This window comes from Tarenaya hassleriana, unplaced genomic scaffold, assembly GCF_000463585.1.
Source record: "Tarenaya hassleriana unplaced genomic scaffold, ASM46358v1 Cleome26, whole genome shotgun sequence".
In the NCBI taxonomy this organism is placed as follows: Eukaryota; Viridiplantae; Streptophyta; class Magnoliopsida; order Brassicales; family Cleomaceae; genus Tarenaya; species Tarenaya hassleriana.
The window spans coordinates 390,977-441,500 of record NW_010965869.1 but is presented as its reverse complement, the minus strand read 5'-3'; the positions used below and the strand labels follow the sequence as shown (position 1 = coordinate 441,500).

The window sequence follows — 50,524 nt, the reverse complement described above, 5'->3', positions numbered from 1 at the left end:
AACCCTAAACCCCAAATACTAACCCTAACCCTAAACCCCAAATACTAACCCTAACCCTAAACCCCAAACGAAACCCTAAATACTAACCCTAACCCTAAACCCCAAACGAAACCCCAAATACTAACCCGAACACATACGAAACACCCTAACAGATCCGAAACCCTAACACATCCGACACCCTAACAGATCCGAAACCCTAACACATCCGAAAACCCGAACACATACATCTGAAAACCCGAACACATACGAAACACATACATCTGAAACACATACATACGAAACACCCTAACAGATCCGAAACCCTAACACATCCGACACCCTAACAGATCCGAAACCCTAACACATCCGAAAACCCGAACACATACATCTGAAAACCCGAACACATACGAAACACATACATCTGAAACACTTACGGCGGAGAGAGGCGAAGATGACGGGAAAGGCGACGAATCCGGCGGTGAGAGCGGCCACGAACACGGCGGTGCGAGTGGCGACGAATCCCGGCGGTGAGAGCGGCGAGAGAGATTTAACACGGCGGCGAGAGAGATTGAACACGGCTTCGCGATTCTGAGGGAAAGATTGAGTTCTGGCTGTTTATTAAATTCTGCGACGGAAATATCCGTCGGTAATGGGTCTGAATCATTAAACGCGTCGGTGACACATCACCAAACACGACGGACTTTCCGTCGGTAACATAAAGCAAATTATTCAGCGACGGATAACTCCGTCGCATTGAGTCGAAATCATTAAACGCGTCGGTGACACATCACCAAACGCGACGGATCATTCCGTCGTAATTGTGCGTATCCCGAAAAACTTTGCATTTGTACGTTTCTGAACCGTGCGACGGAATGATCCGTCGGTATGGGGTCGGAATCTCAGACCGTAAGCGACGGAATTTCCGTCGTAATTGTGCGTTTCCCGAAATACTCTGCATGATCTGACGTTTCTTAACCGTGCGACGGAATAATCCATCGGTATGTGGTCGGAATCTCAAACCTACCGACGGAATTTCCGTCGTAATTGTGCGTATCCCGAAAAACTCTGCAAGATCTACGTTTCTGAAATGTGCGACGGAATGATCCGTCGGTATGTGGTCGGAATCTCAGACCGTAAGCGACGGAATTTCCGTCGTAATTGTGCGTTTCCCGAAATACTCTGCATGTGTGACGTTTCTGACGTGTCAGAACGTTGCGACGGAACGGTCCGTCGCATTCCATCGGTGTTTCAGGGTTTGAGATTGCTATAATTATGTGTTAAAGAGAGAATATATTCGGAACGAGATCGTTAGACAAAATACCAATCTTAAAAAGGATAGAAAAAACGAGATCGTCGAGTGTGGTACGGAGCTCCGCATTCGATGTTGAGACCAATTTGACGACAAAAATTCTCAATCTTTTCCTACTACGTGAATCGCACTTGTACAGAATGATCCATTGCTTCGAGTAATGGATTTGAGTTCCGAGTTCCATGAAAGACGATGATACTGTAAGAGAAGAAGCAACGACCACCATTTTTATTACTTCAAAGAGAAAGAAAACTTGATGATGCCACATAAGACTTGGGAATGGAGATGGCCCATCCCGATATGCAAGCAGATTGAAAGATGCCACGTGGATAGATATTCTTATCTCCCATTATCTTTGTTATGTAAGAATTTTAAAAATAGAAAATTTGCTTTTTTACCTAATAAATATACCATATATTATGTGTATATATATATATATGATTATACATGTACAACAAAAGAAAAAAATATTACATTAACATAAATCATGTATGTTTATATGTATATATGCATGCGTCTATGTATCCATGTGTTGTCCAGCCAGACAACATTGAATACGCTGGAAAATCACTGATGGTCCACATCATATGTATGAAAAACATAACCCCTGGTAAAGAAAATCGGCCAACATTTGAGTCGACGAAGTGGACCTTGCACTAATTCGTATAACCATAACGGATGATCTTCGGATGACGACTCGATCTGCCAAAAAAAAAATTTATTACTTAATGATACGTACACATATATTATGAAATATAGATGTCGTAATATAACTTACATATTGTTGCAACCATGTTGCAAATCCATTCTCTTTAATCTTGCTCAGTTCTTCAGCAGATATTTGATGACCATAAGTATTATATACTTCATCGTCATAAACCCTGACACATACAGTATAAACGGATGATTTACGTAGGAGAGTATATATATTCTCTATATACAGTAATTTGTGTAATGTACTAACCTCTCAAACGGTAGAATATATTCACAATTCAACAATACGTAGGTATGAATGACATGGTAATCTCTGTCAGATAGATATGAATCTGTCGATTTACCACCACATCGCCCTTTTCTGTAGTAAATCTGAGGTATGTCTACATGCATCGAATAAGAGGGTCCATCATCGCACTGGAATGACCGATTCTGACTTCTGTTCTTTGTCAAAACATGATCTTCAAAGTAGTATGATGTGAAGAATGATATCTCCTCATTTATATATTGTTCAGCGATTGATCCTTCCACAAAAGCCTTTTGTTTCGCCTTTTTCTTCAAATGGTACATGAACCGTTCGAACGGATACATCCATCTAAATATACAGAAAAATAATCATTTCAAATACAAATATGAATTATTAATTTATTCATGTATATTAAATAATTAAACAAAAATATATACCTAAATTGAACTGGTCCCCCTAGTTCAGCTTCTCGTGGTAGGTGGATCGGTAAATGTTCCATGACATCGAAAAAGGATGGTGGAAATATCTTCTCTAGATTGCACAAGACTAAACTGATATTTTGCTTCAAGATCTCGACATCTTCAACTCGTAACGTCCGACTACATAACTCATGGAAGAATATGCCGATTCCTAAAAGATAAATCAAAATAAAAAAAATTATGTACAAGTATAACCGTAATATAAAAAATAATATATAGATATATCTATAAAAACTGCTTTAGTAATTAATTAATTCAAACCTGATAAAGCTTCGTGTACATTCTGTGGAAGTATATCGGCAAAGGCAATAGGAAGTAAGCGCTGCATGAAGACGTGGCAATCATGACTTTTCATACCTATCAATTTATTTCCTTCAATATCAACACATCGAGAGATGTTTGAAGAATATCCATCTGGAAATTTCACATCTTCTTTCAACCATTTGAAGAAGTTTCTCTGAACTTCTCCAGAAACCCTAAATATCGGGACGGGTGCCTTTCCATCCGATGTCAACTCTAGTTCTTTTCGCGAGCAAATTAATTTCAGATCCTTTCTTGAATTGACATTGTCCTTTGATCTTCCGGGAACATTCAGTACCGTATTAATGATGTTATCGAAAAAATTCTTTTCAATATGCATAACATCAAGATTGTGTCGTAACTTATGATGTCTCCAGTAAGGCAATTCCCAAAATATACTTTTTTTTGTGCCAGTTGTGAAAATTACCATACCCTTCTATCTGCAAATGGCCATTCCCGCCGACGTCTGCTGTTTTTGCTAATCCATATGAACTCACGCAATCTTCCAGTCTTTCAAATAGTATTTCATCACCTGTAAGCTCAAGCGGAGCAGTGTCATTTACGACCCTATTCTTACGAAAATTCTTCTTGTTACGCCGTAACACATGATTGCTCGGGAGAAAACGACGATGACAATCAAACCAGCACATCTTTCTCCCGTTCTGCAACCAAAATGAATCAGTCTCATCCGTGCAATAAGGACAAGCTAGCCGCCCATGTGTTGTCCAGCCAGACAACATTGAATACGCTGGAAAATCACTGATAGTCCACATCAATACGGCACGAAGTAAGAAATTTTGCATAATCGACACATCATATGCCTCGGCACCAATGAGCCACAAATTGGTCAACTCTTCAATAAGCGGCTGAAGAAACACATCTAGACTTTTTCTAGGATGTTTAGGCCCCGGCACTAATATCGACAGGAACAAAAACTCTCTATTCATGACATGTCCGGAGGCAAATTGTACGGTGTCAGAATCACCGGCCACAGAGAGTAATTCGGACCAGACATTCCAAATGGATTAAACCCATCCGTACATAATGCTAAATATACATTTCTAGACTCGCTTGCGAAATCAGGAAATACCTGTTGAAAATGTTTCCAAGCCAATCCATCAGATGGATGATGCATTTCTCCTTCTGGAGTACAATGTTCCGCGTGCCAGCGCATATGTGATGCAGTCTTCTCGGATTGATATAACCGCTTTAATCGATCTGTTAATGGCCTATAAAACATTCTTTTAAAAGGAATTAACTTGTCTTTTTTTGAAGATTTCCGTCGTGGTCGGTATCTGTCTTTGTTACAGAACCGACATTACATCAGATCTGAATCGTCTTTCCAGAAAATCATACAGTTGTTCTCGCACACATCAATCTTCTGATACGGTAAACCCAACGTCCGCATTAAACTCTTAGTTTCATAATAAGATTCAGGTGCAGTGTTACCTTCTGGGAGATAATGTTTAAACATCTGGGTGAAACCGTCCATACATCTTTCTGGAAGATTATAATCTGTCTTCATATTCATCAACTGTGAAGATAATGATAACCTTGAAAGACCTTCAACGCATCCATCGTATATCGCCGTATTCGCCGTATGAAGCATACCATAAAACCTTTTTGCTTCTACGTTAGGTTCCTCCTCCATGTGGGGCGGTGGAACAATGTTGGGAAATGCATCACTCACCATTTCCGTGTATGGATTCCTTATTTCTTCTCCAAATGTCATCTCCGACGTCGTATTATTGATTTCTTCATATCCAACCATATGTACATCTTGTGATGATGATGTATCATAGGTTTCTCCATGTGCAAGCCAAACAAAATAATTCGGCATGAAACCTTTACGATATAAGTGATTCCACACTTCATTCAAACTCTGCCATTTTTTATTCTGGCACTTTACACATGGACAAGGCAGCTTTTCGCTCTCCAAATACGACTGATTTGACGTGGCAAACGACATAACATTTTGCAATCCTTCTTCATATTGCTTTGAGATTTGATTCGTAATAGAATCAATTCTTTCATACATCCATTGTCGAGAATAAAACGACATTTTTTTTTTACACTTTCTATTTTTTTTTTCTCTTTACCATGGAGACTACATGCCGCGGTTGTTAAATAGAGTTCGAACGTGCGACGAAAATGCGACGGAAAGCGACGGAATCCAATATTGCGACGGACGCACAACAGAATGCGACGGAATTAGGTCGAAACGAATAAAACGTGTTTAACTACTTGCGACGCACCGAATCCGTCGCAATCCCGACGGAAATGTCTGTCTCCATCCGTCGCTACTTCTGTGCGACGCAATGTATCCGTCCCAATCCGTCGCATAATTTTCCGACGAAAGTTCGGTCGCAAATATCGGTCGCAGTCCGTCGCAATCCGTCTGACAAAATTACCGACTGAAATATCCGTCGGTTGTTGTCGAAATTTTTCGACGGATTACGCGACGGTTTACGACGGATGGAAATCCGTCCCATATCCGTCGTTGTCCGTCGCAAATACCTAACGCGACGGAATTTCCGTCGCAACGTCCGTCGGTAAATACAGTTTTCCTTGTAGTGTCCATTCGATTATGTAATCTCAATCCCGAAGCTCCCACTCAATCAAACATATCCAATATCTTGATCAAGTTACATGCATTCATTCACTATAGACCATCCATAAGAATAAATCATGTCTATTTGAGTCACAGCCAATCAGATTAAGCAACGATTGCACAATCGGATCAGAAAACAGAAAAATCTCGGAGTCTGGGTCTCAAACCGTCCGTTCTGGATGTAGAACGGACGGTCTACCTCAAAGAACAGACGAACCACGAGTTTCTACAAACCGGACAGTCCAGACACTCTGGAACGGACGGTCCACTGTCGCAGAACGGACGGTCCAGACCTTTCGGTCTAACTTCAGTCCGTCATCCTTGGACCGTCCGGTCTGGCAAACCCAGAATGGACGGTCTAGGGTTAGGTCACGTGATCAGATCACATTTTTCGCGTTCTCGACCCCGTTCAGACTCGAAACCGATCTGAATGCACCTGTAGACGCAAAATTCGAACTCCTGCACTCTATGCAACATGAAACATGCAATCTACCATAGATTCAATCATCAAACACGCATAGAAATCAAAGCAAACATGGATTCAAATGATTCAAATCCTAAAACGTACGTGATCGGGTTCTACGAAAAGCATACAGAGTAACCAGGCTCTGATAGCACTGTTGAGTTTTCTGGGATCTCATGAGCGAATCATATTCCGAAGAGATCGATTCTAGGGTTTGCGCAGCGGATATAAAACAAAATTTTGAAGAAACCCTAGAACCAAGCATGCATGCTTACGTGGAAACGTTAGAACGCTTACCTCAATCGATCCGGGGGTTGTTTCAATTGATCCGTTCGTCCGATCGCTAAAGGGAGGAAGATTACCTCGCCCTCTATACATATCCACACCTCAGGATGGATTCCAACGATTGGAACTTGTATGTTAGGACCCGAATCTGTTATTCGGTTTTGTGCTTCGAGAAAACGAGACTTCGATCACTTTTCAAAACTCTTGGATCTCACCAAAAAGTCTGTAGAACAGTTCTAAAGTCGGCTCAAAAGTCTCTCTCTTAATTAGGGTGTTAATCTCCTTCTTATAAGGTGATTTAACCCTAATTTTGGTCTAATTTTCGAAAATCCAAAAGCCGGAATGGACGGTCTAGAAATGCACGTGGACCGTCCGTTCCCACTCTGCAGAACAGACAGTCTGTCTACGTGGACCGTCCGATCCAGCAAGCCAGAACGGACGGTCTGCCTTCGGTAGCCCATCGGGTCTGGACCTGGCGGACCGTCGTGTCTGGCCCTTTCGGTCCGTCCGTTCCAGCCCCTTCTGTCTCGGGTTTTCGTTGTTTTCTCGTGCGTTTTGTCCTTCCCTGCGTGTGTGACTCTATAGGCTCATTCGATATAGCAGTATAACCCGAAATCTCTATTTCGGATATACAAGTCATAGGCGGTCTCTAGCAAGACACTATGATTACCTATCTCGAACAGAATTTGTTTGTGATCTTACGAATGCCAGTGATGATTCCGGCTGATGATCGCGATATCATACGTCGAACATAAGGTATGGACAAGCCACCTTATCTGATTCGACTGCTTTCTCATTCACTGAGTTCGACTGTCTGAAATAGACGACGTTCGTCTATAGTGCGGCCACATATTTCTACAGTCTCGTTCACACGAGGGGCCCAACGATACCTCTCTCTTTTACGAGAGGTACAAATCCCGTCTTGACTATCTACAATTCAGCACATGATTCGTTTCGTACATGATACATGCCTTTATAGTCCTCCTGTTACGCAGGACGTTTGACGTATTCAAAGCACACAACTCCTCATGTTGGATTCCGTAGATATCTCAGGTCTTAGGATCCAATCATGGAATCGCCATGTGAGATTCAAGTCATGACGCTAGTCCATGTGACAATCTCATACGGGTCGACCCGGTATTCCGTTCTCCAAAGAATACCTATGATTGTGATCGTATCCAATACCTATGATCATCTCTATGATCATCAATCACACATCATACTAGTCTTATTATATCATTATTCCCACAATGATATACGACTAGGGAGTTTAGTATTGTTCATAACAATACATGGATTTCATAACATATCTAGTATGCAAAGTACGTAATGAATTAAACACTCATCCATAAATCATAGAAAGCGTCAATACATCAAATGTATCCAAGTAAAGCTCGCAAACAGTACATCATAGAACACTAAACCAACAACTGTGTCCTTAATGGGTGTCATCCAATTGGATTACTGTACAAGATAATACTCTATATTGTAATTGACATTAACTTATAGTTGATCCGAATCTTCATCATATATGAAAGGTCCTCTGAAGCATTTTCTACAAAATTGTTGGCCAGTTGATCTTCCTCGGTGACCACAATTTTTTGAAAAGAGTCGCAAGCAGAATTTGAAAAATTGTTCTTGTTTTAGCAACTATGTAATCTGTATCCTTTGGGTGGATTTGGCGGAAAAATGAATGATTACTGGAAGGTAATGCATGATATTGATCAGTATCAGTTGGCACAATGATAACAGGTTATTTATATTTTCTCTGACTATTTTTCATATGGCTTGCGACTTTCGTATGCTTACTTTATTTCCAAGGTAAATTGTTTAGATAGTATGATTAACGCACAACAGTCATTCCTCAATTCGAATTTTTGTCAGGTACAATTTCTTATATATTATATATCATTGATTCCCTTTCATGTTCTAGTTTATCTATATCAGGACTTTTAACCAGGTTGATCAATTGCATGTGCAATTTATCTATATCTGGATTTTGAGTTCCACGTCCGGTTATGCAAAGTCTATTCTCCAAGGAGCCGTCTCTTGAAGGTAGGTCCCTATATTTCAAGTTATTCTGTTTTTCTTGTTGCCTTACACCAAGATTTCTATCCTGGAGGCATCGCTGAGGTTTACATCTTCGTAGAGTTGCTTATTTCCAAGAGATGCAGTAAGTTTTTTTTTTACGTTCGAAGACTGGAATGCATTGAGAAAAAGAGAAATTATGACTGGGAATAGATCCTTTCATTTTAAATTGGGGACTTTGGTTTTGTTTATCTCATAACAAAAGGAATATCAAGAAAAAAGAAAAGTATCAGCTTGTACCACTTGTTTTGTTCCTCTCACAAATCCTTTGCATGTTTATGTTTTCTGCTATGGGTCTGCATGGTTACATACATTAGATTATTTTTTTCTTACCAAAAAGTAATGCAAATTACCCAAGTTGTCTAGCATTCAAAGAGCTTTTGGTACTTTTGGGGACTGTACCACCAATGGAAGACCTCGGTCTTGTGCCTTTTATTCTCTCCTGACCTGTCAAATTTGGTGTTTGTGGGTTCTGTTTTTGGAATTTTTCTTTTGTTAATGTGAATATTTATTTTCTCTGGTTTTAGGGAGTTCTTTCAACCAAGTCAGAGCACTTTATGACCTTTTGATTCAGGTGAGAGATCACTGATTCAGGTGAGATTTCTTCCGTGACATTGCTTTCCGCTCATCTTTTCTTCTTTAAGCTGTTGCCCTCTCAGCAATTCTCCCATTAGCGGCACAGTTTCTTCCAAAGTATTAACAGTCTTTTATGTCTGTTAGGTCTATTGCCTTTCCATTGATTATCTTGTTGTTGCCAAGTGAGCAGTGGTGAGTAATCTCTTTATTTTTAATCTTTGGCCTATTCTTGTAAGTAGAGGCTCTGAATTTTTTGGTGGTACAATTACCATTTTCCTTCTCCCCAGATTTGTGGTAGCTATTTTTCTGCTTTCATATATGTGGAGTACTGTTGTCAAGGGCAATTTGACAGTCTCACCTTTTGAGGTCCAGATTTTTCTCATAATGATATAGTAAGTAATTGTCCTTAATGGGTGTCATCTATTTGGATTAATAATGTTCTATACTGTGATAGACATTAACTTATTGTTTTGAATCTAATCGTATATGAAAACTCCTCTGAAGCATTTTCCACCCAAGTCTCTCATTCGATTTCGTATTTGACATTGTAAATATTGGGGAAAGAAAATAGACTATTCTCTTAGATACAAGAGTTGCAAAATCAACTTTCAATGGACAAAGAAGAGGCAGAAAAATTGCAGGTATAAGCTTTATGCTAAATATCTAGTTGTACTGCCAGTCGAGCTTGTTTTTCGTATGGATTGTATGTTTACTGACACTGTTTTCACATTTCCCTAAAACATCATAGGATTGCAGGGACAATTTCCTGAAACTGTCATTGAAGGATACACAGGATGTCTAGTAATTGCGGATAAGTATGATGTACGAGTGGTATGTACATCTAAATCTTGTATGCATGGTGTGACTGTTTTGTCGAATGTTGAATCACTGTCAAATTTCCAGCCTTTATGACAAGGAAAGAAATGTTTTGCCATGCTAGAGTGTTTCATTTGTCTTTTAAAATATAATTTTGCTTAAAGGGTTTGGTTTCTCTGGTAGGTAACAGCTCCTAATGAATCTGATATGTGTTTCCAAATTGTGAATTCTCCAATCCTGTACTTTCAGATTGATGTTTCATTACTGTGGATTCAGTGAAAAGATTAACTCTTATGATAGTGTCGAACCAAACTATTTGTATGACCTGTTTTGTTTTCACTTTCCAAATTCTTATATTACTATAGTTTTGGAGTTAACTACCATTTAGCCGGTCTGAATGCAGTGGATTTGCTCCATGTTTAGTTAACTCTTGTACCTTGTGTAAATACAGATATCGTTTGCAGTTGGTTTGAGTTGGAATTTATATGTTTTAATTTTTAGGAAATCTACTACAATGCTTTAGTTTTTTTATAGATAAATCTTTTTAAGCCCACTTATGCTACTAGTATCTGGAACACTTTCTGATGGGATTCATGTTCTGACTTTATCTACAGATATTATCTCATAAAGTTATTTCCAGCATTTGTGATTGCATTCTAAGAGAATCGTGAAGTTGAGAGATTTAACCTAGATGACGTGTGTTTTATTAAGTTCTTGAAAAGTAGCACGAGTCGCGGAGCTAATATATTCTTCTACAAGTGTTTCGTTTAGTGTTGATGTGGTTCAATCTTGAACTGCATTTGTGTGCAGGAAATATGTATTTTTCTTTACTTTGTCCCCAAACCAGCTGTCCACCACTTCAAAATGTCAAGAACAACACTTATCATGAAAAGCTTCATTGGTAACATTTTTCTAATATGATTGTTTATCATACTAACTTTTACTTTTTAGTCCATTGTTTGTTTCGGTGTTTATAGTTTTATATTGTATAGAAGCACGAATCAATGGATCATATTATCTTATATAATCCTTAACCTTACAGCTAGGTTTTTATGCATCCGGGGATTCTCCCAAGGATTAATGCATTCAGAGCTTCACAGAGTTTGTGGTACTTTTTGGGGATTGTTTCACCAATGGAAGACCCAGGTCTTCTGTTTTTTACTCTCTCCCGACCTGTCAAGGCTGATGTTTCTGGTTTCTGTTTTCTGAAAATTTTCTTTTGTTACTGTAAATATTTATTTCCTCTGTTGAATGGTCCTTGGCGCTTTCCGCGTTGAGGTTTGGTGAATTCCGACAGAACCACGTACAACCTAATGAGTGTGCACTCATTTGACTGCACATGACTCTACGGACTAGGCGAGCGTGACGACCTGTTAAAGTCCCATGCATCGTATGTGTGATTACACGTTCACAAGTTGTTCCTTTTCGGATTAAGGTTCGACAATGATCATTCCATAGGTGAACCTACGGAAACCTTATTACGACTTCTCCTTCCTCTAAATGATAAGGTTTAGTGGACTTCTCACGACGTCGTGGGCGACGAACCTCCCACGTCGCTGTGATCTGAAACACTTCACCGGATCATTCAATCGGTAGGAGCGTCGGGCGGTGTGTACAAAAGGCAGGGACGTAGTCAACGCAAGCTGATGACTCGCGCTTACTAGGAATTCCTCGTTGAAGTCCAACAATTGCAATGATCGATCCCCATCACGATGAAATTTCAAAGATTACCGGGGCATGTCGCCAAGGTGTGAACTCGTTGAATACATCAGTGTAGCGCGCATCGGCCCAGAACATCTAAGGGCATCACAAACCTGTGATTGCCTCAAACTTCCTTTTCCTATATGAAAAAAGTTCTTCTAAGAAGCCGGCCGTGAAGGGTCACCTCCACGTAGCTAGTTAGTAAGCTAAGGTCTCGTTCGTTAACGGATTTAACCAGATAAATCGCTCCATCAACTAAGAACGGTCATGCACCACCACCCATAGAATCAAGAAAGAGTTCTCAGTTTGTTAATCCTTATTATGTCTTGACCTGGTAAGTTTCCCCGTGTTGAGTCAAATTAAGGTGCAGGCTCCACTCCTGGTGGTGTCCTTCCGTCAATTCCTTTATGTTTCAGCCTTGCGACCATACTTCCCCGGGAACCCAAAAAATTTGATTTCTCATAAGGTCTATTCTTGTAAGTAGAGGCTCTGAACTTTTTGGTGGTACAGTTATCATTTTCCTTCTTCCCAGGTTTGTGGTAGCTATTTTTCTGCTTTCATGTGAATAACCCGACCCGGAATGGCTCGGCTCATGAAAAAGTGGAGAATTTAGGAGCCCATTACTATCTTTAGTGAGGCATGGGCCCTTTAACCCAAAAATATCATCTCCCGCCAAACTATTTTATATTACAGTTTTGTAAAATATAGATTAAACTATATGTAATTCGATAATTATTCGAGTAACTGTATATAGGAAATATCTAATCTGAATTTGTTCAGTTATCTTTTTGTATGACTCGTTTGGAATCCCATTTTCATATCATATTAGAAATCCACGGATATCCAATTTTCCGATATATAACCCATTGGATGATATATGGTGAAACATGTGCTGACTCTTGAAGAATCAAGAACTGTTTGTTGACTGGGATCGTATGGAACAGTTGAATGAATCTAAAGGTAGGGCTTTGAATTTTGTGAGGGTGAAACAAAAGAGATATGACAAGTGAATCAGTTCACCTGATATTATTTATGTACATGTATATCATACGTTTTCACAAGGTGGAGATTGTGCTGTGTTTCCACCGGTTTGGCGCAAACCGGGACTTGGTTTACTAACTTGCTTTTGCAACGTATATATACATGATTAGCCACGTCAAATGACAAATGCCGCAACACATAACTATAAATGCTGTTAATTTTCTTCTTATATATTTTGCATTTTGCAAAGGTGATTTCAATCGAATAGGAAGATGGACCAAAATGTGGGTCTTTTCTCTTATAGTATATGAAAGAAAAGAGAAGACGTAAACATAGCTACCAACAGCATGAAACCAGAATTCCAGGTCTGACAACCAAAAAAACACGCGTTTTGAAAAGCCTTGACTAGAGAGAGAGGCTTCAGTTCATTCTGCGGATGAGTTCATTGATGTAGTTCTCTCTGTTTCCAGCGTCTCCACCTTCAACATAATGGTTCCTCTTCTTCTTCAATCCCCCGAGCGGAGCCTTCAACTGGAATGGCCACAAGAAGTTGTTGGCTTCCTTGAAGTGAGGACCGACACTCATTATCTCGTGGATCAGATCCTCCGTGCATATTATCCCGTATTTCCCGAGTGCCTGCTCAATAAACATCCATCTTTTGTTAACCTTAGCTATCAGATTCAGACATTGTGGATATAATGCGCCAAATGATCTCAATAGGGTTTCATATAAATGCAAGTTAGGTTATGTCAGGATCATAACTTGGCTTTGAACCAGTCCTACAAAAGAGAGGAAATGTTCTTCACCTGCTCGATGATAGAGTTGTCTGTTAAGGCAATCCTCTGGTGGTTCAGCTTTCCATAGCCTCGTTTGTAAACCAATTCCTTCACGCTCTTCAAGTTGGGGTACCTGTGGAAAAGGGGGCTTAGTTTGCAAAAAAAGACCGATCGGTTACTTGGAAGATGCACAAGAAAGAGCTATACCCATAGGTCACATAAGGCTCAACCCGGTGAAGCATGTTCATAGTTGCTTTGTTGACTTTCAGGAACACACCATTGAAGATCTGCAAAAAAAGAATATCCATAATCCATGTCAGGAATAATCCAATCGATTAGTTCATACTGGCTTTAAACAGGTAAATGTCTATGGATAGAAGGTAACCTGTCTCAACCGCAAAAGCTGCAAAATCTTCCGTGTCTTCGGGTCGATAGCATTGATACTAATGGCACAAAGACGAGAAAAATGTAAGAATTCGGCACAAAGAAAAATACTGCACTTCACTCGAGACATTAAAGATCTCATACCCACGAATACGGACAATGAAAAGCAATTTTGCTTCGGGATCAACATAAAAGCCACCCTTCAACTTTGCCTCGCGCTTCAGCTGGATCAATTCCTTTTCCTGGAGAAACCGATATTGAAAATTTTCATGAATATGATTTCCCAATACTGAATCTGCAAAAACAATCAATAGAAGAATTGTACCTTCTCCTGGTATTCCTTGTCATAGTTTTTAGCTCGGTTGTAAATGAGCTTCCTGTTCTCAGCACTTTTCTTTTTAGCAGCTTCGAGCTCTTGTTTCTTGGCAAGCTCCCATTCCTCCTGTCGCTTCCTCTTCTTCAAAACCGACTCGGGAACAACCACCTTGGATTCAGTCATTTTCCTGGGTGTAACAGAACCAAAGAACATAACCAGATTTCAGTTTCATCAGAGCAATGAAAAAAGAGTTTCGAGTTTAACCACACATATCCCGGAGAGCCAAACTGAAAAGACAAAAACCCAAAGACAGCTAAAACTGGAAACATGCTTCATTTGTTACTTCAAATAAATTTCCTATTTCTTTCAACCAAACAACTACGCCAGATCCATTCAGTCATCTTCATCCAGAAGCACAATAGCTTCACCAAATAACGCTTTGTCTGCCTCAAGCAAATAACTGATATGATGCTTCAACCAGCAGATGGTTCATCACAGAACCAACAATGTAGAGCTACTACTGTAAAGAACCCATCATTAGTTCCAATCCAATAAATCATTTCTTTCTCAAGGACCTATATTCATCTTCATGTCAATTCCATGAGAGCTTGGAAACAGCTTATATATTGCTGGGAAACAATAGGGAGAGAACACCTGAGCTCGTAGGAGCAATCATCATTCATTTCTCAAGAGCAAAACCAATGAATGAGACACAGAATCCATTAACAGCATTAACCCTTTTAATTAGAAGAATTCCATGAACGAGCTTCGCATGAACACATTCAACAAATGTATAGTTTAATGCACCGCATCATCATAGAAGTTCAAGAAAAAAATGGCTACTTTAAGGTACTTGTTTTCTTCTCCCAAAAGGACCCCACTTATGCCTCAAATTCTCTGCAATATCCCCACAGATATGCATACACACAAACGTAATGGCGTTCCATAGAACGCCGAAGAACAACCTTTGCAGTGGACTCTATATAAGCAACAGATTCTGCAACTTGGCCCACCGGAAAACCACTCGGATCCAAGAAAAAAGAGAAGAAGAAGAAGAAGAAGAAGAAGAAGAAGAAGAAGAAAAAGAAGAAGAAATAAGGTTACCGGCGAAGGACCGACGGCGGCGGCGAAATCGAGAGAAGGCGGCTCTGCAACAAAATGAGAAGAGAAGGAGCTTGAAGAAACCTAATTCCCCCTTATACTCTCAGTCATTAGGGTTTCTTTATGTTTTTGTTATTCGATTTCCGCCTCTTAAAAGTTGAAATATTATGTTTGCGTCTCAAAGTTTTGAAAGACAGAACTGACCCTGGGAAGCAATGTTTCATTTCATCAAAAGCTATAATCAATGTGTTTAATGTATTTCATGGCGAACAAATCTAAAAGACACAAAATATTAATTGATAATTGGACGATGAAATTGCATAAATAAATGGCATTATAATTTACTCAATGTATAAAGAAATTGATCATGATGATTCTATAAAGAAAAAACAGTTTTGTTTCGAGGGAATTGGATTTATGATTTGATCAGGATCTATTTTGTGATGTTTTTTGTTTGTGTTTGAAAAGGAAACGTTAATTATGTCTAAGGATACAAATGATAAAAATAAAATAAAATAAAATAACCCAAATATTGTGGTTCGGATTTGATTCGATTTAGTTATTTTAATTTGTAAAAATTACAATCTTTCAATTTTTATATTGGATTCTGTTCGATTTTGATTTTTATTGATTAAATTATTTATTTTTAAAGAAAATTTTGTTTTTATTTATTCTATTTGGTTCAGATTTGATATTTTTTGTTTTAGAAAAAATATAAACATTCATTTTTATATCGAATTCAATTTGATTACGGTTACTTTTTCTTTGATTTGAATCAGTTTGATTATTTTTAGTTGAAAACAAATTAACCTGAAGCATGAGCCCGGAAAAAAGTCAATTTGGATCCAAAATCTCTATCAATAGGACATCAAATTGGATCCAAAGCTCAAATATCGGTTTGAGTCCACCTAAAAAAATTTCAAGTTTCCGAGTCGGGCCTAAATCGGACTCGTGCTTTATCGTACTAAGACCGACAGAATTTAGACTGATCCGAAAACACGATTTATTTTTAGAAAAATAGACTAAAAAATACATAAAAAATGTGATTTTTTATGTTTATTAAGTTGGTCGGTCCGAACTCGATCCAAATCCAGATTTTATGGGTTAGACTTCTACTTAATTTATTTGATCCTAAAAATTCAGGTCGGTCTAAACCTAAACCTGAAACTTTCGGACCGAGTGCGAATTTAGGCCATATTGATCCGATTGACGCCCCTACCTATCAAGCACGAGCCATAACCATGAGGCTAGACCGGAGCTAGAGCCCGAGCTAGAGAGGAGGCGAAAGCTATGCAATGGAGCATAACATAGACCGTCTTCTTAGCCAGTTCTGCGCAAATTGCTTTGTGCCTCTCTAGTCTTAATTGGTTCTTCAACGTCATACTATGTTCGTTGTTGTTGGGTGTATTATTTTATAATATATTCATACATGATTAAATTCTAATTTTATAACAACTGTGACACCCGAATTCCGTATCCCGTGAACAGGATATGCCACATGGACGAAATCAATAAAATATAATAAAACCGAAAGTATGAGAAATTAAAATCATTTTACGTAAAGATACGCAGCAGAATAAACACACCACACGTTGCTTAAAAACAACACATGTCCAAAAATGTAATTAAACACATCCTCTTCACATGGAACCTTGTTCCACAGTCGAAAACACACGAAAGAAAGATAAAACGTTCGTACATGATGTTACTTTTCCCAAGTTGTCGCTGTCGCAAGTGTGCTACTCGTGCTCCTCGGGATCTGAAAAATTTAACAACGGAGGGCTAAGCATAATGCTTAGTGAATGGCTCGGGTTGAGCCCGGAGAGCCCATTTCCATGACGGTACTGACTCGTCTTCGTCGACAGGCACCGTTATGGAAACGTCCACACAATAACACCAGTACTGACTCCACATCGTCAACCGGTACTAGTGTTATGTTTCGGTAATAGTACTGACTCCAAGTCCGTCAACCGGTACTACTACCAAAACCACCCCCACACCAGAGATGACTCCAAGGTCGTCAACCGGCACTGGTTCCATATCCACACGTCCCCGTACTAATACTGACTCACGCCGTCAACTGGTACTAAGTACGGGATCCATTAGTTATTCAATCACATGCATCATCATAATTATTTATCCATTATTTCTATATCACCATTTCCGAGTTTTCCTCTTAGATTTATCCTGCGTATTCACTTCGGTTTGCTGTTTAATTCCTTTCATTTTATGCACTTCTACCTTTTTCACATTCGTTCGACATACTTGTTTTATCCTATTTCGTTTGATCACAATTTAACACCGTATTCCAGTTTAATCAATTTAAACCTATAGTCAGGGTTGCAGCCAGTCCGTTCGGTCCACTACATCGACCGAATGGTCCAGCCATTTTGAGGTTTGACCGGACCGGTCGGTCTATGAGCAGGCCATCCGGTCTCCGCATGTGCATCTGGTTTGGTTTTTAGTCCTGGACCGTCCGTTCTACATGGCCCAGACCGGGCATTCCAGCTCATTCGGATCGTCCGTTCTATGTGGTCCAGACCGGGCGGTCCTGCATATTCACACCGTCCGTTCTATTTATGGCTCAGACCGGGCGGTCTAAATCACTCTGGAACGATCGGTCCAGCTCTTTTCATCATATTCGTTCTGTCTTGTCCCAGACCGGACGGTCTGGAACCAGGACTTCGTCTTCCTCACGAGATCCAGCCCGATTTCTCGCCATTTTTTACCAGATTTTGGTCCGATTTCGATTCCGATTGTAATCCACTCATTATTTAACATTCATATACCCTTAATTCTTGTAGAGACACTAATCTACACCATTATTCATGAGAATTGAATCTCACAAACACAACTCTAACCACTCACCTCGGATTCAAGTGCTGTGCATTTTTGTCCGAGCTCGTGTACGTTCTACGGGCCGTCTCTGATCGTGAAATTTTCCAGGAACCTTCTAGGGATGTCCCTCTTGGATTTCCCAAGCTTGTTTCGTCTCAAATCCCCCTGAATCTCTCTATTTTTCTCTACCCTCGAAGAACAGATTTCTGGGTTGCAGAATAGTGATCTTCACCTGTTGCAGCTGATTAAAAGCTCGGTTTTGGCGACAATTCGGGCCCGAAAATGGGGCAGGGGTCCAGTCCATGTCATGCACTACGTGATGAGTGGAAGCAGGCGGCACGTGGGTCACTTTGGTCGTGAAATAATGCATTCCTGTCCAGTCTTCAGTCCGTCCGGTCTGGTGTTGGTCCATCCGTTCTAGTTCGCGAACGTGCAGACCGGACTGTCTGCACCCTGGTCCGATCGGTCTTGACCGATTTTTCATCTTTTTCTCTGTTTTTCGCTGGACCGGTCGGTCTACCTCTAGACCGATCGGTCTACCTCTAGACCGATCGGTCTAGACCATTTTTTCTTCGTTTTTCCGATGTTTTCGACGTGTTCTAGTCCCACTTGTCCCTTGATTCGATGTTTATGTCAATCACCTTATATTTTAGACTTGTTTTACCCTATTTTATTCTCGAAATTAAATTAAATAATTTATTCGGGAATCGAGGCATTACAAATACTCCTCCACCAATTGTGAAGACATCTCCATTCGTGGATTTTATTTTATCCAATAATCCAATTTGCATCACAATATCCTTCAAATACAGCTGGATATTTGGAGCTAACAATGTAAAGCGTTATTTTGAGTATGTTTTAGATAACCCAAAACATGTTTAATTATCATCGAATGACTAGGATCTAAATTACTGATATGGCGACTGAGTTTACTTATTGCACAAGCAATATCTGGTCGAATACAGTTTGCGATATACATCAAGATTTTTAGAACTTGCATAGTCCAATTGAGATTCGTTTTTTTCTTTGTTTTTTTGCAAAAGCAAAGTTCATATCAATTGAAGTTCTTGCAAAATCAAAGTCTAAATATTTAAACTTCTCAAATACTTTTTCAATATAATGAGATTGAGATAACGCAATACCGTTAAGAATTTTAATGATTTTAATTCCAATAATTAAATCAGCAGCTCCTAAATCTTTCATGTCAAATCTTATGGAGAGAATACGCTTTGTATTGTTTATAGTTAAAAATGTCATTATTTATTATCAACATATCATCAACATATAAACATACAATTACAGTTTGGTTAGAAGTGTTATTAATGTAAATACATTTATCACTCTCATTAATCTTGAAATCGTTTGTCAACATTACATTGTTAAACTTAGCATGTCATTATTTTAGTACTTGTTTAAGTCCATATAAAGACTTAACAAGTCGACACACTTTATCTTCTTTTTCTGGAACCACAAACCCTTCAGATTGCTCCGATTTCTTCTTTTAAATATCCATTTAAGAAGGCAGTTTTAACATCTATTCGATTGATTTGCAATCCATATACAATAGCCAAAGCAATTAACACCCAAATAGATGTAATTCTCGAGACTGACGGAATATGTATCAAAATAGTCAACACCTTCTTGTTGTTGAAAACATTTAAGAAGTAGTCTCGCTTTATACTTGTCAATAGCACCATCATCTTTCAATTTTCTTTTAAAAATCCATTTGGAACCTAATGATTTGTTCCATGGAGGAAGGTCAACCAACTCCCATGTATGTTTGACAACCTCTTTGTCGTACTGAATTTCTAAAGAAGTCACAGCTTCTTTATATGTTTGAATCTCATTTTCTAACATGAATGTTCGAAAATGGACCAAAAGAGGTAGACATCCTTTGACGTGTGCTATGTGTATGTAACGCTCCGAGGCCGCTACGGAATGATGGAACTGTCCTCACACACCAACACGAGATCTTTTAGCACGCTTTGTCCTCACTCGCATACATCGCGTAAAATATTTTCCAGGAGATCCCTCATCATAAGACTACTCCAGAGAAAGCACACTTAACTTTGGAGTTCTCTCGAGATGGACAACCGAAAAGGTAGATGCATCTTATTGCTATCAGTAGCTCAATTAATTTCTTTAAGTTATCTTTGACGGTGTAGTCTCATACCTACACAATCCTCGGATCTCTCTCATTCCGCTGCATTCGATTCATCCCCGTACCCCCTATCCAGAAGTTCGTCAGGAGTCGCCCCTTGTTCATATCTCTCGCACCGGTGGTCACTTCCTGTGACACCCGTATCCTGTTTCCCATCGCAAGATGTGCCACATGGACGAAAAACAAATAAAATAATACAAACCAAAAATACGGGAATTTTAAAACTTTTTAATATCAAACACGCAGCGGAAATTAAATAACATTTAAGTCTTAAAACACTCATGTCCGAATTAAAAAGGTACAATCGTACAAACATAGAAATCGTTTTCTATCGCTCAAATTATTCAATGAAAGCAAAGCCCCGTACACGATGCTATCTCTTGAAGTCTTCGTCGCCTCACACGTGCTACTCGTGCTCCTCGTGATCTGAAAAAGGTGAAACCACGAGGGTTAAGCACAACTACTTAGTGAATAGCCCGGGTTGGATCCGGTAAACCCGTTCCCAATGAACGGTATTAAAACGATAAAACACAAGGTATAATATTCAATATTCAAAACGCATACATATCATATTAAAACATCATCGTATCAATTCTCGTATGGCTTCACACCATCGGGTCAGTCGTAAACCTTGGTCACTTCTCATGACCAGGAGCGCCTCTCACGCCTGTCACATCTCGGGACGTTGGCCGTCGCATCTCACGACAATCAAGTATGTATGGCTTCGCACCATAGAATTAGCCGTAAACCCTAGTCACATCGCATGACTAGGAGCGCCTCTCACGCCCTCACATCTCATGACATTAGTCGTTGCTTCGCGCAACAATCAAATCTCGTATGGCATCGCACCATAGGGTTAGCCGTAAACCCTAGTCACATCGCATGACTAGGAGCGTCTCTCACGCCCGTCACATCTCATGAAGTTGATTGTTGCTTCGCGCAACAATCAAATCTCGTATGGCATCGCACCATAGGGTTAGCCGTAAACCCTAGTCACATCGCATGACTAGGAGCGCCTCTCACGCCCATCACATCTCATGACCCACACAATCAAATCTCGTATGGCTTCGCACCATAGGGTTAGCCGTAAACCCTAGTCACATCGCATGACTAGGAGCGCCTCTCACGCCCATCACATCTCATGACGTTGGATGTTGCTTCACGCAACATCTGATGCGCTTCACGCGCACATCACTTCTCGTGACCCATCGGAGAATAAAACTCAAACAACATACAGCGATTCTCTCGGTATGTGTCGCACATCTCACCACGCATTCAATTTATTAATTTATTCCAATTCTTCCCTTTTTCATTTTTGTCATGTTTCAGCTCGTTCTTCACATAGTTTGGTCGACTCCTAGGTATATTTCATCCCGAGGTCTTTTTGGCTCAATTTTATCACTTTCTAGTCTGGACCGGTCGTTCCGGGCGTTTCCGGGGTCTAGACCGATCGTTCCTGGTCATTTCGGGCATTTTCGCTGTTTTCTGGGTCTGGACCGGTCGGTTTAGGCTTTTCCGGGGTCTACACCGGTCGGTCCAGGCCATTGCCTGGACAGATCGCGATTTCGCGATTTTCGTCCCAGATTCTGGTCCGACTTCGTTGGCTCATAACTCACTCGTTTCTTGTCCAAATTGAGTGTCGTTTGTTTCTAAATGCTCCTTGAAATGTCCTTTTTTTATTCCAACTAACAATTTATTCAATTATCACACCTATTTTCTGGGTAATGGCCTGAAAGTTTCGGACTCAGCATGCTTCTGCGTTTTTCTCTGTAATTTTACAGTTTTTCTCCGATTTTCAACCTTTCATATCTTGCTCGTTTCTTCACCAAATCGAGTGCCGTTTGTTTCTATGTGTTCATTGCAACTTCCACTTTCTAATATGCCCAGGTTTTATCGAATTAATACCATAATAACGATGAAAACGAGCTCACACAGAGACAACTCGAGCCACTCACCTCAAACCAGGACTGTTTCTGGTTTTGGCCGGAGTTGATGGAGTTTTCCGGCGATTCCGACGACAGCGATCCTCTCCGACGTTCTAGGGCTGTCCCTTGTTGCTCCACCGAGCTCCTTTCTCCTTCTCTCTCTCTCTCTCTCTTCCCTCCTCTCTCTTTTCCTTCCTTTTCTTCTTCTTTCTCTAATTTTTCTTTCTGAAACTTTTCTTCCCCCAGCATGATCCATGGAGCTGGATTGGGTCCGAATTTAGAGAGGTTCAGAGGCTTAGGGTCGGGTAGGGCTGCTTAGGGGGTATTATTGCTCAATTATGGAGGGTTAGGTGGGATTTTCGGCGCTTGTAGGACCTTGAACGCACCTCCATTGCGCGGTCAAGATCGCAAGCTCGCTGATATTTTCCTTCCCTGGACTGATCGGTCCAGACTTTTTTTTTTTGGTTTTCTCGTCTCATTTGCTCTGGTGGTTTTCGGGCCTCTTCCTAACACTTTGTGGTCCTTTTCTTAAGGCTTAGTACCCGTTTATATAATTGTTCTTCTCCAAAATTAATTAAATATTCCAAATTGGATTCGGGTTATTACACTTCCCGCCCTCCTTCGGTACTCGGGCTGTCATAAGCCCACCAGCTTACGTCTGATTCATCCTCACACTGTACTGAGAGAGTATCACCTCTGATACCATTTGTAATATCCCGAGGTCACTACGGAATGATGGAACTGTCCTCACACACCAACACGAGACCTTTTAACACGTTTTGTCCTCACTCGCACACATTCCGAAAAGTACTTCCCAAGAGGTCACCCATGCTAAGACTACTCCAGAGCAAGCACACTTAACTTTGCAGTTCTATCGAGATGGGCAACCGAAAAGGTAGATGCATCTTGTTACTATGAGTAGCTCAATTAATTCCTTTAAGTTATCTTTGACTGTGTAGTCTCATACCTACACGGCCCTCGGATCCCTCTCATTCTGGAGTGTTCGATTCATCCCTGTATCCCTACCCAGAAACTCGTTAGGAGTCGCCTCTTGTCCGTGCCTCTCGCACCAGCTATCACTCCCCGTCCTCCATCGGTACCCGAACTGTCACAGTGTAGGCTCTATCTCCTTTTGTGTACTTTCCATATTCACTTCCCGATTTCGTTTTGTTCCTTGATTAATAGATTAACATTATCTTTTATAATGAAAGATTGTTTAAAAGAATTCAACATTATCTGATTCAATCACCGTATTACTTTGAATATCGAGAATTTTATATTTGTGAACTAAAAATTTGTATTTTTTTAGCATAACATATGAAAACGCAATCTATTGTTTTTTTATCCTATTGTAACTCATTTGTGAAGAAGAACCTAGACATTTACTAGGCATCCCCACACTTTGAAGTATTTCAAGCTAGACTTTCTTTCTTTCTATTTTTTACATGGAATAGATTGTGTCTTACTATGGAGAACCCGGTTAAGTATTTGATTAGCTATTAAAATAGTTTATCCCCACATATTCTTGGGTAAAACTGAACTTTCAATAAGGCATTCATCATCTCTTTCAATGTTTGATTTTTTTCTTTCCGCAATTCCATTGGATTGGGAGTGTATGGGGCGATAGTTTGATGAATAATGTCAAATTCCAAACATATTTCTTCAAACGTAGATACATATTCACCATCTTTAGCACTTCTTATCATTTTGATCCTTTTGTAAGTTGCGTTTTAACTTTATTTTTGTATTGATTAAATGAACAATAGCTTCATCTTTACTATTAAGCAAATAAACATAGCAATATTATGTGTTATCATCAATAAAAATTATAATAAAAACTTTTTTACCCCACAAGATGGTGATGATTTCATGTCACAAATATTTGTATGAATTATGTGTAGAGGTTCAAGATTTCTCTCAACCGATTTGAAAGAATGTTTAGTAAATTTATATTCAACACACTTCACACTTTGATTGTTTGCAATCAAATTTTGGTAACAGTTCCAAATTGATCATTTTTCTTAAAGATTTGTAATTCATGTGTCCTAATATAGCATGCAATAGATTATTTTAATCGAGTAAATAAGCGGAATAATCATTCTTATTACCATTCATGGTCATTACATTCAATTTGTTCTTCATTTAGATAACATTTACCAACATATGTCATTCTTACTTATTACAAGTTTGTCGGAAACAAAAACACATTTGAATCCGTGTTTCACCATCAATGATGTCGACGATAAGTTTTTGTGAATCTCCATTACATTAAGAACATTAGTCAGAGTCACTATCTTTCTGGAGGTCATCTTAAGAGAAATCTTTTCAGTCCCTTCAACCTTTGCAATTATGAAATTTTCTACGAAAACAGTTTCTCCATCTTTGGCAGAAACATAAGATGAGAACATCCACTTGTTGGTACACACATGGCAGATCGCACCAGAATCCATCTACCATTCTTTGGGATTTCCATCCAAGTTAGCTTCCAAGATTATGGTACACAAGTCAATATCTTCAACTCCGGAAGAGATCTATGTGATGTTAACATTACTTCTTTTCTTGGTCTTTAGACCACGACAATCCACAACTCGGTGACTAAACTTACCGCAGTTATGGCAAGAACCCTTAAATTTCTTAATGAATTTGTTCGAGTTATTCTTTTGGTTAGAAAAATTCTTTCTTTTCTTACAACAGATAGAACATGCTCAATAACGTTTCCTCCTAAGACCGAGTTTGTCTTTCAATTCAGTCATCTTATTGTCTTGCTCGATCGTGAGATGGATAATCAAGTCTTCAAGTGATATCTCTTTGCGTTTGTGTTTCAAATAGTTTTTAAAGTCTCTCCACGATGGTGATAACTTCTCAATGAAGTCATCTAGCAAAATGACACCAATAATGTACAATTCCGATAATGATACAAACAGTTATGATAAAAAAATCACTATATCAATATTATTTTCAAACCGAAAAAACCATATACGAACCCACGGTAAACCGTGTCTCAGTAAAAAAATTATTTCTAACTCGATATATACAGTTAAATGGAATATATCCTCATAGGATAGGATGAACGTAATTCAAACAACTCCGTCAAATTGTCGAAACTAAAAAACGGTTTGAATCACAAAAAGAAAAGATGTTTTTCTTTTTTTTTTGTAAAAAAAACTTTTTTTTTGTCTTTTGCTTGATTTAAAAAAATGAATACAAAGAACTCTATTTATAGGACTAAAATTTTTGTAACATTTTAAAACCATAAATATATTTATGTTATAAAAATTTAAATGTTGAGAATAACATACAAAATATTTTCTATCCTTTTTTTTAAGTTTCGGAAAAATGATAATATATTTGTGATGTGCGACGCCGAATGAAATTAAGTATTTTTATTTTTGTATTATTTAAATAGAAAACATTCAAAACCTTTTTTTACTTTCTCTCTCTATGTACCTTTTTTCACCTTAGTTTTTAGGAAAAATTTGCGTAAATGTTAAAAAAAAAGCATCTTTGCATTCTATACTTCTACTATTATAATCTTTGTATTCTATATTTTTTAAGTTAAATAATCATCATACCCTTCTATATTATTACAACCTGCAGATTTTCTACATTTATAAAAAAAATACTTGCATAAATTTTAGTTTCCTCCACATACATGAAAAAAATACTTATATGGATTTTGTTTTCTTATATAAGTATAGAAAAACACTTGTATGGATTTCGTGAAAAAACATTTGCAGGTCAGCATGTCAGCATGTCTTCACATCACCAGGTTGGCATGTGACATGTCGCATGTCGCAAATCACCTGTGGCATATCGCAAGTGACTTGTCGCATATCGCAGGTCACATACTTGGAACCTGTCGTCATTTTTTGTTTTAGAAATTTCATCAAACACCTTATGTGCATAAAATAAAATTATCATATGAATACCATAGAAAAAGAAATCAGAAAGAAAAATATTTAATTAGATAAGATAAACTGTAAGAAATAGAGAAAATAGAACAAATATTTTAGTGAAAACAGAAGGACAAATCTCATAACGCAATGATTTTTAAAAGACAGATTATCACATAATCGCAGAGAGATATAGACGAGAAGATTCAGTCCAACCAGTAAAAGGATCGAGAGAATAGGTAAATGGATATGATCGTAGTTATCGTTAATTATCTGGTCGCGTTTGCATTATGTTCAATGTAATCACGGTCGTAGTTATCTGGTCATAGTGAAGTCACAGTCGTAATTTTCTGATTGTAGTGAAGACATTGTCGTAGTTATCGGGTCGTAATTATCTAGTCGTATTGAAGTCATGGTCGTAATTATCTGGTCGTAGTGAAGTCACGGTCGTAGTGAAATCACGATCGTAATTATCTGGTCGTAGTGAAGTTACGGTCGTAGTGAAATCACGGTCGTAACTATCTAGTCGTAATGAAATCACGGTCGTAATTATCTAGTCGTAGTGAAGTCACGGTCGTAATTATCTTGTCAGAGTGAAATCACAGTCGTAATTATCTGGTCGTAGTGAAGTCACGGTCCTAGTGAAATCACAATCGTAATTATCTGGTCGCAGTGAAGTCACAGTTGTAGTTATCTGGTCGTAATGAAATCACGGTCGTAGTTATCTGATCGTAATGAAATCACGGTCGCATGTCATTTGCCAGACCGTAGGTAATCTATCGCAGATTGTAGATCATTTACCACAGAATGCAGGTCATTTTTCACAGATGGTATGTCATCTGCTACAGTTTTCTGTTATAGACATTTCATCAAACACCTTATGTGCATAAAAAATGATCAGAATATCACAAAAAGAAATCAACCATAAGAATATTTGAATAGATTATAGTTTGTAAGAAATAGATAAAATATTGTAGAAAAAATAAGATCAAATAGCAAAACATATCGATTTCTAAAAGATAGATTATCATAAAATCACAGATCGCATGTCAAATGATCTACGACCTGCGATAGATCATGTGTCGCAGGTCGCATGTCATCTGCCAGACGTAGGTCATATGTCGTAGACTATAGGTCATTTACCGCAGAATACATGTCATTTTTCACAGACGGTAGGTTATATGCTATAGTTTTCTGTTACAAACATTTTATCAAACACATTATGTGCATAAAAAATTTATATGAATATCACAGAAAAAGAAATCAACCAGAAGAGATATTTGAATAGATTAGACAAACTATAAGAAATAGATGAAATAGATAAAATATTAGAGAAAATAAGATCAAATAGCAAAACATACTGATTTCTAAAAGATAGATTATCACAAAATCGCAAGTCGCAGGTCTTTTGACTTACGACCTGCGACCAGTTCATGTGTCACAGGTCACATGTCATCCAGACTGTAAGTCATCTGTCGTAGACTATAGGTCATTTACCATAGAACGTATGTTATTTTTCATAGACGGTGGGTCATCTGCTATAGTTTTCTATTACAGATATTTCATCAAACATCTTATGTGTATAAAAAAAATGATCAGAATATCACAGAAAAAGAAATCAATCAGAAGAGTATTTGAACAGATTATATAAATTGTAAAAAATAGAGAAAATAAATAAAATGTTGAAAAAAAATAAGATCAAATAGCAAAACGTATCGATTTCTAAAAGATATATTATCACAAAATCGTAGAAAAATACTTTGAAGGATAATTTGGGTATTTAGAAACAAAAGTATAGTATACAAAGTTATTTTTTTGTGAAATATTTTGTAAATTTTGTTTTTTTGTATATTTTACCAAATGCCCCTAGTTTTTATTGTTGATCTAAAAGGTTTGTTGTTTTGTTATAAAAAGTGTATAAATAAAACAAAAATTATATATATATATATAAAGAAATGAAAAAATGAAAGAATATATATACTATAGATATCATTTTATTATTATATTATAAAATTATTTTTATATATGGATTGAATACAATTTGTCAACAATAATATTTCATAACAAACATATATTCATATTATAATAACAATTATATTTCAAATTAAACAATTTAAATATATATTATTAAATAAATTTATCTACTCATGCTAGAAAAGTTTTCAATAAATCTTAAAACATAAAAAAACATAAAAATAAGAATATAGAAATATAATTTTAAAAATAAAATAAATAATAAAATTGATTATGTATAATTTTTATTAAATCAAATTAAGGTGTCTTGCAAATTAGTTATAATAAAAGATAAAACAAAAATATATAATAATTCACGCAAATTTCCTCAAATAGTTATTAAATATTTTACCAAATTTAGATTTGTTTTTGTCTAGAATTAGTATTATATATTTATGTATGGAATATATCATTTTGTATTATTATTTATTTTATATTTTAACGGCTGGAAATTAATTACTCTGACACGTGTTGACGATTTATTGGTAATTCTTTTTTTCCCGTCATCTACTCCGCTCTCCAAACCTACCCTCTCCCCCTCCTATAAAACCGGTCTAAACCTTGACCCAAAATTCCAGAAATCTCCGCACACACACCACTACCATTCATTTCCTCTGCTCTTCTTCTTCTTCTTCTTCACCGCCGGAAAAAATGGCGACGGGCTGCGACGTGAAACTAATCGGTGCGTGGGCGAGCCCATTCGTGATGCGTCCTCGCATCGCTCTTAATCTCAAATCCGTCCGCTACGAGTTCCTCGAGGAGACATTCGGATCCAAGAGCGAGCTTCTTCTCAAATCCAACCCTGTCCACAAGAAGATCCCGGTTCTGATCCACGCCGATAAACCTGTTTGCGAGTCGCTCATCATCGTGCAGTACATCGACGAGGCTTGGAGCTCATCTGGACCGTCTCTCCTCCCTTCGGATCCGTACGACCGAGCCGTTGCTCGCTTTTGGGCTGCTTACATTGATGAAAAAGTACTGTTTCCACTTCAAATTCTTCTTCGGATTCCACGCTTTGCGAAAGCGACATCGGTTTGAGAATGAATATGTTATGCGAAAAACTGTATAATATCCCTCACGTTTGATTTATTGTGTTCTTGAAGTGGTTTCCCTCCATAAGAGAGATCTCGAAGGCTTCGGGAGAAGAAGCGAAGAAAGCAGCGATATCTCGAGCTGAAGAAGGGACGGGGCTCGTGGAGAAGGCGTTCGTGGAGTGCAGCAGAGGAAAACCTTTCTTCAATGGCGACAATGTCGGGTATCTCGACATAGCCGTGGGCTCGTTCCTGGGTTGGTTGAGGGTGACCGAGCTGATGTCGGGTCATAAACTGTTGAACGAAACCAACACTCCATCCCTGACCAAATGGGCAGAGAGGTTCTGCAATGATTCCGCTGTGAAACCTGTCATGCCCGAGACGGAGAAGCTCGCTGATTTCGCCAAGAAAATATTCTCGAAGCCTCCTCCTCCTTCTGCATGAGGCGACGCTCCTAACCTGCTTTATATGTTTCGTATGAAATAAAGGATTCGGGTATCTGGCAACTATTTCTGTGGGTTTTCTTTGAATTCGAGCAGAGATCAAGCAAGAATGGGGTTTGAGATGGTTCTTTGTGTGATTGCTTGTATCTTTGCTTGGTGAAATAAAAAATTTCAATCGATGCGTAGTAGACATGTTACGTTCATGAATGTGGTAAGTTTTCTCCGTATTCAAGGATGTCCATGAAGTTATAACAAATATACAATCTAATCTAGATTTCCTTTTTTAGTAATATCTTGTAAAACAAATAAAAATTTCTTTCTATATATATACACTTTCGAAGTTTAAATCCTATACATATTATTGAAATGATCATAACATCGATAACTCTAACTCAACACAATTTCGTCTTGCCCGATGACTATATTTTCTGTATCAAGATTTTGTCCAAAAAAAAACATAAACAACAGACCCATATTCAATCCAATTCACGTCACAGTAACATCTTCGTAATAGTTTCTGCGTGCATCTGTCGTCATCGTTGGCATCATCGTTTTCCATGCTTTTTGCAGTCGGTGGCATCGTTTTCCATGCTTGGAAGACGTGGAGGGTAAAATGGTATTTTCCTATCCAAGGTTACGTACACATCTGTGAAATACCAAATATCTCTTGCGTGCCTGTCGTCGTGGCTTCTGTATTGTCCACACAAAGTGATATCTGGATGATCGAGTAAGTAAAAAAAATACAATACCTTTGTCCCTTGGTAAAGGGGGCCGGGGGCCGGTGTTTCGGTATGGTATTTTAGAATCCAAATATGCTATTTTTTTTAAAGAAAAATCGTACATGAATAAATATCTAAATTATAAAATCTCTATATAAATATTTAAATTTTTCTAAAATTATATATAAATACCTAAACTTTTAAAAAAATTTCAAATAAATTCAAAAATATGTTAATAATATAATCTATTTTTATTTAAAAAAACCTAAAATTTATATTTATTTGAATTTTTGTAAAAAATCTAAATATTTATATAAGATTTTTAAAATTTCACTATAAAAATTTTATAGTTCAGATATTTATAAAATTTTTATAAAAATTAAAGTATTTATATGTTATTTTCTTCTTTTTTTTACCGAATTATTCAAAAAATTTGAATGATAATTTTTTAGAAATTTTAATTTTTTAAACCGAATGTATCGAACTAAATTTTTTAAAAATTGAAAAAATAAAAATTGTTTAAAAAATCTAATTTTTTTTTAATAAAAACGAATTAAATCGAAATCGAATAGAATCTAATATAAAATAATAACCAATTCGTATATATTTTTATAGAAACTAAAAAATCGGACAATTTCCGAACCAAATACGGAAATGTCAGTCTATTTTATACGCACCACTCTTTCTTCTTCTTTCATTTCCGTGGGGAAAGAAATGGAAAAGAGAGAGGAAGTGAGGCTTTTGGGTGCATGGTACAGTCCGTACACTCTAAGAGCAAAGATTGCTCTTCAGCTCAAATCCCAGGACTACGAGTCGGTGGAGGAGAACATGTTCGGGTCCAAGAGCCAGAACCTTCTGGAATCGAACCCGGTTCACAAGAAAGTACCGGTTCTGATCCACAACTCTAAACCGGTTTGCGAGTCCATGGTCATCGTTCAATACATCGACGAGACATGGGATTCATCAGGACCCTCCATTCTTCCCTCCGATCCTTATCTTCGGGCCATCTCTCGGTTCTGGTCTTCCTTTGTTGATGACGTGGTAACTCATCACTTGTATTTTATAAATTGATAACCCTTTTCCTTGTATTTCTTTTTTTATAAATTGGGATTCATCTTTGCTTGGGTCTTGTAAATATGGTCTCGTATTTCATGCATTGGACTTTAGTGTATAATCCATATGGTTTGAACATTTTGGATTTAGGTTTTATTATTTTAGAGTTTAGGATATGCCTATTTGGTTTTATGTCGGTTTTATATTAAATTTAGAATTTATTCGAATGCGATTTCTATTTAAGAAAACTTTCATCTAAATCAAATATATATATTTTTTTGTAATATTGAATTCATGTTTGTTTATTCATTATTGAATTCAGATTTGTTTCGGGTTAAGGTATTATAGTTAAATAAAGTGAAAACAGTACCACAAAAAGGAAACATTGCATGATATCTGTCTTTTTTTGGGTATAAGATATCTGTCTTCTTAGTGAAACTCAGGTGAAACCACAAAAAATGTATGAGTTGGTCGGAATCGATTCGAGATTAGGCCGACAAAGTCAGTTATAGATCAATCACAACACCCTCCTTTTGCAAAACGCAGTGGTTCGCGGCGTTTAGAGCAGCGGCCGTGTCCAAGTCGGAGGATACGAAAGCTAAGCTCACGGAAGAAGCCGGGGCAGCGTTGGGGCGCTTGGAGGAAGCATTCGCGAGCGTAAGCCAAGGGAGAAGGTTCTTTGGCGGGGAGAGCATCGGGTTTATCGACATCGCCCTCGGGAGTTTCATGGTCCTCGTGAAGGCCAGGGAGAAGCTGAAAGGAGAGAAGATTCTTGACGAGATCAAGACTCCGTCCCTTCACAAATGGGCTGATGACTTCTTGTCAAGTGAAGCTGTGAGAAAGGTCGCGCCAGAGATCGATAAGGTTGCCGAGTTTCTTGGAGAGCTTGAGGTTAAAGCCCAATCAGCTTCGAGATCTTGAAATTGCTCCTTCCTTGGAAATAACTATGCCATGATGTTTGCATATATAATAAATATAACGTGTGATTGTGGTGTGTGTTATATCTTCTAACTTATGGTCAGTCCACTCCTTATGCAAGTGGACCGGAATAACCGATAACTCCTAGCCCGTAGCCAACGGGTCCTTAAGAGTGGCTAGAAACGGATCCGGATCTTTGAGTGATTATTGTTACGGTACGAAAATTCGCGGACGCATTTCCGTACCGTAACCGACCGAGAGTCCGCGTCCGCAGTCATCCGGGAACGAGGGGAAGCTCGTCCGTGACCGTCCGAGACTGAGCGTGCCAAGAAAATGCAGGTCAAAGTGTGGGGGACTCGTCCAAGCGTCGTCCAGACCCGTCCAGCACCGTCCAGACCGTTCCGGAACCTTCCAGAAATGCGTACGCGCGCGGTCAAGCCCGGGAACGACCCAGAGCGTGCGGGAGAGTTCCAGAAGCTTCGGGAGACTCCGCGAGACCGTCCGCGAGAGTCGGGACGAGAGTGGCCGAGAGAGTTCGAGAGAATTCCGGACCACCGACCTAAGGGCGCCATCCTTAGGAAATATCTGGTCGGGACACGTGGCACAATCTGGACCGTCCATCCGAATAAATCCGGACCGTCCGTTTTTCTCCACAACCGACCTAGCCATGTATAAATAGGCCATCCCCCTCATTCGGATGAATCAATCTCCGCCTTGTACACACACAAACACTAGCCTTGTAAAATTTCCCGATCGATAAAGCTTTCGTTGTACACGATCGCTTTCCTTTTCCGCTGCGCACCCAAAATCTAGGCTTACTTAGTCCCGAAATCGCCCAAGAGACTAAGTGCCGCACCGGTTAAGTTTTGTGAGAAAACTAACCGCGTGACAGGTGGTATCAGAGCAACGGCCCAGTCCTGAGTCCGAAACTCTACCACGACACAATGGCCAGCGAGGAAGCCAGCTTTGTTGCCGAACTCGAGCAACCGTCCGAACAAGTGGAGTCGGTCCGCGGCCGGGAGCCGACTCGCGTTCAGCCGAAGCGGGGAAAGTCTAAGGCAAGGCCCAGTCCAACGGACCTCGTGGAACGAAAGGTCCAGGTCCTTGAGCGATCCGTGGATGCTCATGCGGCCATGATTGGCGAACTCTCCGAACAATTCGAGAACATTGTTGCGGAAAATGCGGAGATCACTCGTGCCGCCAAGGAAATGATTATGGAACTTGGCCGCACATTCCGTTCGGAGCTCGAAATGCTTACCCGCGAAGTGACAGAGATTCGACAGTTCGCCGAACGCGAACTTAGCGCATTGCGCAAGGATCTGGAGAGGGTCCAATCCGAGTGCCAGTCCCGTCACCATGCGAGTCAAGCATCAACCAGCGGTACGGCCGGACTATCCGTACCAAATGTCAAAGTCCCGAAGCCTGCGATGTTTGACGGCACACGCAGCGCTTCAAGGGTGGAGAACTTCCTATTTGGCTTGGACCAATACTTCGAGGCCATCGGAGTAATGGACAATGCCTCAAGGATTGGCTACGCTCCAACCTTCCTACGGGATGCTGCGCAATTATGGTGGAGACGCAAGCATGCCGATCGCGAAAAGGGACTTTGCGACATCCATACTTGGGAGCAGTTTAAGTCCGAATTGCGGAAACACTTCGTGCCCCACAATGCGGAGCACGAAGCCCGAGGGAAGCTGCGTCGTCTTCGACAAATGGGAAGCATCCGAGATTACATCAAGGATTTCACAACCCTTTTGCTCGAGATTGACGATATGTCTGATAAGGACGCCCTCTTCCACTTCAAGGATGGATTGAAGGATTGGGCAAAGGTGGAACTCGATAGACGAGGCGTGCAGACTTTGGATGATGCCATTGCCGCAGCCGAGTCCTTCTCCGAGTATGCTCCACGCGCTGCAACCGACAAGTCCTACCCTGTGAAGAGTGGGGGAGAGGAATCCGCCCTCAAGGACCCAAACCGCAAGGAAGCATGAGGATCGTCCAAACATCTTGAAGGGAGTTATGGGAGACCCCAACAAAAGGAGTGGACGAAGCCCAAACCGTCACAACCATGCTTCATGTGCAACGGACCACATTGGACCCGTGACTGCCCAAATAGGAAGGCGGTGAACGCCATGCTAGCTGAGCTCCAAAAGCCGACCCAAGACAGGGACGAGGATGCCCAAGCTACCATGGGATCCTTACAGTTCCTCAGCGCCATGTCCAAAACTCCTCTGACTAAGCCCGGAAAGGAGCAAGGACTTTTGTATGCAGACGTGGTTGTCAACGGCAAGACTACCACGGCCATGCTGGACACCGGGGCAACACACAATTTCATCGATGTTGAGGAGGCCAAACGACTTGGTCTCAACATCGCAGGAGACCGAGGCACGGTCAAGTCGGTCAACTCCTCGGCCAAACCCATCATTGGGCGAATCAAGGGAGTGGACGCAAAGATGGGTTCCTGGACCGGGAGACTAGACTTCACTGCAGTCGCCATGGACGACTTCAAGCTGGTGTTGGGTCTAGAGTTCTTCCGAAAAGTGAACACACTCTTCTCGGCATCCACAAAGTCCCTCATCATCCTTGATGGTGACAGGCCATGCACAGTCCCATTACAGAGGATTGAACGCCCCGCCGCACTCATATCCGCGACTCAGTTCAAACGAGGCATGAAGTCGGCGGATAACTTCATCATTGTCGTAAAGGACGTCAACGAGGACCGAACCAAGCCCTCACGTCCGCCAAAGACGCGCAAGGCAGCGTCACCAGCCCTGGAGAATAAGAACCGTCCGCGGAAGGGACGGAAGGCCAATGCCAAACGGAAAGCATTGCGCCGCGACACCCAGCTAGCCAGTCTGAGCGCTAGCCACTCACGGGACCAACCGTCAAGTCCCAAGACGACGGACTCGTCTCCCCGGAAGAAGCCACGGGTACGGTTCACATCCGAACCAACCGCCCTAAATGCAACATTGGCAGGCACATTCGCCAATGTCAGCCACGACCGCGAACACGCCCGAGCTTGGGCCATCGCCCAGGCCTGTCTCGGCAGAGCCATCCGAGACCTGGAACACTGGGACTCGTCGCCAAGGCATCACGTGCATGCCAAGGACACGACGAGGACGTCGCGCCATTGAGTGGGGGAGAATGTTACGGTACGAAAATTCGCGGACGCATTTCCGTACCGTAACCGACCGAGAGTCCGCGTCCGCAGTCATCCGGGAACGAGGGGAAGCTCGTCCGTGACCGTCCGAGACTGAGCGTGCCAAGAAAATGCAGGTCAAAGTGTGGGGGACTCGTCCAAGCGTCGTCCAGCACCGTCCAGACCGTTCCGGAACCTTCCAGAAATGCGTACGCGCGCGGTCAAGCCCGGGAACGACCCAGAGCGTGCGGGAGAGTTCCAGAAGCTTCGGGAGACTCCGCGAGACCGTCCGCGAGAGTCGGGACGAGAGTGGCCGAGAGAGTTCGAGAGAATTCCGGACCACCGACCTAAGGGCGCCATCCTTAGGAAATATCTGGTCGGGACACGTGGCACAATCTGGACCGTCCATCCGAATAAATCCGGACCGTCCGTTTTTCTCCACAACCGACCTAGCCATGTATAAATAGGCCATCCCCCTCATTCGGATGAATCAATCTCCGCCTTGTACACACACAAACACTAGCCTTGTAAAATTTCCCGATCGATAAAGCTTTCGTTGTACACGATCGCTTTCCTTTTCCGCTGCGCACCCAAAATCTAGGCTTACTTAGTCCCGAAATCGCCCAAGAGACTAAGTGCCGCACCGGTTAAGTTTTGTGAGAAAACTAACCGCGTGACATTATGAATCGTATGATTTGGGATCCCAACAGTTAAGGTTGCATATAACACTATCAAACACGGAAGCTGAAGAGGGAAGAGACATGGTTGGCGAGGAGACATAACACTATCAAACATCATACACGTAACATTTACAAACACAAAATGTAAACTGCCGAGACAAAAGAAAAAACAAAACTGGTGCATAAAACTCAGAGGTTCCTCTCGTGGGGCTCGAGCCAAGGGAATCCCAAGAACTCGAAAACTTCTTTCTCCGTTTCGAACCTCAAACTCGCCATTGCTTTCTCACCCTGAGAACAGTATGTCGATCAGAACGGCCGTTTAAGGGTTTATAGGGTTCACGTATAACTTCCTTACCCGTTTTCTGCCTGAGCTGCGAGTAGTGGGGAACAATCCTGTGTCATCGAGCCGAAACCCTTTGGATTCCGACAACAATCTCAACCTGCATTTGGCCATGTAATATACAATATCATGTACTAATTTAAGGTTGCTTCCCATCTCCAATCTCTCACGGAGTATGAAGATGGGCATAAAGTTTTCGACTTTTTCTGGTTTTGCAATTCTTCATCAAGGATATATACATCGAGACATATATATATACACGTATAGATTCCCAGTTTGCAGCGTATACTTGGGTTTTGTCCGGTGTATGTTCGAATATGGTTATCTTCCATTGCTGGAATATGGACATTGTTCCTGAACGGTGGAAGAAAACTATGGCTATTGTTACCTTCTGTTCAACACGTCGTTCCCAGTCCAAGCTATGAGTCCGAATGCATAGATATCCCTCGGGTACACCTATGAAACGGATCGGTTACATCATGTTGTGCATATAGACAGAAGCCACAGTGAAGAGAGTTTCTCAAAACTACCTTCAAATCGATGCGGTGTCTGAGCTCCCGACCAGGATATGTGCACAGGCCAAAGTACGTATCGACACCTGAATCAGTTCCCTGTAATTTTATACACAGAAGTTGAGGTAAAACTTGGAATTAAAGAAGATAGTGAAAGAAAAACCTATATAGATTTAGATGCAAATTATCTGAGATGATCTATCCTACGAGCCCGGTGCATAGAAAGAAAGAAAAATCTGTAATATATATAGGGACAACAAACTTTTATTCAATGGTGAAAAGAGACCTAATTCTTCTCTTTGAGAAGCACAATGAGATCTACTGAACACCAAACCAAAGGAAACGATAAGGAATGGACTTACCTCTTCACTGTGGGTACTGAAAATGAGATCTTCTCTCAAAAACTTCGTCTCCTTCAAATGCTTTACGAACTTCGTCAAGAAACCCTTATGACTGGTGAGAAGGAAGATGAAGAAAACCGACTATTTGAAAAGAAAAAAAATACTAAAATTTGAAAGAATATCATTCTTATAAATGATATATCTTTGTGAAAATTTTGATTAGTTGAATACAAAAAAGGGTAAACAAAAGCCTGGAAATAAGATATCAATCAATGCACCTTTGTCCATCAGGATGTGTGATAACTATATCTAGATCTCCGCAAGTAGCTTTCCCACGTCTATACGATCCTCCACATACAATAACCACCTGTAAAAAAGACATTGAAAGTTTTCATTATTGGGTCGAAATTTCTTCCTTCAAAAACAACGGAAAGCAGAGAAACGGAACAGAGCTTACGCCGGGCAAAATTTCTTCTCCGACTCTCTGTAAAAGTTGTTCCATCTCTTGCACCTGCAATTGAACATGAGAAGGAAAAATAAACCGATGATTAAAGGGTAGTAGAATGAAAAAGTTTCATGTTAAAGTCTAGAACTTGCACCTCATTGCGTGGAATTCTCGTCTTAATATCATCGAAGTATTTCAATCCCAACCTCTGAGCATGTGTCAGTGATTCCTCATTCTTCAAATCATCAAGTGTTCGATGCCCTTTCTCATATAGCTTGAGCGCAGTTGCTGGACCGATACCCCAAACTTCTCCAAACAAACTGATTGTCCTTACCTTCAGCCACAGAGGAGAAGAGAAAAAGTTGAAAACAGAAGACGGGAGAATTATGACCGAGGAGGACTTTGAAATTACCTTATCATCTGTTTCAAAGTGTTCCAACTTGGATAACTTCCCTGTTGTCACAATCTCTTGAATCTGTCATAGTCAAGTAAAAGAAAAGTACTTCATTTTCTACTAAAGGTGACAGATCACACACACGAACGAATATATGTCAGACCCATTTTATCCACTTACATGATCTCTCATTGACTTTCCAATCCCAGGAAGGTGTTTGAACTGGTCGACGCTTTCAATCTTAAAAGGTAATTTCTCAATGACAGGGATAGCTTTGTAATAGCTGAATGACCGTCTATCATCACCCAAAGCTTTTAACAGAGGAACCAAAAAAATCGATGTTTTTTAGGTCAAGATTACAGAGCAGTAGAAAAGCAAACACCAGACAGGATCTTACCTCTGTATATGTTTATCAGTTTTCCAAATATCTCGGTGATATTTCTGTTCAAATCAGGCGGTTTGTACACCGATGTAGACTGAAACTTAACACAATTTCGACAAGAATCCATAAGGGTAGAACTTTATAAGCAAAAAACAAGCTAACTCTGCAGTAAATACATACATTATTTAGTCTCACCTCTGAATGTGGAGTTACGGAATCTTCTGCATTGCCTTCTCCAGAACTGGCACTTGGTGAGGGACTACCGGCGCTTGTAGGCAAATCAGGGGATTCGCGTGAAGAATCTTTAGTTGCATTCTTATGGATTTCTGAGGCGATAAAACCTTCATGACTGTCGGGTGAAGATCTATTTCTTTTCTGAGCTGATGGTTGTTCTTCACCAGCACCGATTTCAGCAGGCGACTTGTCTGATTTCTCTGTTTCATCTGAGTCAATTGTGAGAGCATACAAGTCTTCATTAGCCTTCTCCCCAGCACTTAGGCTATCTTCTAACCATTGGTAGAGCAGAAGATGCTGCAAGAAACAGATATATTTGTAAATTAACAAAAAACGAAAATTTCTAAGATTGGAAATCCATCCTTTCCCCCAAAATTCCTCAAATTTTCAGATAAGATCATCACAATTAGTACTCCAAAGTTCAATAGAGTGACTAAGGCTGCTTATATCTATACAGAGATAAAGACAACCTCCCATTTTTATGCATTATATGATATTACACGAAATTACTCAGTTGACATCGCATAAGAAGCGAATCTTAACATCAAAAACTGTCTCGAGAAAGCACCTGGAAGAGGAAAATTACCATGTACAAATACTTTTCCGTCAAATTCAAAATTTTCTGGCGGAAAATCCAAAAAAAGTTGACAAAGGAATCGAAACTCACTCCTTTGAATCGTGACAAGAGATCCTTTCCCAGTTTCTCGACAAGGACATTCGAATTCATGGCAAAAACATGAGTAACACTCTTCGTTAACCGGTCTTCTTCGATCACTGCTCCCATCTGGACTAGCTTCTGCTTCCAAATCTAGATTCATATCACAAGAAAAACCGAACCACGAAATAATCAGAGAAGGAGCTAAGAAATCCGTCGTCGACAACGGAAAATCATAAACTTTTGCTTCCTGAACCTGCAATCGACGGCGTTGCACTCCGTTTTCCACCATGAAAACCACCATTCCGGCGAACATTCCATTTGGTCCCGGCGACGACGACCGGTTTCTACCTCGTTTTGGCGCCATTTCTTCTCCTCTCTCTCTCTACGTTTTTCACCTGCTCTACAAAACTTACTGTGCGTCGTCGGGCTGCTTCCCTTCGAAGTATTCTGGGCATTGTATAAAACGGTGACGTATCAGCCCTTTCTTTAACCGGTGCCGGTTTAATCCGGTATGCCTTTCCAACAAAACCGAAACGTGAACCAATTTCTATTTCCATCCGACTTTTAGGCTTTTAGCGTCTCAACGCTCCAATGCTTAGTGAGAGGCGAACCACAATTTCATAATTTATTTCACGGTTATAAATTGGAGAGAACTTTCTCACATAATCATAAAATAAAACAAAAATGTGAATAAAAATGAAACTCATAATGGCATATGGTTACAAGATTACACCAAAAGAAATGGGCCTTGTCGTCCTCAAAAGAAAATTTCAACTTCTTTCTCAGTCATCTCAAGAACATGATCTCTAGCATCTGTAAGAGCACCCTGCACGTCACAAAAAACCAAGCTATTTTAACAAACATCTGTCTGTTCTGACAGACCCCGAATCGAAAAGTTTGTTTTTTTACCTGTCCAAACTTGGTAATGAAGTTGTTCCCGAGGTTTATCGATGTAACTGTCACATCTTCGTTCGCCTTCAGGGCTTGAGCAATTGCAAATGCCCCGTCGTCCTGCAATGCAGAACAGAATATCAGACTCTGGTTGTTGCTACCTTTACGAGTGTCTTTGACACGATTTCTCGAATAATGTTTTTACCCGAATCTCGTTGAACCCTAAATCTATCGATGTCAAAGCTTCGTTAACTACTTTCAAGCTCCGAGCCAAGCAGGAGGCACCCTGTGAATGATGCTTGCACATAGATTATAAACCGAGCATTTGATAGAGAGATTATGATTCTATAGAACAAGCCGTTGAAGGAAGACCTCGTCTCGAAGTCCATTAGCCCGTAAATCCAGAACCGATATTGTGTTGTTATATCTTAGCGAGTCTGCAATGAATTCCGCACCTTTAGCTCCTATCTGTAAGACATATACATTGTCATAAAGCCGAGAAAAACGAGCAAAAATGGCGGTTGATTATGGAGAAAAATTGGATTGATGGGAATTCACGGACTTACCTGACACCAACCAAGTTTGAGCGTTTTAACGTTACCATGGAACTTCAGAATTTCGGATAATGCTTTAGCTCCGTCGGCTCCGATGGGATTATAACCAAGCTCCAACTGAAGGAGATATCGTCTTATAACCATTGTCTCAGAAGTTGCAAATGAACAAAGAAACAGATACGATGCAAAAACATTAATGGCGCTGACCGTTGTAATAACAGTATTATCTTTCAGGGCTTGAGCTATGGCGGCAACTCCCTCAGCATGGATGTTATTTCCACCCTGTCACAGACAAACCAGTTCGAGAAATATTCCCTTTCATAAATCTCTTAGTTGGAACAAGGGTAGGTTGGTAATTTCTTCGAGTTGGAGAAATAGCGGAAAAAAGACGCAGAAGAGGTTATCAGGATTTTTCAGGGAAAATTCGGGTTTTCATATCAATAAATCATAGGTTTTCGAGCTTTGTCCATAACATACCCACAAAGCTCACAGTTGGAAACACTGTCGTAAAAACTCGGGGATATGGAGTAGATAGTAATAGAGAATAAAAAAGGAATTTACTTCTCACCAAGTCTAGGGTTGTGATGGATCGGTTTTGCTTCAAAGCTTCAGCAACCTTTTCAGCTCCCTGAAAGCCATTGGAAATTATTAAGACGTGTGATAAAACTATAGGCTACTCATTCTAAATTCATAGTTTCTCCCCGAATAAACCCCAAGGAGATGAAGTTCATAAAAACCAGGAAAAGAGAAATATACAGATCCGAGATATAATACCTCATCCCCAATATCGTTCATGTACAGGTTCAACCAAAGCAAACTCTTGCTTCTCTTTATGTATTCTGCCACATAGAACGCACCCTTTGCTGTGATGGAGTTGTTACCTATGTCTAATAAAGTGAGTTTTCCTGCACAGTGTATGCATGTCTCAGTTTTAACTGCAGAATTCTCCAGAAGATGGACGAAAGAGTAAAATTTTGACATGTGAAGAATGCTTGATTGAATCAAGCTTAACAAAAACCTCTATGGGAAGATAGACCAGCCATCAGAGCACGAATCCCTTCATCTCCAATGGAGTTCCCATGCAAGTGAAGTTCCTGAAAGCAAACTCTGTTTAGAAATTTTAATAAAAACAAACGGGTAACGAGAGTAATCCGTTGGTTGTCTTTGATGATCATGACATCGAAATTCAGAAACCACCTTTAATACATAATATAACACATTTCTTTCGTGGAATAAACCTTTTACCTTTAAGGATTTGTTACCCTCCAGCCCCTTAGCTAAAGCATTGGCACCCAAAGCACCGCCATAGTTCCCACTGAAACAGATGCAAGTACATCATCATGTAGGGGTTATATATATACTGACCTAAATCAAAAGGCAAGGCTTTAAGACAACATAGATCTAAGGATATTGACTCACTTGAGATGTAAGTTTCGTAATGTATTATTTTCGATAAGAGCTCCAGCTAGACTTGTGAATCCCTACCTCCATTCGAAAAGAAAAAAGGCAGCAGACTAAACAGATTGAATTCATAATGCTGGGTTATTAATTCTTGAGATATAATAGTGTAAGGATAAGTGAAGAGAATTCACTTACAGAATACTCAATCATATTATTATTCAGCTCGATAACCCTCAAAGTTGGATTTCTCTTCAACAACTCTGCAATTTCCTTAGCACCCTGCAAAAAAAAACATTGGACCAAGTTGGAGCATAAGATTAGTGAAAAGTGTCATGGCTAAACTAAGCAAAGCAAACTTGTAAATCATGCAAATTACAGTATCTGTTTAGAGTTTAGACTAACCTCATCTCCAATATCAGTACTGTTCAGCTGAAGTATCTCAATGCTGGAATTATCCACTAATGTAGCACATAAAGCCTGTTGATGTGGATAAAAAGGGAGAAAAAAGACCAAAACATAAGTCAGCAAGAAATATACACACACAAAATAACCTTATTATTACAACTAGAAGTTTTCATCTTTTTATTACAACTAGGTTTCATTAACCATCAGATACTGCATATGGGAAAAAGGTTTAATGCAAGCACATCATATTCCACTAACCTTTGCCCCTTCATCGCCGATTGGGTTCCCAGAAAGGTTAAGGACCCTTAACACGATATTAGCCTGAAGAACACCGTCAAAGGCTTTTAATCCCGCAGCTGTAATTCCATTGGCAGCGAAACTAACTTCCTCTACAGTCTGAAACACAAGGAAAGGTTTGTTCACTAGAAAGTACACAAATAAAGCAACAACAGCCCTTCAAGGAAGATGCTATCAGAAATGCTACGCTTAGAAGAAGATTAAAAATTAAAACGTGGCAATAATAATGTCAGTCAGAGAGACACAGTAATCACGTCATTTGATGGAGTTGTCATAAAGCATAAGCGCACAGTAGAGAATCATAACCTGATTATACCCAAGGCTTTCAGCAAGAAAAAACAATCCTTCATCACCAAAGTTGCATCCTGAAAATTCGGTGTACTCCAGGGTAAGCTATAACAGTTGGTTCTATATCAAGCGTCATGCAAATATAACCGTGTCGCCAAAAACAACACAGATGCAATCAACATTTAGTGCATAAAACCGTAATAATATGGGATATTTTATGCTAAATCTCATTCAGCAAGTCACCTGACATGTCAACACTTCTAAACGACCTGAGCTCTTTGGCAAATTCATTAAGCCTCTGCTTGGCATCTCTATCAACCTTTGCAGCAAATCCCTGTAACAAATTTGTACCAGCAGCAATTGACCATTTCACTCCCGAGGAAGCAGATTTGTTTTCTCCAGCAGAAGTCTTTGAAGCCTTTGGTGACATAAACTTCTCGACCAATTTCCAAAGAACTGTAAGCTGAAGCCATAAATTAGTACAACGACTGAGAAAACGTGACAACAAACGAAATCGTTGGTTCAACATGAGCAGCCCTACACAAGGTTCTGCTTTCCGATATGGTAACAACATAAAAAGGAAGAGTTTCCTTTGAACATTAAATCCCAACATAATCTGTCCCGACTAGGGTCACCGTATCTTCTGGCTCGTCACAGGGCATTTATATAATTATCTCCAATCCGAGATAATTGCACGATTTGTTCGGTTGATTGCTAGATCCTGGCTCCAGTATACTACCAGAGTCCAGACTAGAGATTTTGCACATGGTGCTCAACAGTTGAATGTTCTTGTAACAAAAGTTCCATCAACATTGTCAAAAGCTCCATAATAATCAACCAGAAACATCAAATGTGATCATTAGATCCATAATAAACTGGCAAATGGTGTGTGTCAACTACTTCATTCTTCCATAAACGTCCTTATTCATGTCCCTAAATTCATCAACAGGTTTCCAATGTTCCATAGGATGACAAATAAAAGTATCTCCCAATGATCTCGATTCCAATTAACTCGTCAGAACATCGCCAAAAAAGTAGCAATACGAAGACAATTTCCTATGAAAATGGCAGACACACCAAGCTCCTACCAAATACTAATTACCCATGAAAAATGAGAAACACGCGAAATTCATGTCCGAGAATTCATGAACAGAGGACAAACAGCTCGAAAACAAGCGACGCATACCGAAAGTGACGACCACAAAACTGCCCACCGGTAAGACGGACGACGCAATCTGCTTCACCCGAGCATTAGCAAAGCCACTCTCCGCCTGTGACTCCCTATAATCCCTACGCCTCGAGCTCTCACCTGCGTTATACGCCGCCTTAATCACCGGACGCCGGAAACTCCGCCGGGAAACCGCCACTTGAGGAGGAAACAGCCCGTTGCCGGAATCAGAGCCGCCGAAGCGTGCAACCCGCAACCCACTTCTCTGGCGAGCCGACCCAGCAGAAACCTCCGGATAGAATAGCGGCAAAATCAAAACCCGGAAAAAAAAATTAAAAAAATGGAAAATGCAACTGCGAGTGAGAGAAGTGGTGATACCTTGGTGAGAGATGGGAGAGAAAGAGAGGTGGAGGGAGAAGACGCCATTAAGTAAAAGTTTAAACACGCATAAGGGGCGTACAATTTCTATCCTGCGCACCACTGAAGACGACGAAGAAGGAGAAGGAGAAGAAGGAGTGAAGCGGCGGGTTGAAGTTGAAGAAGAAGAAGAGAAGAAAAAAAGATTGAAGATGATGATTTATTCAGGTCGGGTAATCGGGTCGGATTATGAACCGACTCTTAACCGGCTTACCGGGCTGGTGTACAATTACGGCCCGGTTTAGTGAGAGGAGAATAATATCTAAGATCTCAAATATTCAACGGCTGAGATCTTCCGGTGAAAAATATTAATCCCTCGTATAAAGACCCTCTCTTCTATGTCTTGACGGAACCGCTTCTGCTGGACTATGCAAACAATGGCGTTCTCTAGAATCGCGGCCCAGAATCCAACACTTTTTTGGATGAGAAACTCGAACCCACGATCTGACTATGTCGTACGATGTGATTCGGTTTCGTTCCGGGGTTCGAATTCGAGATTCGGTCGGAGTAAGCGCCTCTCTGTTCGATTCGCTTCAGTTCCAGGTACGAATCGATTCGTAAATTGGGTTTCTGTTTATCTCCTTAGGTGAATCTTTGTTAGCTTTGAATTTCGTTTCAAAAATAGGTTTTATGATGGTTCAACTCGTGATCTTTTATTCGATTTTTGACGAAGTGAATTGTATCTCCCTGCAAAATTTGTTTTTATTATGCATGAAATAGGGTTACTAACAATTCGGGGATCCTATCAGTTCTTCCTGTATGGTTTTGATGCAGTGAACTTTGAATTCATTGTAACGGTTGTCGAGCAGAGATATTTCTCAAACTTTTGTAATTATATGCATGATGAACATTTTTACCATTGTGTACGCAAAAATCAAGTTCTAGGTTGAGAAAGTACTTGTATTTCACTTATCAAGTTGGTTTTGTTGGAGGAGATGAATTGGGATTTGCTCTCTGTTTATGTATCTGCATTTCTCATATAATTTGTGAAGTTGAGTTTCTATTTTTTTCTTCATGTCATGAGTGAGAGCTTGACTGGTGTTATGTTGTGGTTCTTGAATTTCTCAGTGGCACCCGCCACCGAGGGATTAAATCCTGCGATTTCTCTGACGGATAATGCACTTAAGCACCTGAACAAGATGAGGTCGGATCGAGGGGAAGACTTGTGCTTGAGAATTGGTGTGAAACAAGGGGGGTGCTCAGGCATGTCTTACACAATGGACTTGGAGAATAGGGCTAATGCAAGACCAGATGACTCGGTCATAGAATACCAAGGATTCACAATAGGTAACTTCTCTGCCTGCGTTTTGTTTTTAACTCATCTTTCCTTTTTAGATGATTCAGCAACCGACAGTTGGGTCAGGTGATGATGAATATCCCCTTTTGTGCATATGCATACCCATGTTCTTAATAGAACAGAGTTGTTAGGTCATAAACAGCACGATGTGTGCACCATTATCTTCATGTTCATGGTCCTTCTACTTTTTCCTTTCCGGGTCCTGTCATCGTGTTGAATACCGGGAATTTAGTGCAACCGCCCTTCAACGTACAACTACGATGATTGATCTTTGAGTCTAGAGTCTAGACAACTCTTTTGGCTTCCGAGCGTGAAAAATCAGTAGGAAGAACTAAGATGGATCATGGATGTCATTTGGTAATTGTAGATCGATGCCTCAAGTATATGACAGGAAGGGAACGTGTATCTGTAACGTGAAAAAGCTAAGGATCCCTCTGTGTTCGTCTTTTACAGTGTGTGATCCAAAGAGCTTGCTCTTCATATTCGGAATGCAATTGGACTACAGTGATGCCCTGATAGGAGGCGGTTTCTCTTTCAAGAACCCTAATGCTACACAGACCTGTGGATGTGGAAAATCCTTTGCTGCTGAGATGTGAAAAGCTTTTCTATCAGTAATGTAACAGAAAAAAAAAATGTATTACTTTCTTTTGAAACTTTGTATATTCAGTGGAAAAGAAATTACAGATTCAACAAATGTCCAAAATCCTTATAGTTAATTTTTTTTTTTTGGTAATATTTGCCCCCAAATGGGATTTGAACCCCTGGTTGGAAGCATTTTGTACAATCCAACCATTAGGCCACTCCACCTTGGTCTTTATGGTTAGTTTTCATGCAACAACAACAGCATCTTCATCCCAACTTTTTTTTTTGTTGTCCATTCGTCTAGAACTTTGCCTCAACTAATCCAGACCCGATCCGACCCAGGTCGCGCACGCTGGGTCTCGAACACGAGACCTACTTAAACGAATTCGAGCCGTTTACCATTCGGACCAACCTCACTTGGTCATACCAACTTTATTTAAAACCAACTTGATGAATTTTTTAATTTATTTCGATTTTGGGTTAAACATATATGCATATACTAATCATACATGCATACATACACACATCAATCTTTGCACATATATATATATATATATATAATGTATATCATGTTCCTTTGTCGATTGTACACGGGCAATCACATTTCCTTGGAAGAAAAATCTTGCATATGCCTTACGAAATCATTGATTCTATTTAATAATTGCTTTTACAAAACTTACATCAAACGCCTTTGTTTAATTATTTGAACGAGAATCATTCAGACTAAATAAAATAAGTACATCTTCCTTTTAAAAACACGCATAACGAGTCTTTTGAAAATAATGCTTCTGAAATAATCATAAAAATATATAGGAGTGTATTTAATTTTATGTTAATGATGTGATCATGGTCCATTTAAAAAATTAAAATGACCCACTTAACTTTTTATATACCTTTAATAATAATAATAATAATAATAATAATAATAATAATGCAACGGTGGCTGGCTTACTGATTGGGCATTTTTAAATTAATAGTTATATATCAATCAAAATATAAGAAGGATTGTTGAGTACAGATGGGCCAATTCGTGATGAACCAAAGTTTAATCAATTAATCAACATGAATCTATCCTTTTTTTATTCTCACGTATAATCAATTAAGTAGATAATATTATCTCTTCTTTTTATGTGAAAATGGTTATTTTCCACGTGTTCTTGATTGATTGAGTTGGTACTTATCCCCATGTATAGTTTATATCATCCCTTTATGCCCATATATATATATATATATATGCATAGATATGCATGACCACCTGTTACATACATGTGTGTGTATATATATATATGGGATGCAAACTATAGAATGACCGGTGTTAATTAGAACTAAGTGATCCCCACCTATCGGCTAGACATTTGTTTTCAGAAATTTATTTTATCACTTGTTCCATTGATCTTATTTTTCTATCATTACATGCCATCTTTAATTCATTTATACGATCCAAAGTTTGAGACTTTTGTCCTTTTTATTTTGTTTTGTCTAGATTGCATTTACGAAATTGCGTTTAATGTCGAGATCAAACTCAAATTCGGACCAAAATAAAATAAAATTCATTCGATCGTTAAGACTAATATTTTCCAGTCAAACTGATAATTCCTATAATATTTATTAACCCAGTGATTTAAACAAAAACATGTGTCAATAAATTCGGCTCTTTCTTCATTCTACTTTGTCCCTTTTTACCGTTAAAAACATAATTTTGTTGGGATACACTGAAATGCTCCCGAAGTTATCGAAGACGTATATATACCAAAATAGGAAACAAACAAAAATAGCAAATGAAGAAAAAAAACTTTATTGGAAAAAATATTCGCGAGATCGGATAAGCATCTAATGCGCATTATTACCAATGTGGAGTTCCGTTTGTGTTGGAAGTGACAAGTGGCTCTAAAGGCACACACACATTAGATATTGTGTAAGTATTACCCAATTTATCATGTCGTTCCAATAACCCGACTAATTTTTCTTCTTCTTTTTTTTTTAATAAAACTAAAATTAAAGTTGACCTCATTTCATAAGCATATTAAATGCATAATTCAATCTAATCTGATGCCAATTTTGTATATTTGGAGACTATTTAGTCATGGTTTTGTTATGTTTATTTATTCTTGTAGCTTGTAGGTTTATTACTGTATATATATATAATAATAATAATAATATATATATTGAAAATAAATGTACTTATGAATTTAATCCAAATGGTTTGAACCAATGCTGTTGAGATCGATTCACGTAAGATTATACATGCAACCCAAACAAAAGTTCCACAATTGCTTGTCATCCGTAGAGATTGTGCTTTAATTAAACCCCACGTCGAAAAGGAACAAATCAATAGCCAGATTTTTTTTATTATATAAATTTAAACTAATTTAAATTTGGACCGACATCGTTGCCGAGCAACATATCTTCTCCTCCTTTTCGCACCAATCCATTTGAAAAACAAAAGGCGCATTGGTCGGGAAAAATAGCAGAAATACCTCTAGTTTGCTACAATGACTTCACGTCATACCCTTCGAAACCCTAGAATTTCAAAAAAAAAAACGAGCAAAAGACATAAAAGACCTTATAAAAAACGATACGTGGCGCAACAGGAAGGGAAGGACGGTTAATCTTCCCCAATCGACACTGTAACTTAGTATTTTTCGAGACAAATTTCGAAATTGCTTCCCTCTGTCTCCCGTTCGAAGAAATCCGGCGAAATCCTATCATTTCTCTCTCGATTCTCAGAAATCAAAACAATGGCTTCAAAATCGAACAGAAATGAAAGCAAGACTTCAACTCCCGCTCGCAAATCGGGACGTGGCGGAAGAAAAAATCAGGAACTGAAGGTAAGTTTGAGTTTGATGCGATGCAAGAAATCTGGGTTTTTTGGTTTGAGTTTATGATTTTTAAGTTAATCGTGTGATTTATGGTGGAAAATGGGTTGTTATACTCACCGAAACGGATTTAGGGTTTACCTGGTTACACTGGTCACGTTGATCACACTGGACTGATTGAGGGTTGATTTCTTCTTTGCAGGTTCCGTTCATATATGATTTTTCAGATATTCAATTCGCACCGAAGATTGAAAGCAAATGCTATTTGAGTCAGACGATAAAAAATCTGAAAGAGGTATTATCTTCCGAGGAGTGGAGGTACTTCAATGAGGATTCACAGTTTCGTCACATATTTCATTTGAAATGTAACGAAAACATGAAGATGTTGCCTGTGTCAGTACTCCTACACCGAACGCTTAAGTTAGAGGAGGAAAAATGGCAGTTATGGTTTGTTTTAAATGGCGTTTCTATCAGGTATTCTATAACCGAGCACGCCATTATATCAGGATTGAAGTGCAACCAGTATCCGGAAGATTGGGAAGGGCGCAGGAAAAGCGATTTTCGGATAAAGACCTTCGGACCTGGGAAGGTCACGAGGAAAGCAGTTATGGAAAAGTTGCAAAAGAGTAAACACAGTCGGATTGACAGAAAGAGATTGGCGACACTGATGTTGCTATCCGGAGTACTCGACCCCGGGAACAGAAACGATGACTCTATCAACCATGATCTGGTTGATATGGTCGATGAACTTGAGTTATGCGAAGAATTTCCGTGGGGCAGGTACTCATTCGACAAATTGGTAGAACAGTTGCGGAAGATTCTACAAAGTCCTACACCGAAGGGGAGATGGCGCTTGACTGGATTTGTTGTCCCTCTCATGGTGCTTCCTTTCGAATGCATTGAAAGTCTTTGCGCAAACAGTTGGTGCACGACTGTTGAAGATGTCGATCCAAGCTGTCCCAAGATGTGCAAGAAGCATATCTCTAACCCCAAATGGACTTTTGGGACGGTGATGAAACAGATTGGGAATGAAGCAAAGGTACGTCACGTTGGTCACGTTGGTCACGTTGGTCACACTGGTCACACTGGTCACACTGGTCACAGTCACGTTGGTCACACTGGTCACACTGGTCATACTGGTCACACTGGTCACGTTGGTCATA

General features: G+C 39.6%; 6 protein-coding genes across 12 annotated transcripts; 3 read left to right on the top strand and 3 right to left on the bottom strand.

Annotated features, from left to right (window-relative positions):
* Nucleotides 1-12,803: 12,803 nt before the first annotated feature.
* LOC104816740 (60S ribosomal protein L7-2-like) lies at nucleotides 12,804-15,234 on the bottom strand. 2 transcript variants are annotated; one of them, XM_010545678.1, is made up of 7 exons: nucleotides 15,130-15,234; nucleotides 14,035-14,212; nucleotides 13,854-13,951; nucleotides 13,711-13,768; nucleotides 13,533-13,612; nucleotides 13,356-13,458; nucleotides 12,804-13,185 (listed from the first exon to the last, which is right to left on the bottom strand). In XM_010545678.1, exons 2-7 carry the CDS (start codon nucleotides 14,206-14,208, stop codon nucleotides 12,970-12,972), a joined length of 729 nt encoding a protein of 242 aa, XP_010543980.1. In that variant the 5' UTR covers nucleotides 14,209-14,212; nucleotides 15,130-15,234; the 3' UTR covers nucleotides 12,804-12,969. The 2 variants fall into 2 exon arrangements, with proteins under 2 accessions (XP_010543980.1, XP_010543981.1); XM_010545679.1 differs by lacking the exon at nucleotides 15,130-15,234 and adding an exon at nucleotides 14,991-15,096.
* A 13,293-nt stretch (nucleotides 15,235-28,527) lies between these two features.
* Nucleotides 28,528-29,627, top strand: LOC104816739 (glutathione S-transferase U17). Its single transcript, XM_010545676.2, has 2 exons — nucleotides 28,528-28,931; nucleotides 29,060-29,627. The coding sequence occupies exons 1-2, from the start codon at nucleotides 28,608-28,610 to the stop codon at nucleotides 29,429-29,431; spliced, it is 696 nt and encodes a 231-aa protein (XP_010543978.1). The 5' UTR covers nucleotides 28,528-28,607; the 3' UTR covers nucleotides 29,432-29,627.
* Nucleotides 29,628-30,823: 1,196 nt separating this feature from the next.
* Nucleotides 30,824-32,205, top strand: LOC104816738 (glutathione S-transferase U16-like). The gene is made up of 2 exons (XM_010545675.1): nucleotides 30,824-31,190; nucleotides 31,749-32,205. Exons 1-2 carry the CDS (start codon nucleotides 30,864-30,866, stop codon nucleotides 32,121-32,123), a joined length of 702 nt encoding a protein of 233 aa, XP_010543977.1. The 5' UTR covers nucleotides 30,824-30,863; the 3' UTR covers nucleotides 32,124-32,205.
* A 3,819-nt stretch (nucleotides 32,206-36,024) lies between these two features.
* On the bottom strand, nucleotides 36,025-39,675 carry LOC104816736 (DNA polymerase beta). Of its 4 annotated transcripts, none has more exons than XM_010545671.2 (14): nucleotides 39,499-39,675; nucleotides 39,255-39,395; nucleotides 38,534-38,884; nucleotides 38,369-38,453; nucleotides 38,152-38,282; nucleotides 37,990-38,052; nucleotides 37,732-37,911; nucleotides 37,590-37,643; nucleotides 37,411-37,499; nucleotides 37,154-37,244; nucleotides 36,810-36,890; nucleotides 36,668-36,735; nucleotides 36,295-36,379; nucleotides 36,025-36,227 (listed from the first exon to the last, which is right to left on the bottom strand). In XM_010545671.2, exons 1-14 carry the CDS (start codon nucleotides 39,607-39,609, stop codon nucleotides 36,129-36,131), a joined length of 1,629 nt encoding a protein of 542 aa, XP_010543973.1. In that variant the 5' UTR covers nucleotides 39,610-39,675; the 3' UTR covers nucleotides 36,025-36,128. The 4 variants fall into 4 exon arrangements, with proteins under 4 accessions (XP_010543973.1, XP_010543974.1, XP_010543975.1 ...); XM_010545672.2 differs by having other exon boundaries at nucleotides 38,369-38,447; XM_010545673.2 differs by having other exon boundaries at nucleotides 38,549-38,884.
* Nucleotides 39,676-39,852: 177 nt separating this feature from the next.
* On the bottom strand, nucleotides 39,853-44,794 carry LOC104816735 (protein NLRC3). 2 transcript variants are annotated; one of them, XM_010545669.2, is made up of 18 exons: nucleotides 44,628-44,794; nucleotides 44,268-44,538; nucleotides 43,325-43,537; nucleotides 43,100-43,158; nucleotides 42,755-42,892; nucleotides 42,494-42,568; nucleotides 42,287-42,370; nucleotides 42,110-42,171; nucleotides 41,936-42,005; nucleotides 41,709-41,784; nucleotides 41,465-41,595; nucleotides 41,259-41,318; nucleotides 40,898-40,972; nucleotides 40,703-40,807; nucleotides 40,509-40,604; nucleotides 40,342-40,422; nucleotides 40,155-40,256; nucleotides 39,853-40,071 (listed from the first exon to the last, which is right to left on the bottom strand). In XM_010545669.2, exons 1-18 carry the CDS (start codon nucleotides 44,673-44,675, stop codon nucleotides 40,003-40,005), a joined length of 1,815 nt encoding a protein of 604 aa, XP_010543971.1. In that variant the 5' UTR covers nucleotides 44,676-44,794; the 3' UTR covers nucleotides 39,853-40,002. The 2 variants fall into 2 exon arrangements, with proteins under 2 accessions (XP_010543971.1, XP_010543972.1); XM_010545670.1 differs by lacking the exon at nucleotides 44,628-44,794 and having other exon boundaries at nucleotides 43,325-43,544; nucleotides 44,268-44,357.
* Nucleotides 44,795-45,001: 207 nt separating this feature from the next.
* Nucleotides 45,002-46,696, top strand: LOC104816734 (iron-sulfur assembly protein IscA, chloroplastic). 2 transcript variants are annotated; one of them, XM_010545667.2, is made up of 3 exons: nucleotides 45,002-45,209; nucleotides 45,735-45,953; nucleotides 46,417-46,696. In XM_010545667.2, exons 1-3 carry the CDS (start codon nucleotides 45,035-45,037, stop codon nucleotides 46,557-46,559), a joined length of 537 nt encoding a protein of 178 aa, XP_010543969.1. In that variant the 5' UTR covers nucleotides 45,002-45,034; the 3' UTR covers nucleotides 46,560-46,696. The 2 variants fall into 2 exon arrangements, with proteins under 2 accessions (XP_010543969.1, XP_010543970.1); XM_010545668.1 differs by having other exon boundaries at nucleotides 46,331-46,422.
* The last annotated feature ends 3,828 nt before the right edge of the window (nucleotides 46,697-50,524 follow it).

Bases quoted from the DNA above. Each gene is read 5' to 3' on its own strand.
- LOC104816740 (XM_010545678.1), bottom strand. From the start codon at position 14,208: ATGACTGAATCCAAGGTGGTTGTTCCCGAGTCGGTTTTGAAGAAGAGG. The intron at 13,769-13,853 runs GTATGAGATCTT...TTGTGCCATTAG, and splicing joins TTCATTGTCCGTATTCGTGG to TATCAATGCTATCGACCCGA. The intron at 13,459-13,532 runs GTATAGCTCTTT...CCTTTTCCACAG, and splicing joins GAGCCTTATGTGACCTATGG to GTACCCCAACTTGAAGAGCG.
- LOC104816739 (XM_010545676.2), top strand. From the start codon at position 28,608: ATGGCGACGGGCTGCGACGTGAAACTAATCGGTGCGTGGGCGAGCCCA. The intron at 28,932-29,059 runs GTACTGTTTCCA...GTGTTCTTGAAG, and splicing joins CTGCTTACATTGATGAAAAA to TGGTTTCCCTCCATAAGAGA.
- LOC104816738 (XM_010545675.1), top strand. From the start codon at position 30,864: ATGGAAAAGAGAGAGGAAGTGAGGCTTTTGGGTGCATGGTACAGTCCG. The intron at 31,191-31,748 runs GTAACTCATCAC...TGCAAAACGCAG, and splicing joins CTTCCTTTGTTGATGACGTG to TGGTTCGCGGCGTTTAGAGC.
- LOC104816736 (XM_010545671.2), bottom strand. From the start codon at position 39,609: ATGGCGCCAAAACGAGGTAGAAACCGGTCGTCGTCGCCGGGACCAAAT. The intron at 39,396-39,498 runs GTTCAGGAAGCA...ATATGAATCTAG, and splicing joins TGCAACGCCGTCGATTGCAG to ATTTGGAAGCAGAAGCTAGT. The intron at 38,454-38,533 runs GTATGTATTTAC...AATTGTGTTAAG, and splicing joins CAGAGGTGAGACTAAATAAT to TTTCAGTCTACATCGGTGTA.
- LOC104816735 (XM_010545669.2), bottom strand. From the start codon at position 44,675: ATGGCGTCTTCTCCCTCCACCTCTCTTTCTCTCCCATCTCTCACCAAG. The intron at 41,785-41,935 runs GTAAAAGGTTTA...GTTTGCTTTCAG, and splicing joins AGGGTAACAAATCCTTAAAG to GAACTTCACTTGCATGGGAA. The intron at 40,973-41,258 runs GTGAGAAGTAAA...TGTCTGTGACAG, and splicing joins CCATCACAACCCTAGACTTG to GGTGGAAATAACATCCATGC.
- LOC104816734 (XM_010545667.2), top strand. From the start codon at position 45,035: ATGCAAACAATGGCGTTCTCTAGAATCGCGGCCCAGAATCCAACACTT. The intron at 45,210-45,734 runs GTACGAATCGAT...TGAATTTCTCAG, and splicing joins TCGATTCGCTTCAGTTCCAG to TGGCACCCGCCACCGAGGGA. The intron at 45,954-46,416 runs GTAACTTCTCTG...CGTCTTTTACAG, and splicing joins ATACCAAGGATTCACAATAG to TGTGTGATCCAAAGAGCTTG.